Source organism: Gouania willdenowi, chromosome 1 (assembly GCF_900634775.1).
Source record: "Gouania willdenowi chromosome 1, fGouWil2.1, whole genome shotgun sequence".
NCBI classification, from domain to species: domain Eukaryota; kingdom Metazoa; phylum Chordata; class Actinopteri; order Blenniiformes; family Gobiesocidae; genus Gouania; species Gouania willdenowi.
The window spans coordinates 7,111,003-7,183,091 of NC_041044.1; the positions used below are offsets into that span (position 1 = coordinate 7,111,003).

General features: G+C 38.0%; 2 protein-coding genes across 3 annotated transcripts; one reads left to right on the forward strand and one right to left on the reverse strand.

The window, feature by feature from the left end:
* Window positions 1–2,471: 2,471 nt before the first annotated feature.
* On the reverse strand, window positions 2,472–33,478 carry mfng (MFNG O-fucosylpeptide 3-beta-N-acetylglucosaminyltransferase). Its single transcript, XM_028444307.1, has 8 exons — window positions 32,900–33,478; window positions 18,246–18,291; window positions 17,693–17,795; window positions 12,723–12,876; window positions 8,301–8,386; window positions 6,804–6,969; window positions 6,646–6,731; window positions 2,472–2,841 (listed from the first exon to the last, which is right to left on the reverse strand). Exons 1-8 carry the CDS (start codon window positions 33,269–33,271, stop codon window positions 2,790–2,792), a joined length of 1,065 nt encoding a protein of 354 aa, XP_028300108.1. The 5' UTR covers window positions 33,272–33,478; the 3' UTR covers window positions 2,472–2,789.
* An 11,267-nt stretch (window positions 33,479–44,745) lies between these two features.
* Window positions 44,746–60,101, forward strand: LOC114461740 (E3 ubiquitin/ISG15 ligase TRIM25-like). 2 transcript variants are annotated; one of them, XM_028444087.1, is made up of 8 exons: window positions 44,746–45,439; window positions 48,327–48,422; window positions 49,769–49,849; window positions 49,968–50,120; window positions 52,745–52,904; window positions 52,989–53,027; window positions 54,302–54,376; window positions 58,400–60,100. In XM_028444087.1, the coding sequence occupies exons 1-8, from the start codon at window positions 44,840–44,842 to the stop codon at window positions 58,951–58,953; spliced, it is 1,758 nt and encodes a 585-aa protein (XP_028299888.1). In that variant the 5' UTR covers window positions 44,746–44,839; the 3' UTR covers window positions 58,954–60,100. The 2 variants fall into 2 exon arrangements, with proteins under 2 accessions (XP_028299888.1, XP_028299974.1); XM_028444173.1 differs by lacking the exon at window positions 54,302–54,376 and having other exon boundaries at window positions 58,400–60,101.
* The last annotated feature ends 11,988 nt before the right edge of the window (window positions 60,102–72,089 follow it).

Below are 72,089 nucleotides of genomic sequence, written 5' to 3' on the forward strand. Positions count from 1 at the left end.
GGAATGAACAGACAGATAAAATGTCTGGTTTATTTTCAAAATAAAACACCTTGTGCTCTGATTGGTCAGACGTCGACTGCTATCAGTCATTGCAGAGATGCATCCGCAGTCACATTACAGCTCTCTTTTCTCTCCTTCCGTGAGAGTTGATTCTCCTCTACGTACACCTACCAGTAGCGTGTATGGGCGCTGCGCATCCATTGTGCATATCCCCCCCATGCAAAATGTGGCCCCCCATAGATGATGAGGTCCTATGCACAGCACATTCTGCTTTCAGAGAGGGGCAGCTCTGCTTACTATAGTCATAAATGGGGCACTCCCGTAGGCACATCCTCCTTCTCAGTAATGTGTTGAGGTCAGATCACCTGGATACAGAAGGGCTATTTTCTGATTGGCTGATAAGTAGCAATATGTTACTTTTTGATATAATGTGTAGTTAGCCGTTCCAAGCTCTCGTTGAGCTCTACAATGCTCAGTGCGTCTTGCTAAACGCACCACTGCACTCATCTGATTGGTTGACAAAGTGCTGATTCAAGCAGATCAGTCCGCCTTTGCCTCAACCAATCATAGATTACTAATTTTTTTCATAGTCTGTTACTAATGTGTGGTGTGTTTTATCAGTTCTAAGAGTGAGAAATGTCATGTGTGGCATGTGAATTCATTGAATTGCGTGTGTCTCAAGCTCAACACTTGAAAGCCCTGGCATATGAAAAATACACCCACAACAATAACAACACTGTTAGCCTGTGTGCTTCACTGGATGTTAGGTTAGCATAGGCCGCACAGCTTTTGAAGCTAATGTTAGTGTCATCGTTGATTGGGATCAATGTAATTGTATCAGGGCAAATGTGATTCAGCAATAGAGAAGATGGTCTTAAATCTACCGTGATCATATTTGTCAAAGGGTACCTGTAGTGAAAATGTGTATAACAAAAAAAGTGTTTAATGTGCCACTAATAAACAAAATATGTGCACCTTTTTGTTTAAAAAAAAAAAAAAAAAAAACACATTAGAAGAACTTTGTAGAACAATTTTACACCTTGCGGCATAAATAATGGAGAGTTGCCATTTTGATCAGGATATGACGCACTTTCGTTGATTCCTGTTAGCTGTTGCTAGGCAACAATGTTCTGTTGGTCTACAGTTACTGAACAATGGCGGAGTGTAAAGCCAATGGTTGCAACAAGAGAAAAACCCAGCAGCAACATTTATTTTGCGTCTCTAAGCCAATTAACGACACTAAGTCAGAGTTAGCTAGATGTTGGCTGAATTTCGGTGGTATAGGAGGACCACTTCAAACCATAATCATAATCTAATAGCATCTCTCTGCATCCTGATCCTAAATCTAAATCATGGAATTTATCAGCTGGACTCTCAATGGTATTGGTCCAATTTTCTCAACAAGGTCAGGCAAAGGAGAGCCCATATGTCCTGAGGATGTCCCAGGGTAGAAAATTGTTCTAAAAAGTCATTTCAATGTGTGTGTTTTTTTTTTTTTTTAAGGTGCACATATTTTGTTTATTAGTAATACAATAAATACTTTTCTGGTTATAAACATTTTCAGTATAGTTACTCTTTAATGGTTATGTGGCTTTTCTGTTTGTAGTCGAAGCTTTGTAATTAGAAATAGATGGTCTCGCTTTTTCCATCTCTACATGATTAGTGGTTGATGTTAAACATGAGCCCTGATAATCTTGTCTGAATTATTATTTGAATAATGTTTATTCTGTTGCTTTTTATATATTGAGCTTGTTCAATGTGATTATTGATCAAATTAATCATTAATATTACTACTGTTGGACTGTTTATTGTCCAAATGTTTGTTATTCAGTGCTTGAATCTATACAAAGGCTTTGAAACAACACATATTAATTGAAGTTTCTTTCCAGAGTGATTTTCTTCCTTTGATTCATCACTGATGAGATACTTTGATGTTTAGCAGTGTTTAACTATTGTGTACATTTAATAACTGATGTAATAAATGTTACATTAATATTTGATTAATTAATATTTTGCCATCATAGAGGTTGTGTCTAAATTGATTTGTTTTAGTCAACAAGAAATATTGTTAGTATAGTATGAACATGCCACAATTATAAAAAAAATTTAATTAAATTTAAAAAAGCCTGGCTGCAATCACGACAAGCCACATTTTTGGAGATTTGATTTGCACTGATATTATATATTGGCATGCGGTCTCTAAATATAAATAATCCTCACCACACTTATGCAATTGCTATGATAGAAATACAGAATGATTTCAGATGAGGCTTTTCAAACCATATTTCTTAACAATTTAACAATTAAAAAATAGTTTGGTATTTAAAGCAACAAAGCTCAATAAAAACAAGCTTATTTAACAATAGATATTGATTTTGGCACTTGACACGCTCCAAGAATTTATTCAGGGTAATATTCACAGTAAAATGAATGATTTTTCACTTTCTGAAATTGCATGGTGTGAAACATAATTCTTAATTGTTTTTTAATAGAATATAAAAACAATGCAAATGAATGTAAACTTTAAAAGAAAAATATCTTGATTGCTGCATTAGAAAAACTCCCTTGTAAACAAATTAAAACAATTTTAAGCTTTCAGAGAAAAGACTGTCACAGCCTCGTCATACAACACAGAAGACTCTGCTTTTTCATATACAGTTGTTTTTTTTTAACATGCATGTTCTTAACAAGTGTCCCTGTGTGTAAATAGGCTCAAGCTCCATTTTCTCCTGCATCCCAAATATTCAGTTCTTCATCCAGTTTTGCATGCCCTCAGTCGTCTGTTGTACTCATGGACACCAGCTGGTAAAGGGGAACAGCATGCAGTGAACCGACCGAAACCTGTGGATGGGAGAAGGACATGAAGATAAAATACTTCATAGGATTTGGATTTTTGTACATATAAAATAACTTAGTTCCGGACAACCAAACTTAGTTTGTGAAGGGCTGCAGTCCTACAGGTTTTTGATATATTCTTGCTTAAAGCTGCAGTTTGTTGAATCGTGAGGTGTATTTTTACATAGAGACTAGTACCAAATGTAGGGACTTTATCTTGTGTTATTGGAGAGTTTTCTGATGTTTTAGAGACATGAAAGCACATATCACTCGCTGCTGTGAGGACAGTAACCTGGGGTTTCCACTGGATACGTCTCCGCTGGGCCACGGCACCGATCTGGTATTTCACCGCTGTCCGCCGTCCGGTAATTCACACCGGTTGCGTTTTGAGTGCGCCGTGGTGCGCTCCGGTTGAACGACTGTGACGTCACGAGACAGAGCAGTTCTCACGATATTTACATAATCGGGCGAGAACGCGGTTAAATATATGTGTTCTAAACGCAACAATAAACAGATAAACAGGTCAGTGTTCCTAACGAAGGAGTACAAGAAGGTTGGACTCTCTGGATTTGTCATAGACACATTTTTTAGCAACAGCCAACAGAGAAGAGATAAAACTGCACCAGTAAAACATGAACTAAATCAAAGTTGCTGCAGTTTCCAGTGCAGTTACAGTATGAGAGGAATCAATATAGTGGATGTGAATTTGTTTTTACACATTATGACGTTTTGGTGATGTATTTACTTGAAATATAATCTGAAGTATTTTATTTTGAAAAGTAACCCGATATTTTATTGCGGAGTACGTGCTTATTTTCCTTTTAGCTTAATTTGCTCTGAGCTGATTGATGCGTCGTGCTCCGGTGTCCGTCAGAAATAGAAGTCCTGCGTATGTCTGGCGGAGGGCACCGGACTACGGCATCTGGGAAGTAGCAGACACGCACCGCAGCGAACCTGGTGGAAATTAACACATAGACTGAAGTGGAACCCTATCAGCTCCGGTGACGTGGCGGTGACGTAACGCAGCGGGGCCGCATCCAGTGGAAACTGGGGGTAAGAGGCTCAAAGTCACAGCCGTTCCACACACACAAGTAGCTGCTGCCGATCCCAGCTGATCAGAGCAGACACACAACTCCACATCCAGAGTGCAAATGAATTGTGTCAGTTCTCTTCACCTCTTACAAGCTATTTATCCTGTCTGTTAACACTATCTGTCTGACTCGGGGCAGACTGCGCACGGACTGAAAGCGGAGCGCTCGCAATCTGCCGCATACTCCGAGTCAGAGGGACCTCACCAGAGTCTGTTCCTCCTGAACACGTTTGTGCCTTTATTTTGTTGCTTCTCCAACTCAGTCTTCCTTTTGCTTTGCCGTGTGACCTCTGAGACAAAACCCACGCTAGAGACTTCTGCTGGAATAAAATGCCACGGGACTATCCCTAGTCTCATATCGTGAATGTGCCTAAACTTTCTACGAGCAGCCAATAGTAATGCTTAAAACAGGTCATGGGTTCGCCCTGTTGGTGAAAAGATCTCTGATTGGCTGAAGTTCAGCGTCATGCTCCTGCATTTCTAAAGCTCATCTACAGCCAGGAGAAGGAGAAGAGATTCACTGTCCACTCAGAACACTTTGGATTACAATATGCTCAATGATAATCATGGTTATTTGACCAAATAACACCAAAACAAACTTACATATTGCAGCTTTAACTCAGCCATAGATTGAAACATATGTGATAAAGCTCCACACAGGGATGAGCGTGAAATCAGGTTTTAAGAGTAGGGTGAGAGCTAAACATGCACAATGGGACTGAGTTTGTGACCCCTGATATAAAGAGTATGACCCTCACCAACTGAATGCACAGTTGATGTTAAACAGCATCTCCCCCACTCTCCAAAACATTGGAACATTGATGTATTTTATTTTTATGCATAGAAAGCTTTTCTACAAGCAAATAAGTGTGAGTATTTGTGGGAATGTGAAGTTCCAAATTATTTCTTATTCTTCTCGACCATATTTTGACTTGCGATTACCGATCTACACCATTCAAATGTCAAAATGCTGCCAACTAACTTGTAAATTGCTTTTAAAGTTATAATAGGATTTTATGCTTTTACTGTAAACTGCTATATATTTGGAAATATTTAACTCAGAGACACAAATTTTGCACCAAAATGTTGTCTATTTTCTAAACAACAAAGCTATGTACTTTTTTTTTTAAAAGTGACCCTGTTTATCAGATCTTATCTGATTTACACCATTCAAATGTTCTGCTGCTTAGTGACAATGATACTATCTAATTTTCAAAATGCACATTTAATGTAATTTAAGGTTTTATGCAAATTAGCCTCCTTTTGCAAGCCTTAGAGTGCTTGATTAAGTGTGCTAGAGTGAGACAGCTGATAAAGTTTGAGGAAAACTGCTGTTAAAGCTTTAATCCTGCAGCTACAGCCACAATTTGTAACTTAAAATGTTGCTACAATCTTCTTTAAATTACACTTTTAGTGGAAATGTTTATCTTTACCTCAGTGTGATCAGAGACTGCTTCTACCTCCCTTCGAGCAAGTGGAACCTAGTTCAAATCTTGTCTGGCACAATGTCTAACTTTGACCCAAAATGTTTGTTAAATCCACAAAAACAAAACGTAATGCTGTCAATTCCCTACAAGTATTGCCAACAAATATTGGTAATATGTACAAACTTGTGTTCATTGACAATAAACACATATAGTGGTAGGGGTTGGCAAATATATATATATATTTATTTTCTGGTTGATTATTAAGCCCCATCCACCCTTTTATTCACATGAACAGTAAAAATCCTGGATACGATTCTCATGGAAGAGTTGTCCCAAGTGTATTTGTTCATTGCAGGGGTTCTCAAAATGTTTGGATCTAGGGACAGCTTACAGAGGAAAAAGTTTATCAAGGACCATCTCATAATCCTCACGTCAATGAAATGCTATTTACTGCCATTTGTAGCCGTCATTGTCATAGGAATGATCTTTTCTTTAAAAGTCTAAATTGCACATTACGACAGTACCGGTATTCATGTACTCAACATCTAAAGTATGTTTGTTACCTTTGTTAAGAAGGAAATATTTTCACTACCGTTTGTTTGTTTGTTTGCAGGATTACGTCAAAAGTAAGATTTTGAAAAAGTTTTAAGCAAAGACAGACCATAGGGAAGTTTCCATTACATTTTGGAGGGATTGATGTACTGATTTTAGAAAAATCTCATCTTTAGGGAAATTTCTCAAAATTCAAATCATAATTGACTGATCCTGTGTGAGTTTCATCTGTAACAGGGCTGCCCATACATCTGGTCCTACTGTATTGTAATTAATGTGGATATAAAAGTGTCAATGATCATGTACTATGTACTATGATCAGGATCATTGATCCTGATAACTGACAGTATCTGGCAAAGGGGAGGGTTGTGATCTGAGTTCTCTTCTTTTATTGGTGCATTTTATTGTAATAATTGCTTCATGGACGCCAGTTCTTATATCTTGATAGGCAAAGCTTTTCATTTAAGTACACACTGCATAGCTTTATCCAATGCTTTAGTGCATATTATGAGTCCTTTGAGTATAAACACACAGTTCAATGTACATAAGGACTCAGCTTTTTCTTAAACACACACACACACACACACACAATGTGTGAAAAAGAACTCCACACAACATGCACATCACCTAGTGTTAAACTAAAGGGTCCCCAGACATAAAATGTGATAAGCATGTGGAAGTGAAAGATGGCATGTTGCTCATACATGACCCATTGAACAATCTAATGGGAGAAAGACCAACCTTGACGGGTCATCTTCCTTAGAGAAGCCTCCTTTCACCTCAATGCTGTTCATCTTGTTCTCAAACATCCCATAGCTCAGAGTCACCTGCAGTGAACACATTAATAAAGACTACATCTTCATGAACGTATGTGTGTGTGGAGAGGTGTGTGTTGCCACCTGTTGACTGATGCTCCTGTGGTTGATGAGCAGCAGGTTCTCCAAGTGGGAATGGAATAAAGAACAGTGGACCATGGAGATGCCCAGCCTCTTTTCCACGATGAAGCCCACTGTGCAGTCATCAGGGAGACGAATCACTGCCGATGTCTCTTCGAAGCGAGATCCACTGAAAAAACACCCACACACTGCATAACGCTGCAGGCATGTCTGCCACACGCACAGTCTATGTGGTCAGAAACTAGAAGTGACTCATCAGCTCATTTCAACCCTTCAAAACTTTTGTCCTAAAGATATTTTACTTATATTTTCGCATATTTTATCCAATTACTGAGTATTGTGCAAGCTTTAAAGCTGACCTTTTCCAAATAACACCATAACTTAGATTGATTCCTCACCAGCCTGCCCCCGGCAACTATTAGTCTCAGCTCTTTGTGGGCAACGTTGTCACAAACTTTCAGCAACCTCAAATTTATGAGGAGATTGGTGATTCATCACTTTGAGCCTTCTAATCAAATTAATGCTGGTGGGTAATTCTTTCACATGCAGTCTTACATTGGAGAGTCAAATAAAACGCTTAATCTAAGTAGTTCTGACATCCAATTTAATCATGGTGTTTCTAAAGGCATCCAAGCAACTGCAATAACCAACTAAACATATGAACACAATGACAGGTTCACCTCCTGCATTTTGTCATCATTATTAATAAATCTTTATTTAAATTGGTTTTCCCATTAACATTTAAATTATGTTCAAACAAAGAGAGCTGGCCAAGATATCAGCACCACATGAAGTCACTCAAAGCCTGTTTTCAACAGCCGCCATCCACTGCTCATCCAGAGCTATAACTGTTTAAAAGTGATAATCAATGAACACTTCATTTAGTGACATTTTTTGTAACTCAGGTTCAAGCATTTACTTGCTTTTATTTGAGAGATGGATATTTTTGTTCAAGTTGTCACAGTTTCTTCTTGGTTTTGACTCCAAAAACACAACGAAGGAGAACAAACTACACAAAAATGACTCCAAAAACACACAAAATGACAGAAAATATACAACAGGGAAAACAAAAATACACAATGACTCTAAAAACCCAAATTACAACAAAAAACTGAAAATGAAAACATAAATACACAAAAATGACTCAAAAAACACAAAAAAGTAAAACTAAATACAAAATGACTCAAAAAACCCAAAAGACAATGGAAGCCCAAAATGACAACATAAATACACAAAACTGACTTCAAAAAAGACAACAAAAAACACTCAAAAGGACATGAAAAAAACACACAAAATGACTTTTCTCTATTAATGTTCAAATTGGTCATTATTCCAGGTGATTATTATTATAAATGATTACATGAATGTTAATAATGTGGCCCTTGAATCAAACAATCACATTTCTGTGGCCCCTGACTGTGTTAACAGTTGCCCATCTCTGGCTTAGACTGAGAAGAATCTGGTTTCCTATGTAGTAAATTTGGCAGACGTTGCACATACCTGGCCCATGGAGCCATCTTTTCAGCTAATCCTCGGCTCAGACAGAAGCCTGCTCCTCCTGTAGCAAACCAGAACCGCACTTCCCTCTGAAACACACCATCAACACGCACATTTAGAAACATGAAACCACAATGCACTGAGTAACATGGGCGGAGTTTGAGATTCTTGCCAAGGTGGGGCAAAGTAAAAAATAGAATGAAATATATAGACCGTCATGAGATTCGCGCCAACCACAATGTGTGTAACATATACAATAATGCAAAAATGATTAGTAACATAATTGATAATAATGACTCCAAAAATGTGCGCCAACGCATTGTTTAATGTTGTAAATTAATGATAAAATTAGGCTTCTGCTTCATTTTTGCTGCAGTCCCATACATGAGCTGCTGGGTGTGGTGTAACTTCACCATTTACATTGTGAAGAAAAATTGTGCAACAGAAGAAGAACCAACCCAAAGTCTCAAAAGTTTGGAACTATTTCACTGAAAATGTCAATACAACTACAACTAGAAAAGCACTCGAACAGCGCAGTGATTTATTAAACCACAGTGCACTATTGTATTTAAATGGTGCCACATTTATTCTTTTTAAGATTTGTCACAAACAGGTAAAGAGTACAGCATGAGTACAGGGTGGGACATACACATAATGCACTACCCTACCACTACTACATTATCCATAATCTATCGCGCTTAAAGGAGCAGGCTCAGGCACAGCTCACATCTACCCATTTTGTGGTAGTGGTATTTTCTTATTTTTGGAAATCCAGAACATCACCAAAATGTAATCACCTGTTCCTTGTCCCATTATCAACATTTCCTAAAAATTTCATCCAAATCCGTTCATAACTTTTCAAGTTATCTTGCTAACAGACAGACAGACAAACGCAAGGTACAATGATTCAACTAAATGTATTAGATAGTACTTCAGCTGACTCAGCATAATATGCACGGGGCATTACCTGACATCATCGACAGTGATGATGTCAAAATTTTTCAAAAGTTCCACAGTGTGGATGGGAAATTAATGGGATATATATACTGTGTATATATATATATATATATATATATATATACATTTTTTTTTTCTTTTGGTAGCCAGAACATCACCAAATTATAATCACCTGTTCTTTGTCCCATTTATCAATTTTCCTGAAAATTTCATCCAAATATGTTTATGCTTTTCAAGTTATTTTGTTAACTGACAGATAAATGCAAACAGACAAAAGGTAAAACATAACCCACCGCTCTGCGCTTCGCGGAGGTAATAAATGCATTACACAATCTACACCTATATATATGTATATATATATATATATATATATATATATATATATATATATATATATATATATATATACGTTTTATGGCACTTAAAATTATTCTATATTATGTAGAGCATAGTAAGATTTTTTTTTTTTCGAATGCATTTGGGAAAACTGTAATAAACACTTTTGACCACTAGGGGAGGGCAATGCTCCCCCTGCCTGCCCGCCACAAACTCTGCTTATGCCGAGTACATACAGATCTGTCAATACAGATACAAAGAAGAAAAGAAAACTAACATTGATTCGTGGAATGTACTGGAAAAGCAAGTCTATCTATGTTTCACCGTCCAACATGTATAGCACAATCTTCAAGGTAAAAGATACAAAGAAAACATCAAGCGAGTGTAGTTTTTGCAATGTTTTTTCCCAGAACTAGCAGATGTGTCTATAATGAACTAAAAATGTGGGAAGGATCATCAAACATTATATAAAGATTGTCCCACTGCACCCGTTGTTTCCACAGGACGTGTGGAGCTTTGTTTAGTGCCATGCAACAAAGGGATGTATTGAGTGAGCTGCCCTTACTGAGCTAATTAGTTACACTCTCTTTGAACTCGTGCTCTCCTTGTGGTTTTCCTTCTTATTTATTTACTTCACTCATTTTATAATTTGTTTTTGCAGCCCTTTGGAGGAACTGAAAGCAGCAACACAGCTTCTTACCTTGAACGTTGTGTATTTTTATTCAGGTCAACCTCCAGTGTGTGTATGTCCTTTGATGGACTGAGGGCCTGTGAGAGTAAGCCCCGCCCTCCTCCCTCAGTAGCATTCAGAGTCCCATCACATCCAATAGGAAACACTGATATATTGTCCATCTTAAGGTTTCTTTTGTAATCATTTATATTCTACTTTATGTCTTGAATTATATTAACTTCTCACACTATTCTCCTTTTTTCTCCTTATTCTTATTTTCTTCCTCCACGTTTCCACCCCTCCTCTTACCATCCCATTGCTCCCTTCCTCCTCTCATTCTCCAGGCTGCCTCCTGACACTGACAGGAAATCGAAAAAGATAGGCAGCGAAATGCTGGAAAATTAGTCTAGTAGACAAAGAAGAGCCTGACGTTGTTTTTTTTTTTTGTTTTGTTCTCTGGAGTGAGAATGGAGGAAGAGGAGGAAAGGGAAAAGAGAGATGGCTAGAAATGAAGCCAGGAAGCAACGATTAATAAAGAACCATTTCTCAGTATAAATGGGTGCAATCAGAGCACAGAATGGGACACAGGGGAAATGGAGGGAGACGTTTGAAGGAATAAGAGAGAGAGATTAGTGAGGGCAAGGAGAAACGAGAACGAGGGAAACAGGATGGAGCGCTGTGCAAAGGAAGGAACAAAGTCAACATTACCTGTATGTCAGAAGGACACACACACATACACACCTCTGTGTGTGTGTAATCTAGAGATGGGCAACTTTTATCACAGTGTGAGTCAAGAAAAAAATATTCTCTGATCCAAGGTCACATTATTTACAATACATTCATGTTAGCATTTAGAATAATGACCAATCTGAACATTAACACAGCGTTTCCTGTGTTGATTTTGTCATTTTCTGCATTTGAAGTCATTTTGGACCACCAAATAAATCCGGGATGTTGTGAAAATCCAACATCATAGTACAGGCCCTTTGTCTGTTTTTGATTTCAATTCGTGTGTGTTTTTTGTATCTATACCTTTGTTCTTTTGTGCGTTTTTGTTGTCATTGTATGTATTTTTGAGTCAGTGCACTTTGAGTCATTTTGCATTTTTTGACTCATTTTTTGCATTTCTGACGAGCCACGATAAAATCAGGAACAAGTCGGCCAGGGGGCGTTTTGAGTTATTTACAGATCCTGAAACTGGGGATTTGAAGCTTTCCAATGGTGTCACACACATAGAAATCAAATCATATTTGAAGAAGTTATGGCCGTTGGAAAGTCGTCACTCTCGAAAGGGAGACAACGATCTTCAGGTCCAGATGTTTTCTTCCCCTCAGAGTGGTAGGCTGAGATGACAGAAACAAAGGCTGGACATTTGCATTATTTTAACAACGCAACCTCCTGCAATGGTTGTGAATAGTTGTTTTAAGCCGTTTTAATGCAATACATCCACAATTAATATATTTCTGTTCAGTATGTATAAGAACTGCAGCGCAGCACGAGCGTTGAGAATAAGTTTCACTTTTAGGAACCGCTTGTATCGGATGAGCAGACATTTGACTCAAAGTGAAGCAACAGTAGGAAAAAAAAATGGATTACCATTTTAAATGGATTATTTCTGTGGTCAAAGAAGTGAGGCAGCGAGCGACTCTAACAGCTGCTGTAGTTTAATGACTTACGCTACGGCTGCTGTACTGTATACACACTTCATAAAGCAGCGTTTGTTTGACTTATAGTCAGAATAGATGCTTAAGGAGCCATGTGTTTTACAGAACGCTAATATAATTCCAAGTTAAAGTTAATTCTGAATCAGTTGGCTGGCTTTTTCCGTTTTTAATTCCGAATTAGATAATTCCTCTTCCTTGTAAACACTTACTTTGGTTCAAGCTGCTTCAAGGTAATTCGGATCGTAATTCGCTTGCGCGACTTGCAGCGATAACGCGCTGGTGACGACATAATCCAAGATGGCGGCGGCCCGGACTCCAGCCTAGACTACTTAATAAAAACCTTAAAAGAGATGGATATAAGGAAAAGAGTGGCTAGACGGAGGCATGAACACGCGGACTTAGCTTATTGGCCCAAACCAATATTAAAAGCATTTTTTTGTATAGCCAAAAAAGCCAGTATGTTAATCAGCTGATGGAATTCCATGCCGCCAAACACAGACATTGCTTTATTTCAAGGTTATTTATAACTTCAACCAACATATTTTGCACAAAAGAAAAAAGAAAAAACCTGGATTTTCTCAGAAAATAATTTGTCCTTTTCTCAGATTCTCTCATGCGGACTTGTTCCTGGTTTTGCCATGGCACATCACATTTACTTTGCGGGATGTAAAACATTAGGCCAAGGGCCGCATGTGGCCCCCAGGCTGCCAGCTGCCCATGTCTGATGTAGTGTTTTTCTCCAAATGTTCTCTGTAAATGATTATCTCACTGTTGAGGTAAACCAATAAGATGTGATACCGTGGTATTGCCCTCCAGGAGTTCGTGTGCAGTGATGGGTTTGTCCAAACTGGGCTTCCCCACATAAATATCCCTCTCCTGTGGGAAGGCCGAGAGCAGAGAGAGAAGAGCCTCTGGGTTTACGTAGTTGTCATCGTCCACGTGACAAAACCACCTGAGCAGCAACAGAGGGAGAAAAGAAAAGTTGCAAATTAAAGTTTAAATATGGCTCCTAATCGTGTGGATATACTTCCAGCGACCCTGCTGTTGCTTATTGTTTGGATCAGTGAATAAAACACTAATTTTCCTCTTAGTTTATTCCATGTTTGCTGAAGCCCTGAAATACATCAGAAGTCAGTTCACTATGCAAATGCAGTATTTAGAGCTCAATTTTCAACCCCACTGGTTTATGACTGGGTCTGTTATTTTAAGAGAGTCCATCAAATGTGTTATCGTGCGTTGCCACGATGTACTTTCAGCGCGTGTGGGATGTCTTCTCAAAGAATGTTTCAGTTTAAAAATTACACATTCTATAACAAAAATAACTACAAATTCTATATTTGTATTTTCCTTCTTCCAAAGGTTCCTGTAAGGCAGGGATAAGCAACACTATCACAGCGGGGGCCACAAAAATGTGATCGTATCAGATCCGAGGGCCACATTATCAGCATTTATGTCAGCATTAGAATAATGATTGAGCATTAATATATGGGGGGGGGGTTGTCTTTTATTCTGTATTCTGTATTCTGTTGTTTATTCTTTTGGTGTTTTCGTAGAAATGTTGTTTGTTTAAGCGGTAACTGTGTCTGTCTTTGTTGTCATTTTGTGTTTTATGAGTCATTATGTGTATTTTTGTGTGTGTTTTTGTTGTACTTTGTGCATTTTGCTGTCGATTTGCGTGTTTTGGAAGCTATTTTGTGTATTATGTTGGACTTTATATTCCTTCCAACTTCTTGAAATACATTTTTTGGGGATCTGTTTTGGGGGCCGCACAAAATTAGATCGAGGGCCACATGTGGCCCCCGGGCCTTCAGTTGCCTATGCCTGCTGTAAGAGAACATTACAGCAGGTCCACTGTCTCTATCACGTGTTTTAACTGGTATTTTTCTCTTGAGAAGAAAACTAAAAGCCAGTGGTGTCAAAATGGGAAACTTATTTTCAAAAAAGGAGAGTGGGTGATAATAATAATCTCTATATCTATCAAAGATAGACAACCTCAAATGACCCAGAATAAAAGAAAATGGAGAAAATAAGATGTTGGGAAAAGATCTTTGATCAAATGTATTTGAAACCCACAACCCAAAAGAAAAACCACAGACCTCCTGACTTTATAGACTCTCCTTTTTTAATTAATCCAAATGGCTTTTTACTCAATGTTTGGAACTATCTGGAAAAAAGCTTTGATCGACTTCTACAATGAGTCATTAAACATTCATCAAACTAGCAATACTTTCTGAAAAATATGACATTTTATATAGCACACATTAAAAGTAAAAGTGAAAAACCTTTCCGTTATCATGATAAATCTGTGCTGTGAGGCATTATCTTAAAAGTACACCAGCTTTTTATCAGTTACTGTACTTATGAGCAGGTTTTTCTCCAAGAAATTGATCAATAATAAGGGAATTACAATGGGTATGTTTGTTGTATATGTGCAAAATACATTAGGTCTGACACCGAGGTGTGTAAAAATGCCCCAATACCACAGATGTAATGGATGGTGGAAATAACAGTACAGTTACAGCTCTGGGTCATCAGTTGATTCCTGCTCTTAAAAACATCACAATTAAATGTTTTCTTAAAAGTTTCTGTTTTAACTATAGCATTAGATGGTCAAAGAGGATATGAAATGTAGTCAGATTAACATGTAATCATGTTTACCTAAATATACACACTGTACAAGCAGTGGAAAAGATTATTAAATTAAATAAATAAAATAAAACTAGTTGTTTTCTAGACCAGTGTTTTCCAACCTTTTTAATCCCATGTTTCCTTTATCCATTTATGTGACATTGTGAGTGGCCCTTAGTTCTATTAGGGATTGAACTGTTGTGTTGCGGGAGTGGACTGTGAAGGGTCATTTAGGTTAGAGAGGGACCGGAGAGGGTCCCATTCCTCTCTCAAACACTCCCTCTATGTCTGCTTCTTCCCTTGTGTGTTTGCTCCTGTACTCCTTCTGGCTTTTGTCTTGCAGGTCCGTGGGATCCTCAGTGTGGAGTTACAGAGTCTCAACAACTCTGTCTCCACCCTTTCCTCTGCACACACCCAACACAGCATAACGTGGATGGCTGTTCATCATAGGAATGGGATCCACACAAGGTTCCTGCTGCTTAACAGAAGGTTTTCCTTGCCGCCATGATGAATTCATGTTGGGTGTGGGATACATATGTATGTGTATATACGTATATATGCATATGTGTGTATCCATAAAATGAAGAGTCCGTCCTTAAGACTGCTCTACTGTAAAGTGTCTTGAGATACCATTGGTTATGATTTGGTGCTATACAAATAAAAGATTGATTGATTGATTGATTGATGACAGCGATCACCACCGCACGTAGAGAACCAGCCATAATCACCCAGGCAGGCATGGCAGGTGAAGGGTGAAGAGGTGGGTGGGATCGGCTGTGTGTGTCTCTGCTTGTGTATTGGTTGAGGTTACAAGGGGCGGGGCAATTAGCATTTGTGCAAAACATCTAAGTTTGACATTTCGATTTCGATTTAACATTTAACATTTAGATTTAGATTTAACATTTAACATTTAACATTTCGATTTAGATTTAACATCTAGATTTAACATTTAACATTTCGATTTCAATTTAACATCTAGATTTAACATTTAACATTTCGATTTCGATTTAACATTTAACATTTAGATTTAGATTTAACATCTAGATTTAACATTTAACATTTAGATTAAACATTCAACATTTAGATTTAACATTTAACATTTAGATATAAGATTAAGCATTTAGATATGATATATAACATTTAGATTTAGATTTAACATTTAGATATAACATTCAACATTTAGATTTATATTTAAAATTTAGATATAGATTTACTGTGATGGACTGGCGCCCTGTCCACGGTGTACCCCCGCCCAGCGCCCAATGAGAGCCGGAGATTGGCACCAGCAGACCCCCTCGACCCTGGGAGACAGGAGCAAGTGGGTTTGAAAATGGATGGATGGATATAGATTTAACATTTAGATATAACATATACCATTTAGATTTAGATTTAAAAATTTAGATTTAATGCTTTTTTTTACCTCTATATATGTGGTTAAATGTTGTGTTAAATGTAGAAAAATGTGCTAAATATGAGAAAAGTGAAATAAATAATGAAAATGTGTTAGCTCCAACTTTCATACTACATTTTTACACTTGGCACCCCATATAGTTCATGTTATGCATCTGAACACTTTCCTGTGTCTGGTCCAATATTAACCTTGGATTTAAGCCTTTTTTTTTTCGTCTATTTCTGATGTTTTGTGAATTTTAGATTTTGAACTTCATTTTTTAATTGTTTTATATGGATTTGTGCCACAATTAATTGTCGATTAATGAGTTTGTGTGCATGTACTCATTTGTCTAATAATGTTAGAAATTAAATTGACAAATGTTTCCGAGTATCCCCTGAGATGTGTCCAAGGACCCCTAAAGGTACACGTACCCCTAATTTTTAATGTCTGTCGTGACAGTAATAATTTAAAGATATAATGCTAATAAATGTCCCGGTCTCCTCTTCTGTTTACATGTACTGCATATTTTCTCAGAGAGAAGTGGTCATGTGACCACGTACGTCATGTTCTGTGACGCATTTCAATATCGGAACGTCTGAAATTCCTCCATTTTTCTAAATTCAAGTGTTTCCATTACCAGTTTTTATTGCACTATTTAGATTTTGCGCATTTCCAAGGGTAATGGAAACGCAGCTACTGATATCAAGCTACATCCATAAGTAATTCAACATAATATCATAACTGTTTGTTAGTGTAATAGTTTTAAGTAAAGCATTTAAGCTATCTATAGCTGGGTTTCCATTACAGATTTTCACAAAATAGAAGCAATATTTCTAAATTGCGCTTTCAACTTGTTTCCATTGAACGTTGTTTTGGCACCTCATAAATCCCTTTAAATCTCATCCCGCGAGACTTTGCTGCAGAAAGATCAAAGCCCAGAATCTCCATATAACACTCTGTATTCCTTTGTTGTGTCACGTCTAATGTGGCAGTAATAATTTTAAAATATAATGCTAAGAAATGTCCCTGTCTGCTCTTCTGTCCACACATACCGCGCCAAGTTTTCTCGGAGAGAAGTGGTCATGTGACCAGGTACAGTACGTCATATTCTGTGATGTGTATTTGCGAAAAAAGTGTTTCCGTCGCACTTTTACGACACATTTCAATATCGAAACGCCTGAAATTCCTCTTCATGAAAGCGTAAAAAACTTTTTTGCGATATTTGAGTCTTTTTTCTAAATTCAGGTGTTTTCATTACCAGTTTTTATTGCACTATTTAGATTTTGTGCATTTCCAAGGGTAATGGAAATGCAGCTTATGTCTATCTAAAAGCTCAGTCCTGTTTATAGGATGAAGTTCCATTTGCAGAGCTTAAAAATTAGAATATTTACACTAATATTTAGTTAAGAGGGACTTTCTCAGGACTTGATTATTTGTATTTTTCCAACCCATTAAAGTTTAAGTTGGTGGTTGATTTACTGTTCTTTGTTTTTGTTTAGGATGGAACTTGAACCTCTCAGCAGCGATGCTGCTTGACCACATTAAAAGATTACTATTTATACCAGATATAAAGAGCACTAACAGATGCAGCTCAAGAAATCTATTGAAATGTTCATTTTTAAAGCAACAGCAAATATTTTCATGGGACCAATGCCTTGGTTTTTTTTTGCTTTTAAAACTCCCACTTTTTAAGTCCATCCCTCCCTTCCTGCATGACCTGAGGATGTTGATGAGTTCTCGATCTCACCTCTTGCTGGAGGCCATGAAACCATCGTATTCAGCGGACATCTTACAGGACAAAGCGGTCTGACTGTGGTCGGACTGGCAGTCTGTCACCACCAAGTGATAACCTGAGAAGATTGAACCATAGCACAATGTTCACATTTCAACAGTGTTTGAATTCACATATACAGTATGAGTAGCTAAAAACAAGTGGAGGATTTACATGTGTCCTAAAAACAGAGTAATGCACCTGATGCACATGTTGTAAGGGAAAATAAATTATTAAATTAAATTAAATTAAGTGGTTATCTTAGTTGTCACTGTCACAAATTATCTGGTTATAATAACATTTCTTTTGTGGCCAAACTGTTTTTTTTCTCAGTGGTTTGTTTAGTTTTAATGGTCAGATTTTAATAATCAGGGACACGTTGTACACAGTGTTTGTAGTTCTAATAGTAAATAATAGCAGTGTAGTTGACAACAGCTGTCTTTGGTTGAGATAAAGTCCCTAATGAGCTCTTCACACATTTTGTTCTCATGTAAATTTCAAACTGTGAGAAAATGAGGTTTTAGCTTACCTTCTGAACTCACGACTTTATCGTCTGTATCAGTGAAAATGAACGTCTACAAATGAAAAACAATGAGATATCAACACTCAAGCTTTGATTATTCTTTCTTTTAATTTACTGACACACACACGCACGCACACACACACTCACAGAAAAAATACAATTTATAAAGTGCAAGTTTGATGAGACAAAATCAAAGATGGATGGATGGATGGATCCATCCATCCATCCATCTTTGATTTTGTAGCTAGAGGGATGAAAATGAATAATGCAACACTGGCCTCTAGTGGTATGAGTGAGTATTGTATATGTATCTGAGTGCCAATGAAACAAAACAGATGTATATCATAAATAATCCTCCTAAATCATATTAGAAAAGAGTTACAGTAAAAGATTGAATACATTCTATTAATAGGTCTGACTTTTCCCATTTTTTCCTCACCAATCCATCTCACTCTATGATTTTCTTCTTTAAATGCCATCAATAGGTTGTAGTTTTTCCAGTTAGAGGTGGTCCAGTCCTCCTGTGTGGCAGCTACTTTTTTACCTGATGATGTAATTGTATTTGTGAGTGAGTCACTGAGTCTAGGGAGGTTTGCAGACCACAAGGGGATTGAACGAGCAACCGTTACATCACACTCCATCTCCACAGGTTCCCCTCAGGCTGGGCCCAGCCGCGTGTTTGAAGGGACAATAAATAACCTCAGAGAACCCAATCACCCACTGGGAAAGGTTAACCTTAGCAATGCAGCACCAGTGTTGGGGTGGGAAAAGTTGTACTGTTTAAAAGTACACAATGACTTGCTGTTAGTCAGAGATATGCCTCTTTTATTCCCTTACCAACTTTGAAGCAAGTGGTACAATCTCTTGTGCTGTCTCGCCCATGTTCGTAGTTTACGGGGGCCGGGGGGGGGCATCGTAGTCCCTCTGAGGGTAATACAATCAGGCAGCACACACACAAATATCCATCCATCCATTTATCCATTTTCAGAGCCGCTTTGTCAGCAGACAAACAAACAAACACATACATTCCCACACTCCCTTCCGTATTACTCCCACATCATTCATTTAATTTACTCGTCTCTCTTCCTCGTACTGTTCACATGGTCACATGGGACTATATGTGTGAAAGCACCCTTAATGTCACTGTTGTATTAGAATTTTTCAGTGATTGGTTGCTACTGTCTTGGGAGAGCAAAGGTGCGCATGTAGCTGTGGGGTGGGGTAGGGGTCGGGGGGTGCAGAGTGTTTACGATAGTGACATAACCAAAAGGGACCTTTAGGGGCAGCGCTAAGCAAAAGTTACTTAGTTCTGCTTTAAAGCACATGTATACAGTGTTGTATTGTATGGAAGCCCAAAAGAGTCATAATTAAATAAATAAAAACAACATTTTGAAATAAATACCATTTTGATAAATAACAGACAAATATATAATATGGCCATTAAATTGTTAAATAAGGTAATATTATTATGAAATCCGTTTTATTATTCTTAAATAATTTGATTTCCATAATGGTCTTTATTATTTAATAATGTCCTTTTCCACAATGGCCTTTTTATTTCATAATGTCGTTTTTCAGCAGAATGAATTCGGTCTGTCAATCAAAGCTAGTGGGTTGGACCATTGATTAGTTTTCCTAGACATCGGTCATGGCCGTTCTTTGACCAACACAGTGGTAGCAATGGGAGGGAATATAAATAAAGTATTATTAATAATAAAAAAATAAAGCAAGAAAAGTGCAGTGAGATGTGTCTGGCTTGAGTGTATTCATTTTGAGTGAGGGAGCGTGTGTGTGCGTGTCAGTGGAGCAGATGTGTGTATGTGTTAAGACCACCTGGGTTCAGTCCAACACGGTGACCGTGACAGGTAGCGAGGTTTATGTTTACATTGCAGGTGGTTAATAAAGTACAGTTCTCCAACACCAACACAGCCTGTTGTTTCTGCGCGGTTCCACTTTTATCTGAGGATTTAACACCAGAGGAGGAGCTACATTAACATTAGCTACAAATGTTAATCGTTCTACTTTAAACACAGGTTTAAATTGTTTGTATTTTGTCATGATAAAATGACAGATTTAAAAGATCTAGATCAACGACTGAGTACATGACATTACATTAATTTATATGACATAATAGTACATTATATTACATGCTTGTACATTAATGGCTCTGCATCCCTGGTTCACGCTGACTTTGTACTGTTTCAAAATCTTAATTCTAACATAAAAACATTCCACAACAATCCAATGCTCTTAGTCCAATCTGATTTTTCTTTCTCCCACCAAATCTCCATGTTTTTCAATCCTTATTGGCGTAATCCTAATAAGAGCCATTCTGGGATGTTTTATAAAGATATTATTAAACCACTGACACATTTGTAAAAACTTCAACCAAACCATTCAAGAATGAACCTGATTCCAGCTGTGGAAAAGGCATTAAATGGGTTCAGTGAGCTCTTCAACACTGATGTGAATCAATATGCTTGTGTTAGAAGGTTTAGGATAAAGGCTTCAGCTTATTATGCTCCTTTAACAACAAAAACACTGCCAGGCTCAAAGCACAGCTCACATCATGGCTTCAAATAAAAAACAAGTCCCCAAAGCTAAATCTGTGTGTTTGAAAGAGCAATTCCCTTTTGCAGCCATAACGTCAAAATATTGTGGAAAACAGTGAAAGAGCTGAATTATAATCCTGTAGCCTGCCTCCAACACTTTATGACATGGAGTGGCAGACAGGGAACACATGGTCGACCTTTTTAAAAAAGCATTTTACAAATTCAAGCTTTATTTCTCATGTGTCGTCTGCTGTCGCCACAATCTGCTGCAGACTGTGTGGAGTTATTTAAAGGATGTGGTGATGATGGTGAACATTCATTCAATGTGTGCTTCTACTTTCACACTGGCATCAATTGTCAGCATGAATTTATTTATTTGATTATTTATCTTATTTTTGATATTCAGTTTGAAACTTAATAAATCTCATACAGAGTTCCAAGTTATTTACATTTTAATTGAACAAATATGATGATAATGATATTTAAAATGTTCCTAATAACATGATTTTTTGGTCTTTATCCTTTTCAAAATATTGCATCGATTTCGCAAATCCAATATTGCAGGGCTGTCAAACTCATTTTAGTTCAAGGGCCAAATATGGACCAGTTCGATTACAACTGGGCCGCAAAAATGTGGGCATGAAAACCATCATTTCAACATTATTGTGCCCAAGTTTGCACTTCCAGTTATGAATTAGACATAAAGTATGGAAGGCATCAATGTTTGGTTTATTTTTACTCATTTTTATATTTTTTTCGTTTGGTATGTCTGTCTGTAATGTATGTTTTTGGAGTCATTATGTGTATGTATGTGTATCTTTCTGTTGTGTTTTTGTGCATTTTTTGTATAAATATTGTTTTTTGTTGCCATTTTAATGTGATTCTGGAGTCATTTTGTGTATTTTTTCTCTAAATATTTAGTTTTTTGACTAATGTTAATATTTTTGTTATTGTTTGGTGTATTTTTCTGTAATGTATGTTTTTTGGAGTCATTTTATGTGTTTTTGGAACCTTATGCAAATATTTACAGTTATTTTGCCGGTTTTTGTTGTCATTGTGTGTTTCTGGAGTCAATTTGTATATTTTTGTGCATTTCTGTTGTCGTTTTGTGTTCTTTCTGTATAAGTATTGTTTAGTATAAATAGATTATGTGTGGTGAGGGCATGTTTTGAGATGTGTGCGTGTCTTTCTGTAGCGTCACGCGTGCATTTTCCCTCTTGTTACTTGTATGTGTGCGTTTTGTTTTAGATGGTGGGCCAGTTTTATTATTTTTTAAATAACATGCACTTTTACCCTAAAGTCCCTGGTGTTGAAGGGGGTGTTTTGTGTGTATGTGGTGCTTGGCGCCTTGTGACCGTGGCTGCACGTGTTCGTGTAAATGGCAACACGCTTATAGGTGCTATAGAAGCAGTCTGAGGAGCCAGTTTAATAAAGTTAGTGACAAAAACACAAAATGGACTTGGATTAATTTTTCATGTGTGGAATAACATGTTTTCCTCATATTTTACTTGCTGCAGAGACGATATTTATTACTGTAATTCTACGCATCATGAAATGTAATGGCTCTTCCTGGGGACTGCAAAGAGATGCATGTTAATGTTTTTATCACTTTAACCCTTATCCTGAGTCAAACCCTGAAACCTGAATCATAGCGCGCAAAACAACTTCCAGCCCCCACACATTAAGTTTGAAGGTCATGTTGCACAGCACGAAAAAAGTCCGAAAGTGAAACTATTATTTTTGTCTCCCCATGTGATCATGTTGTCTCGGTGTAGCACTTCTGGTAAATCCACGGCCTAGTTCTGCAAATATTCTCTGAAACTAAACCGTTTTTACCCCAGCACCTCCTTAGGGTTAGGGAAGGGTCCAGGGTTTGGGCCAAATATATTTTTCAATTACAGTTACATTTTCAATTATCCATATTCAATTACGATTACGGTGGCTGGCATTTTTTCCAATTACAAATGAATTACAGTTATATTTTTTTAGCTGAAAGTCAATAACAATTACGTTCACAATCACTACATTTTTATTACAATTTTACTAACTTTAATTCACGTAGCATTGTGATGATTGTATTAGAGGTGGGAACCTCTGGGGCAATGTAAAAGAATAAGTATCTCCAATAGTGCTTTCTGTAAACAAAAACAGGGTCTGTCTTACCAATGACACCATTATAGTACAATATTCCAGTAAATAAAATATTAGTTCCTTCAACAAACAGTGACAAAATTTCTGTGAAGACGTACCTGCACATTTTAGTGAAAAAGCAGAAAAGGTTTTGAAAGGAAAAAAAAAAAAAAGCGAGCATATCGATAATCTATCGTGCGGAAAAATACTGCGATATATCGCTGTATTGAGATGTCTTCACACTCCTAGATTGTAGCATCATCTTTATAAACTTAGCTTATTAAAACATCAGCTTGATACACAGTATTGTTACTGTGTGAAATTGCATCATCCCTAATAAAAGTAAATACATTATTGTGACTTTTAACCTCTTTTCTTCATATTTAATGCTTATTTTTTGCCAATTTAACTGTATTCACAATTTGTCATTACCATTATTTGCCAGTTTTAATTAATTGTTCCAACTTTTTAAATGACATTATCCCATTGCCCTCCCCCATTTTCAGTCCGTTTTTGGCACCTCTAATTTGCAACTTTTAACCAATTTCTGTTTTTTTTTTGTTTTTTTTTTAATTCCATTTCACCACCATTTCATTATTTTTTTGTTTTGTTTTTTGTTTTTTCGTTTTTTTTGGGGAGGGGGGAGGGGGATCTAGTTTGAACCGTTTCATCTCTGATAAAAATAAGGATTTACATCTTTAAGATGACTAATATACCATGGCACAAATAGTAAGAAACTTTGTTACTGCAAAATGTTAAAAAAAATAATACTTATTTGAAATTATAATTATAAATATAAATTATAGTAATAAACTACCTTGATAACAGTAGATATTATTCAGATAAATAAATAAATGTGGTTATCACAGATTCATGGAATCACCATTTTGCTGACTTTGGGATGGACCCCAAAAATCTCTCCCCTTTATCCCCCTTATAGATGGTCCTGTCTCCACATGACTGTTCTTCAATGTTCATGTCTGTGTTCAACCACCTTCAGTTACAGTGGGGATCCCCGCCCTCTGGGACATTTATTTTGTGGGTCGCCGGCTGAAAAGATTGAGAACCACTGTTTAAGGACATGTTTGTGAAACGTGTCTCAATCTACATGTGTTTCTACACTTTAAATGTACTACATTTAGCAGATGACATCGGTATAAAGATGAATACTTTCTGATCAATATTTTTGTGATTTATACGTGGTGGCATTCAGATTAATTCAGCTTTTCGCCTCCCCTGAAGTGTCTGAAGAGAAATGTGCAGAGAGCAGAGAGAATTTTCTTTACTTATTTTATCAGTCTACCTATTCATCCGTTTTCTATTTCCTCGTACAGAGATTAGTAATGCGGAGCGTTCAGCTGAGCGAGGAAAGCTCACACATTTTGTTCTGAGGTCAGTTTAGATACTTCAGTTAATCTAATGCACTTTTTTAAAACCATATTTAGTTTATCCATTTATCTCTTTATCCCACTGAGTGTCCTAATGTCCTGGCTCTCACTCAGCTACTATGCAGGCTACATGCTCGGTAAGTAGGTGACTTTATGAATACCTGTAGGTAGATTTGTTTTGCAGTGAAAACAGATGAGTGCATCTGCATTGACATTATACAAACCAACAACACCACAAAGTCTTGCTGCTAAGTATGTTGAATGTTTACGTTGTGACACAGTTTAAATAATACAAATGTCAGCCATGTTTAATAAAATCATTTTTTAAAAATGACATTTCTGGATTTCTTTTTAGGCTTAAGAACCTGGATGCTGCTTTCTTAAATATGGGAAAACCATGAGCATCCTTGTTACATCCAGCCAATAAGCTGTCTGTAAATAATAATGTTCCTCTTCTGCCTTACTTTATACAATATTACTCAGTATTCATTGTAAAACCCCACTTACGTGTATATATTTTCTGCACTGTTACCTTGACCAATATCTTCTAATTATTTTCGTATTTATTATCATTATTTCCCTTTTCTATTTTTATTTTCTGTATTTGTATTTAGCTTTCTTGCTTTTTGTGTCTTTGGCTGGTGTGACATGTGAATTTCCCCACTGTGGGATAAAATAGTCCGTATCTGGTGTGACCACCATTTGCCTCACGCAGTGCCACACATCTCCTTGGCATAGAGTCGATCAAGTTGTGACTCCTCTTCAATGGCTGTGCCCAGTTGCTGGATATTGGCAGGAATTAGAACACGCTGTCATATACGCCAATCCAGAGCGTTTGTGAGAAATAGTTCTTTCGTGTATATAGAAATTGTTTTAGATCTTTGGGTTCAGCTCAGGAAAATAAGAAGCAAAAATGAAAGTGTTGCATTTATATTTTGTTCAGTGTATCTACTTATTGATACTTTAATGTATAAGATATTTCAGATCTAGTGTCAGGTTGTCAATCAGCAAGATGTAGCGCTTTGGCAGTAGATACAGACCTGGGGCCTCTTTTATAAATGTCGCGCACACACAAAACAGGACCTGAGAATGTGCGTACCTGTGCGTCAACTTTAATCCGTGCGTATGAATGTTTTGGAGATGTGAAGAAATGACGGCACCGGTGGTTAATTAAAGCTAAATTCATCTCCAATATTTAATGTCCTTGCATATCAAAGTAACAAGGATGTAACGATTCATCCATTACATCAATAAATCAATTTATATTCCTACATTCCAACTACATCAATCTGTGCTCGGCAAGTTTGCCTTTTGGATGACATTGATTGATCTAAAATCTGTTTAAATGGTAATCAATTGATTTTATTGATACAAGGAAAGAACGCATTGAATTTTAGCAAGGCAAACTTTATATGATGTCTTTTAAAAGACGTTACGATAAAATCTGTGACGTAATTGTCAAGTGCCAGCAGACAAAACATGGCAGAGAAGCCGGCAAAAGAGATATTGATCAATAATCCACATTTGGGTCCAGTGTGTGTAAACACTTTGGCTTTAACACAGACGGAGATATTCTAAAAAAGTCGCTCACTGTGTCCACCGTCGACCACCAGGACCTTCTGACAGCGTTAGCATTAGCTCTGCAGTAGCCTCATGATATCTATCACGTTAGAAGGAAAAGTATCAGGTATTGTATTATTTTGATGTATGAAAACAAGCAGATGAGTCAAATAAACCTATTTTTATTAAAATCGTATTGAGCATTGAAAATGAGAGCAGAAAAATTTACATCCTGTTAATTTAAACTAAAGTGTTGGATGCACTACTCAAATAAAATGTAAATACATTTGTGATAAAAAGTTTTTTACTTGTTTGTTTAATCGATTTCAAGTCACTGAATCGTTTTGGATCTAATCGTTCTAAATTAACCAATATTATCCATGAACTGAATCGGCAACAATGAATCATGATTTGATTCGAATATTAAAATGAATCATTACATCCCTGCAGAGTTATATACCTACGTAATCATAAGAGCCCTAAAGTGTTATAGATGTGCTCCTTTAGTGCATGAGCCATTAGATCAGTGGATGAAAATATGTTCATGTTAAGGCTCTGAGAGAAAAAAGAAAGCCGTCGTAAAACGTGCAGACAATAAATCTACAATCTGACAAGTTTGGTGCATGATGATATCAACATCCTATTTATCAGATACTTATCAGTTCAACTTCTACTGTTTGGTGAACCGGTTTGGTTGTTTGGACCTTTTTTATGTTTTTTTTTTTTAAACTTCCACTTATCCATCACTCCATCCAAAGAAGATTAAAGACGAATCCACAGAATGAGAACATGTAGCCTCTGAACACTTTAAGAGTCAGTCTGACAAGCTCTGACAGAAGTCATTTAACTTGTGATGAGATGTCACACGGGTGTATCTCCTCTGAGGACAATCCCTCTGCTTTTTAAAAGATGGCGCAGCCATGAGAGCCATAACTCAGCTACACAAAGAGACACAGCCAAATACTGTAGATAACCAGCTCAATATATCTGTCAGCAAGATCCTTCAACATAGCAAATAACTGATGAAGAAAGATTATTTAAAGCCTCGAAAATTAGACCAAACACATTCTTACAAAGATTGATTTTTTACAAAATGTTTAAATCTTAGTAGCAATGTTTTTGGAGAGGTTTTTTTGTTTGTTTTTTGGGGGTATTAATGTGAGCATGCTAGCATGCTAATATAATAAATAATGATGTTGCCAACCGTCCTTTAACACAGTGGTTCTCAACCTTTTCAGCCCGCGACCCCCAAAATAAAAGATCCAGAGACCGGGGACCCCCACTGTACCTGAAGATAGTTGAACACAGACATGAACACTGAAGAACAGTCATGTGGAGACAGGGCCATCTATAAGGGGGAATAAAGGGGAGAGATTTTTGGGGTCCATCCATAAAGTCAGCAAAATGATGGTTCGTTTATGGTTGTTGGTTGTTTTATGAATCTGTGATAACGACATTTATTTATCTAAATAATATCCACTGTTATCCAGGAAGAGTATTATTATTTAGGACATAGTGCATAGTCATCTTAAATATGTAAATCCTTGTTTTAATCAGAAATAAAATGGGTTAAAAGTGAATAAAAAGGGTGTAAATGGTGGTGAAATGGCATTTTAAAAACCACTGAAATTGGTTAAAAGTTGCACATTAGAGTGGCCAAAAATGGACATAAAAAGTGGCAGAAAAAAGTTGGAACAATTAGTTTAAACTGGCAAATAATGGGCACGACAAATCATGAATGTGGTTAAATAAATTTTAAAAAATGAGCACAAAATGTGGTGAAAAGATGTTAAAACTGACAATAATAGGTCAACAAGAGTGGTGGAAAGGGTTTATAAGTGCCCAAAATGTCTTGAAAGTGGAGAAATTGTGCAGAAAATTCATTAAAATGTGATGGAGAAGTGGCAGAAATAGGAGTAATGTAGCAAAAATGCATTAAAAGGAGCAAAAATATGGCAAGAAAAATTGATGAAAATAGGTTGATATATGGCATGTTTGGTGTAATTACAGAAAGTAAAAATAAGCAAAAGTTGGCTCAAATTCTTCAGAATATATTCCTAGTTCCTTGAAGGCATCTGTCGACCCCCTCCCAGTGTCTTCCAGCCGTAAATGGGGTCCTAAATGGAGTAAAACAAGTGTAGACTATTCCTTACTTTTTGTGTCCCTGGTGTTTTTAAATTGATTGTATCCTCACTTTGGCAAAGTGGTGTAAATCACAACGATACTGTATGATATTGATTCATTGGACATTGCTCTGCTGTGATTCAGGGGCCTTTGACCGATTTAAGGGTGCTTTCACATACTGTATATCTCAGATTGTCTGGTCTTTTTAGTGTAAAAGCTTACTTGAAGTCTGGTGTGGAGCAAACACACAAAGTGGTCCTGTGTAAAATGTGGGTCTGGGATCACCTCAAGCAAAGTCTGGTTTGGTTTTTATGATCTGACAAAGCAAACCTGGACCAAATATAGGACATGATGTCTGAAGGAGTTGCTCTGAGTGCCGATGGCATGAGCTCTATCAGAGAAGATGGGGGAGAGCCATCTCTGTGTTTATGTAGCGCATAAGCCCAGATTGTTGGTCATGTGATTATGGGTTATTTTGAATTATTATTATTAATTACATTTTAGGGGCGTTTATTTTAGGATTTCCTTTGGAAAATGCATTTTTCTGACCAAACTGTTGTTTTCATCTTCGTCTTCGCCTGAGTGTTGACAATATTTCACTGTCAACTGTTGCAGTGTTAAAATGCCACAATGTTGCACCTATCCTCCAGACTATGTGTGAAAGACTATAGAAATCATTGACACAATCACATACATTTGAACTAAAACTATAGGAAAAAAAACAAGCATTTTTGATGTTTTGACATTACCGATATATCGATGAATACAGTAATTATCCTTCTTAACAAAATTAAAAAAAAGCTAAGAGGAGAATTCCAAAAATGAAAATGCCAAAAGCTAATTTACAAGGTTGGAAAGGACCAGAAAAGGAAAGGCATCAATGCACCAAAAATCAACCTCAAAGGACCAAACAGGTAATACAGTAAAAAAGACCTGAGCTATGTTTCACTGACGATGTTGATTGATGGTTTGAGTGTCTATCGATTTGATTGATCCATACATTACGAATTGATATATCGATCCAAATCTATTTTACAGTATTTGTTGTTTTTGTCCATTCTAGGATGACATTGAGATTGATTTTAGACATGGCTGAAAGTCCAGGTTATCCTAGTGAACGTGTTGCATCTTCACCTCTAGTTGTTTCCTTATTGCATAACTAAAGAAATTAGAAATGATATTTAGTTTTGGGCTTTAAATGACTTTTTACCCAAATAAGTTTTTGTGTGAGTGAGTGAGTGAGTGAGTGAGTGGGTGGGTGAGTGGGTGAGTGAGTGAGTGAGTGAGTGAGTGAGTGAGTGTGTGAGTGAGTGAGTGAGTGGGTGAGTGAGTGGGTGAGTGAGTGAGTGAGTGAGTGAGTGAGTGAGTGAGTGAGTGAGTGAGTGGGTGAGTGAGTGGGTGAGTGGGTGAGTGGGTGAGTGAGTGAGTGAGTGAGTGAGTGAGTGAGTGTGTGGGTGAGTGAGTGGGTGAGTGGGTGAGTGAGTGGGTGAGTGGGTGAGTGAGTGAGTGAGTGAGTGAGTGAGTGAGTGGGTGAGTGGGTGAGTGAGTGGGTGAGTGGGTGAGTGGGTGAGTGAGTGAGTGAGTGAGTGAGTGAGTGAGTGGGTGAGTGGGTGAGTGAGTGGGTGAGTGGGTGAGTGAGTGAGTGAGTGAGTGAGTGAGTGAGTGGGTGAGTGGGTGAGTGAGTGGGTGAGTGGGTGAGTGAGTGAGTGAGTGAGTGAGTGAGTGAGTGTGTGGGTGAGTGAGTGGGTGAGTGGGTGAGTGGGTGAGTGAGTGAGTGAGTGAGTGAGTGAGTGAGTGAGTGAGTGAGTGAGTGAGTGGGTGAGTGAGTGGGTGAGTGGGTGAGTGGAGTGGAGTGAGTGAGTGAGTGAGTAGTGAGTGTGTGGGTGAGTGGGTGAGTGAGTGAGTGAGTGGGTGAGTGGGTGAGTGAGTGAGTGAGTGAGTGAGTGGGTGAGTGGGTGAGTGGGTGAGTGAGTGGGTGAGTGGGTGAGTGGGTGAGTGAGTGAGTGAGTGAGTGAGTGAGTGAGTGAGTGAGTGAGTGAGTGAGTGAGTGAGTGAGTGTGTGGGTGAGTGAGTGGGTGAGTGGGTGAGTGGGTGAGTGAGTGAGTGAGTGGGTGAGTGGGTGAGTGAGTGAGTGGGTGAGTGAGTGGGTGAGTGGGTGAGTGAGTGAGTGAGTGAGTGAGTGAGTGAGTGAGTGAGTGAGTGGGTGAGTGAGTGAGTGAGTGAGTGAGTGAGTGAGTGAGTGAGTGAGTGAGTGAGTGAGTGAGTGGGTGGGTGAGTGAGTGAGTGAGTGAGTGTGTGGGTGAGTGAGTGAGTGAGTGAGTGCGTGAGTGAGTGAGTGAGTGAGTGAGTGAGTGAGTGAGTGAGTGAGTGAGTGAGTGGGTGAGTGAGTGAGTGAGTGAGTGAGTGAGTGAGTGAGTGAGTGAGTGAGTGAGTGAGTGAGTGAGTGAGTGAGTGAGTGGGTGAGTGAGTGAGTGAGTGAGTGAGTGAGTGAGTGAGTGAGTGAGTGAGTGAGGGGTGAGTGGTGGGGTGATGTGTGTGGGTTGAGTGGGTGAGTGAGTGAGTGAGTGAGGATTGAGTGAGTGAGTGAGTGAGGATTGAGTGGGTGAGTGAGTGAGTGAGTGAGTGAGTGAGTGAGTGAGTGAGTGAGTGAGTGAGTGAGTGAGTGAGTGAGTGAGTGAGTGAGTGAGTGAGAGAGAGAGAGAGTGAGTGAGTGAGTGGGTGAGTGAGTGAGTGAGTGAGTGAGTGAGTGAGTGAGTGAGTGAGTGAGAGAGAGAGAGAGAGTGAGTGAGTGGGTGAGTGAGTGAGTGAGTGAGTGAGTGAGTGAGCTGTTATGGGTGTAAACTGTTCTGAAATTCACCTCTGTCTCCACTTCCTGTTCTCTGACCAGATTCCGTTTCAGTATTGTTAACAGTCGCTTTGCTTCCGCTAGTGCAGACAACCTGCCTGCAGAGCTTCCTGTGTGTGTGTGTGTGTGTGTGTGTGTGTGGTGTGTGTGTGTGTGTGTGTGTGTGTGTGTGTGTGTGCGTGTGTGCGTGCGTGCGTGTGCGTGTGTGTGTGTGTGGTTTTGCTGTAGCTCAGACTTAATGTTTTCATGAGTTTATAACTTTATCTTCTATAAGTTCTATAGTTTGTGTTTGTAAAAAGATGCCAGTAATTTTACTCTTTCTCTCTTTTTAACTCTGACATCACAACTTTAAAATCTTTAGCACCAAAAAAAATAGTTTTTTTTTCTTAACAAAAACAATTATTAAAAAAATAATGGGGAAAAAAAACTATTCACAAAACTATTAAAACTAAAACTATTAAAATGATTTGATTTACATCATTCTAAACAATGGAAATGTCCACTGACTTTTTGTTTTATTAGCTCTTTCTCCAAGTCCTTCAATTGTCATTTGCATATTGTTGTGTTTTTTGGTTGTTGTTGTTTTTTTTTTTTTTTTTGTATTTTATGTCTGACATACAGTTGTGAATTTTGCACTGTTATCTTTTGTTAATATTTACTTTGTTTTTCTACTGTCTGATCTTTCATTATGTTGCTACAAAAGTGAATTTCCCCTCTGGGATCAATAAAGGCAAATTCTGTTATATTCTATTTCTGTTATTATTAATAATGCTATATAATATATATCATCATTTTGAATGTATTTATAATTTTGCTCATCAAAATTCTGATAAAAAATGTTTTACAACAATATGATTTTTTATAATTATTATTGTTTTGTTTGATAGAAAAGTTTAACTCCAAATACTAAAAAAACAAGATCTAAAGGGGGTGTGGCTGCAAAATGCTGCTGTATTATGTTTGGTGGCTTTTATTTCCTTTTAAAGTTATAAATATATAATGTGTTGTTGTTGCTGATGTTAATGAGGAGGACCTTGCTGTTGCTGTATGTCATAATTGCTATAATTCATGTCAGATAAACAGGAAACTATGAATCAACGATGGGCAACTCTATCACAGCGGGGGCCACAAAAATGTGATTATCTGAACTAAGGGCCAGATTAGAAACATTATATTTATAACTATATATATAATTTTTGTGTTCTTGTAATTTTGTGTATTTTTCTGTAATTTTTTGCACTTATGTTGTCGATTTGTGCATTTTTAGGTGTCTTTGGAGCTATTCTGTAATGTGTTGGGTTTTTTTTCCTTAATTTTCATAGTCATTTTGTTTGTTTAAATCATTGTTGTGTACTGTCTTTGTTGTCATTTTGTGTATTTTTTCCTTCATTTTTTTGTGTTTTTGTGTACTTTGTGCATTTTGCTGTCGATTTGTGTGTTATATTCCTTCCAACTTTTTCAAAAACAATTTTTGGGGGTTTGTATTAGGAGCCACACAAAATTGCCACATGTTGCCCCCGGGCCACCAGTTGCCTATGTCTGCTATAAAAGAATAAGGGATCAAGAAAAAAACAAAACAAAAGCAAAGCACTGCAAATATAAAATACTAAAAGGCACATAAAAAGAAAAAATAACTGTAGATCTACATATGTTATATATTGAAAGAATAAGAATATGGTGTAAAACTTGAAATTAAAAGGAAATTAAAGAAGTGCTGACACTGATCAATGACAAAACTTTTCAAATTAATTGATTTTTTTTTTTTTTTCTTTACTCCAAATGACTGGAAATTCAATGGGGGGTAGGGTGGAAAATAAATGAACATTTTATGCTTCTTCTTTTTTTAAGCATCATCTGTCAGTCAGAAACAGAACTAAAGTTTACATTTCGTGCAGTCATCAGATCTGCAGAGGAACTAAGTTTATTCCGAGGCACATGTGACTAAAATTGAGTGAATTAATGTGTGGCATTCTGACTGAAAATTGTGTTGGAATATTTGCATGGTAACTATATAAGTAATAAGTTATAAGAATAATACGTTTCAGGTTAGCCGACACTTACGTGCGCTTTGGTAATGGAGATCCAAGTCTCCAAAAGGAGAGCCAGGCGCGTCCGGTGGAACCTGCCGGTGGTTTTGACAGCGATGTAGATGTCCTCCACCTTCAGCTTCGGCTGGGTCACCTGCGCCCCACTACTGCTGTTCACCGGGAACCGAGCATCAGTGGAAGCGGACGGAGCCTGAACCTGAGCCTGAGCCTGGATGGAGCGGGAGAGCGCAGCGGGGGACGCACCGGAGGACGCACGGCCTGCCCGGGCCAGCAGAGCAAGGCTGCTGATGCTGGTGCTGGTGCGTAAATGGAAATCCACGTAGAGAAAAATGAACAAGGTGAAAATCAGGACAGGCAGCTTCCGACGTATCCATCTCCTCTGCATGGTTTTCTTTGATCCGTCATTTAGAGGTTTTTTTTTTTTTTTTTTTTTAAGTTTTGTTCAAACGCTTCTTTTCGTTCCCGCTAATTTTTTTATATTTAACTAGGCTACATATTTTGTCAATATTTCTGAGAAACTGTGGTGTCACAAGTTGTTCTCGTGTCAACATGACACTACTAATGAGGATTCTTTGACATTGTTTCAGCCCTTTGCTTCCCCTTTTCACATTGACGTAAAGTTTTGTCCATAAGAGCAATACAGGTTCCTGTTGCTCTTTCAAAATAAAGCTGAGATCTATGGGACTGTGATACACATCCGGTTTAAGCTACAAGTTCACTTCTTGCAAAGTATAGATGGGCATCCCACAAAGTAAAACTGGAGTTTGTTGTGAAAAATATGTATTACACAAAATTGGGAAGATATTAACAGAACCAGTGCCACCAATTGGATAAATGAGAAACTCGTCATTGATTTTATGTTAACAACCAAGCCAAAATTGCAGTCCCAAAATCCATGTAGAAACACAGACCTTTTTCCATTTTGTTTTTTAATATATACCAACTAACTTTGAATTTCTTTTTTTAGTTGAATAGTGTTGTTTAATTAACAGAAACTTAGTTCATTTTATTAATTAGTTGAATTTTTTTAGGTTAATTTTTTTGTTGCTTTTCCATTTTTAAACCATGAGATTCAGTCACACAATATTAAAAAAAAGGGATTTGAGAAGCTGTATTTTTGTGCTTAGAAATGTCAATTAAAATATTAAAGCATGTTATGCTAAAGCAGGGGGAAGATATATAAATTGAGCATTTGTCATTCTTGATTTATTTTTTAAGTAAAACTAAAAGAAAAACATTTATTATGATTATGTGATCTTCACTGGTCCCACTTTCTAACTTATTTAATTTAATGTAATCTGTTAGGTTTTATTTTTAAAACACTTTTTGCAGTTCTTGTGTTTTCAGTATTGACAATGTTTGTCATTTATCAGCATGTTTACAGCTGACATTGGTCACTGGCAGCCCGGTGGCCAAATGTAGCCCTCAGTCTATTTTTGTGTGGCCCCTAAAGTAAATGCACAAAATGACTCAGAATACACACAAAATGACCAAAAACTCCATAAAAACGTTGAAAAAAAAAAAAAAAAAAACACACACAAATTGACTGAAAAAAATTATTCCAGAAAGGAGCTTCAACAAACTCTGAGTCTATCCATGAACTCTGAGTTAACATACCACGCGATGGGACATTATCGAAATATTTAAATCTTGAGTTACTTACATGCATGAGCGCAATATGAAGCCATTATCAATGGAGCAAAGATAACACAAACTACCATGGCAACCAGTTGGATGAGAGCGATTTATTTCACGCCGATTGGTGATATAAGCAAGTGTTTGGGGAATATGAGCCTATTCTAAGGGTGTGTTCACACAGAATGCGACTTCAGCGACGACAGCCATTAAGACTCGCTTGAACATTGTCGTGGGGGATAGTATGAATAGTGTGTGTCTGAGGAGCAGAAGGCTGCACTGAGAGGGCTGATCACTTCTTCTACAGCTGTATGTTTAGAGCACTTATTATTTGTACTTGCGGTTTAAATGATCAACTTATGGCGTTACTAAAGGAAAAGGTCACTCAAAATACATGGAGAATTTAAAAAGCGTATTCAAGGAATATTCCACTTTTCTTTGGCCTCTCATCCCCAATGTTTTTTTTTTAAAAAAAGTACAGTTTGCAAAAAAAACATTAAGCAGCACAACATTAGTAACAATGTGAGTGCATGTCTGCGGTGTGTGATATTACACGTGTGGTCAAAGAAGAGTGTCAAGGTACATTAAAATGTTCCTTGAGAAGCGGTGTTAAGGTGGGCGGAGCCAGGTAGAAACCTAGGGTTTCTTAGACAAAATCTGCCAGTTGTCGGAGAATGTTACTGTGGCAACATACTCAGAGTAGAACTTACCTCGCTTTCAGGAATTGGATACTCAGAGTTTCCCTCATTTGAGCCTGAACATATTCAGAGTTTGAACATAACCCGCTTTCTGGAATACCCCTCATGTGTGAGATGAAGCCTAATGATTGTGTCATCAACCAACTCTACAGAAAGCCTGACATCAAGTGTGGTGGCTAGACCGGCAACCGCAGTAACATCCTGGTCACCGCTGGTCAAGAGTAATGTCATTCACAAAACTTATTGTTTTACGCCTTTCTTCTGTGCTTGTTGGAAAGTTGCACTATTTATATCTAAACAAAAGAAATGCAGTGATGCTGCAGCAGGTTCATGGGCGAACAAACCTTTATAATAGTACAGAAGCCTCCTTTAAAGCAGTTATTACTGGTAGTCTTCTTTAGGAATTTTCCACAAGGACTGGAGATGTTAGTCTAAACTCTAAACAATGTATCCACTTCTTCTTCCTGGCAGATCCTCTCAAAGTTTGGTTGATGGAAAGTATCTCTTTGTTGTTGTTTGGCTCATGAAACACTCGGGGACACTTACACATGCCCTAAAGACACTTTAACAATGGGATTACATGTTCCAAACAGGTAATTCTCTCTTACTGACATATTTACTTATTTAAGAGCCTTTTACTTACTAATGGCATGGTTTGTACTTTTTAGATATAATGTGATGGATGTTTGGATGTTGTAGAAAGGCTTATTTTAAAGGTTCTCAAGTTAATTATAAATCACAAATCATCCATCCAATGGTGAACACGTTTGCATACCAGCTTGTCTGCAAAAACTTGTTTGCTGAAATTCCAGTGGAGTACTTGTGATGTCATAAGAGTGAAACACTTTCTGCAGAGTACACAAAGACATGGCTAAAGCACAGGTAAGTGATTTCTGGGGAGGTATACTTTAAAAATCCTGCCTTGACGCAAGTGAATTGAATGTAAAAATGTAATGTCTCGTGAAGTGACATCATATCACGAGTAACACCATAAACAAACAGAACAAATATGATTTCAAGTGAATCAGTGTCTTCCTTGTCTAGCTTGGAAGAGCAAAGCTGTGCCCGTCCTTGTGTCCATGTTGTTGTGGACCTACACCTTTCCCAAATGATAGTTTGAACTGTGGAGGTGTGACATGCCTGGGCTCAGATGTGTCCAGCAGCAGACACGCTCTGACGGTGCCACTGCTGTAAATACTTTTCATTTATTATTGATGTTACTATACTCTGACACAAAATAAATGTTTTCTATTTCTACTGAATCATAACGTAACCTAACCACTAGAGCGGACATGGTCTCGTCTGTGAACGGTCTCATTTACTGACCTTGGAGTCGCTGTTAGCTTACCAATAAACGGAAAGAGATTTGTCACTTTTCTAATAAGTATTGACTAGGCCACTGGGAGTGAGGCCAAAGGCCAAGGCAGGCTGACTATATATATATATATATTAATAAAGTTGAATTTAATTGAAATATCATTGAGGAGGCGGAGTTCATGACCTATACTGCAGCCAGTTAGCAGGGAGAGCTCCAAAAATAAAAGCTTCACTCCTGCAGGGAGCTTGTCCCGTCCATTCTTTTTACAGTATATGGTAGGAACGCTCATCATTGGCCATGATCCTAATCATAGTATATAGTAGACAGTATATATAATTGAGTTTGTATTGTATAGTATGAAGTGTGTCATTTCAAACACAGCCCATTTCTTTCTTGCCATGACTAAGTGTAAAATTGTTGGTCAGCAGCTCATTCCGATGAGCTCCTTTGCATTGATCATTAATTTAAGGTAGAATATGGGTGTGTCGAGGGCAGGATATGAAGTGAATTCACCTGCATAAACTTCTAGGTGGGCTGTGATTTTTTGGGACCTTGCATTTCCACATTTTTGGTGCACATAGACTTTAAGTACAGCTTAAAGTTATAAAACATTGCGCTTATGCAATGTTTTATAAATGAGGCCACTGCTGGGTTCATACCTGACTAACATCTCACTGATGGACTCTGGACCAAACAATCATTCACACATTTATACACAAGCAGCAGAACTTTAAAGTCTGAGGCTGTCTGTGAGCGAGTGTAAACATTTGTTTCGTTGTTTAGATTGTGCTCTTCTTTGTCTTTAGCTTGGGGAAGGCATCACAGTCATTGCACCATTTGACCACAAACCTAGATTCACTTCCTCCTTGTCTCATGTCGCACCATCTCCCTGAACAGACACAGAACAGTTGTCTCATCTACAAACTTCACCCACACTTTAATCAGACATGTTGATTCACTTTTGCAATTTACTGAAACACAGAAGGTCACTGAGGTCATACTATTTCACAGCGGTTTTGTATTTGATAAATGATCCAAGAGATTTGGATCATTTATCAAATATCATATTTTGGCTAGATACCGTGAAACATATTTTGACCAGTTTTAGCTAAGTTATTGCAGGGTAAGCATCGGCTAATCTGGATATGAGCCAAAACTCTTTCTATTTGGTCTGTCCTTGGCTTACATCTGGCATTGTGATGGCTTGGTTGTGACCAAGTTTTGACAAACAGGAGCGGAGTGCCCTACTGCCATCATTCCATGCTGTATGTGGGCCACATGAACACACCAGGACACACCAGGTGTGGGCCCATTGGGCCAGATATGGACCAGAAGAACTTTTCTATCTGTGTTTAATCTAATTTAATTATTTGTTCACATCTCATCGTTCTCACATCATATGTTTGTCATCCTTTTTTAATCAGTAATATCACAGAGATGGGCAATTTTTTTCACAGCAGAGCCACAACAATGTAGTTGTCTGATCCGAGGGCCACATTAGCAACATTCATGTCAGCGTTAAGAATAACTAGTGCAGTGCCTGTAGGAAGTATGTATTGATATAGAAAAATGGGAGCTTTTTCATGGATGGCCAATTGAGGTTGTGTTTGAAGGTGGGACGTCAGTGATAATTATTGTGTTTTCATATATTTCGGCTTTTAGCAAGGACACTGTAGGAAGTTGAATCCCATATATTCCAATTGCAGTTTGTTGTCCTCCCGGATCCAGATCTCCTCAGACCGGAATAGACTCGGTCCGGACTCATTTAGTGTCATTCATTTACAACAGTCAGTTTAGATGCACAGAACGGGAGCTATATACTGCTCCAGCTCCAGCTCACCCCGCTGCAGGTACAAATCTGCCGTCACATGAAACACCAGTGCATCCGTCGACTCAGGAGGTGGGGCGTGTGGATGGGCTCTCCAGTGATTGGCTGTGGTGTGCACTTGGCAACGGTGTGCAGTGATTGGCTCTGGTGCACACGTGACTGTGGTGGCTCCGGTAAACAATGATTGCGGAATTTGTAAAACATTTATTAAATAATTCATTAACAGAATCATTGCACTCCAAACAAATCCAACGTTGCACACCCTTGAACCAAGCAGCAGCCGTGTTGAAACTCTCAGGTCAGTCTGATCCTGATCCACGGAGATATTTGAGGAACACACAGACAGACAGACACAAAAAGAGCTAGTCTTGGACAATGTGACTGTTTTTTATTCTGACGGCTTGTTTTCTTGTTTTGAGCTGGTGTCTCTTGAACTGCTGGTTTTTTATGTACTGATGTATGAATGTATTTGTTGTAACTTTGTCTGCTGCTGCCATGCCAGGTCCCTCTTGAAAAAGAGATTTCTAATCTCAATGAGGCTTTTATCTGGTTAAAGGATATATAACTCAGATCAGTCTGATCCTGAGAGACAGAGATTCCTTGCTTTTATAGAGAGATGACCAGTCTGAGCATTATTACAGTAAACAAGCACTTTAAATTGCAGGTAACTCCCCGCAGCGAGAGTTGTGTTGTGTTTTATTTATTTATTTATTTATTTATTTATTTATTTATTTTATTTTATTTTATTTTATTTTATTTTATTTTATTTTATTTTATTTTATATTATATTTATTTTATTTCTTTATTTATTTTTAATCCTGTAGCACTTTGAGATTTGATATCAAATGTAAAGTGCATTACAAATAAAATTTATTATTATATTATTATTATTACATGTGCTCTCCATGGCTTCCTCCCATAATCCAAAAACGCTACTGTTAGGTTGATTGGAGTCTCTTAATTGTCCGTAGGAGTGAATGTGAGTGGTTGTCTGTCTGTGTGTGTGTGTTGTCCATGGACTGGCGCCCTGTCCAGGGTGCACCCCCGCCCAGTGCCCAGTGTGAGCCGGAGATAGGCACCGGCAGACCCCCGCGACCCTGAAATAGGAAAAAGTGGGTCAGAAAATGGATGGATGGAACAAAGGATTTGCACACTGTGTTTTTAGTTATTTTTGTGTAATTTATATTTTCAATTTTGTGTGTTTGTGTTGTCATTTATTTGTATTTTTGGAGTCAATTTTGTGTATTTATGTTGTCATTTGACAGCTCGTGTGCAGCAATACTTTGGCAGCTAACTGTGACTTTCTGCCTCAGAGACCGATACCACGTTTACATAAAAAATCTTTCAAAGAATCAGCGTGTAACCTAACGGGTAAAATAGTCGAAATCGTTGTCAGAGTCAATGTCAGCCAAGGGGAGTTTATCCCTCTCAACCTTTGAACGCATGTGCGAGAACTGAACGTTCCGAGAGCGTGAAAAGGCTTATAACATACAGTATAAGGAATGTTGTGTGTAGCACTGACACACAGTGTGTTGATTCCTGTGCAGTAGTGAGTCTCTATCAGTCCTATCCACTGTCTACTGTTCCCTGAGCTACTGTCTCTGGGGACTGATGTCAAATACAGAAAAGCTTTGATACAATTAATTCACCTCAGACCCTCATTGCACCTTTGTTTATTTGTCCTTTCTCAGCGTTCTCACCTTACAGCCATTCCTCCACTCCCCACCTATGTCTACATTTCCCTCCTTCTCCCACTGACCAGCTGCTTTCCTCTCCTCTCCACCCCAAACCTACAGGAATCAGCTCAACCCCATTGCTCCTGGTCCCGCAGGTAAACCAGAGACGCCCGAGGCACACCCTGGTCAGGAGGAGCCCAGGATCACCTTACGGCCAACCTGAAAAGTGCTTTTTCTAAAACACTAAGAACATCACAGCCCACGTTGAACAAAAGGCGAGGGGAGTCTAGGGACCAGACCCCCTTTCAGAGCTTTGTCTGTCTGTGCCCAGCTCAGAGTCACAAACTTGGACTGAACTCAAGAATGGGATTGGAGACACAACACACACACACACACACACACACACACATACACAGAGGAAGTTAAGATCAGAAGGGGAAGATCTGTAACATGTACGGTAACATGAAAATATGTAATTGTAATTACAACACAAGTAGCTGCAGTGTCTTAAAAAAAAAGCAGGTCCTGTTAACACACACACACCTCTGTGCTTTGGTGTGTGTGTGTGTGTGTGTGTGTGTGTGTGTGTGTGTGTGTGTGTGTGTGTGTGTGTGTGTGTGTGTGTGTGTGTGTGTGTGTGTGTGTGTGTGTGTGTGTGTGTCACACACTTTCAAAAACTACAATGTTGATTGTGAGCTGTTGTGGTTAGGAAGATGTTTTCTGCGGAAATCATTGACACGTTTTTTTAATAACATTTTTTAAAACATGTCTATGTACAATAGTCATAGTCACTGGTGTTGCATACAATGTATGCATTTATTTAGAAAATAAAAGATGTGCATTAACACCTTTATTTACATCATAGAAACAATGCTTAATGTACACGTAACATTAAAATGTTCTTGCTAAAAGTTGTTGCTCTACTTCCAGTAGTTTTTTTTTCTATTAGAGCTTTTCATTCATCTGTGTCTCAGCCATAACTGTCAAGTTTTGGATTTGAAAATGAGGGAAATTTTCAGGCGTCCTCATTTGTTCACATTTGTTTCGTAGAATTTTTATTTCATTATTAATTTTTATTATTTTTTCTGTTTTACTCAAACAAACGTGGTGAGTGGTGGGGCACTACTGATACACACACACCGCCAGGAAGGCAGTGCATTGGTATCACATGTTCATATGATGAACTGCCATGAATTGTCGCAATTTGTGCGCATGCACTGTATATCTGCTGCACGGTGTATATTTCACTTGTTTTTAAAATGTAATCCCACTAAGTAATCCCCATTTTAATCAAAAATACTGGTAATCCGATTACATGTCTTTAAAGATAAAGATACTGTAAAGGATTACAGTTACATTATTTTTGTATTCAGATTACGTAACGCCGTTACTTGTAATCCGTTTCTCCCAAAACTTGGTGTGTGTGTGTGTGTGTGTGTGTGTGTGTGTGTGTGTGTGTGTGTGTGTGTGTGTGTGTGTGTGTGTGATTTGAGCTGAAATCTAACTCTGGCAGCTAAAAAAAGAAAGTAAAACAGACGACACGGATGCTGACAGAACAGAGTTTGTGTTTTTGCAGTGATTTTCTTTTTTTGGAGTCACTTTGTTCTGATAAATCTAGGAATCTAATCATTTGTTGCTGATCCCATTTCTAGTTTTCCCTCAGGATTTCAACAATATCCATTGATTGAGATAGACTGTTCACACAGATAAATAAATAAATGAATATATAATACAATCAACCTAATAAATCATGTTTTCTCTCTAATTTTCACTTTGATGCTCTGGTGTGTGAAATGTGTCACCTAGTTTAACAAATACTGGAATAATTTATAAAGTTTAGCAGGAAATAGTGAAATAGTTGGCATATTTCTTGCAATGAAATTAAACAGGTTTGAAATGTTTGGTAAGAGTATTTGTATTTGTTAATGTGTGAAGTGTTATTCTAATGTAAGGCGATAACCAGGGTTGGGTTCAATTACATTTTTTTTAAATTTTAGGAACGTTTTCAATTATCCATGTTCATTTACAATTCAAATGTGATTACAGTGGCCAGCATTTTTATCAATTACATATAAATTACAATTATTGTTTTTTACGTGAAAATCAATTACGTTAATGTTCTCAATTTCTCAAGTTCAATTAAAATGTTACTAATTTGTTCATATAGCCTTGTGTTGATTGTGTGTGTGTGTGTGTGTGTGTGTGTGTGTGTGTGTGTGTGTGTGTGTGTGTGTGTGTGTGTGTGTGTGTGTGTGTGTGTGTGTGTGTGTGCGTGTGCGTGTGTGTGTGTGGTGTCATTTTTGCATCTTTGCATTTACATTTTAGTGCATTGATTTTAATATTGTATGTAAAAGCTCAACTCGGGACAAGAGTTGAAATTTTGCCATAGTTATAAATTCTTAATACAAAACATCAGTTACATTCACAGCATTGTTACAATGTCAAATTGTATCGCCCCTATTTAAATAAAATTATATTTTTATCCTGACTAACCTCCAACTCTTCTAACCCTTACCACCTGAATGGGTGCAACATTCAGTGGGAAAACTTGATATGAAACATATTTTAATAATTAACTACATATGTGTAAGCCATAGAACTGTATTGCATTTAATTAAATTGTAATTGACAATTTTTATAGAATTTCCATGGTAATAACAATTACAAAGTCAATTCAGGAAGTCAGGCTTACGCCACAAACTGGATTTCCATTACAGATTTTTGCAAAATAAAAGCCATATTTCTAAATGTCATCAAAGTATAATTGCGCTTTGAACATGATTATTTCACTGAAATATCATCCTGCGAGACTTTGCTACAGAACCTCCTTATAACACTCTGTATTCCTTTGTTGTTTTATGTCTAATGTGGTAGTAATAATTTCTAAGTATAGTGCTAAGAAATGTCTGGGTCTCCTCTTCTGTTTACATATACCGCGTCATGTTTTCTCAAAAAGCATTGGTCATGTGACCAGGTACGTCACGTTCTGCGATGTGTATTTGCGGAAAAAGTGTTTCCATTGCGCTTTTGCAACACATTTCAATATCAAAACGTCTGAAATTCCTCCTCACGAAAGCGTAAAAACATTTGTGCGATATTTGAGTGCTTTTTCAAAATTCAGGTGTTTCAACTACAAGTTTTTATTACGCTATTTAGATTTTGCGCATTTCCAAGGGTAATGGAAACGCAGCTACAGATAACGTTAGTGGTAGTGAATAAACAGCTGCCATCTTGAGATGACGGTAAATTACTTGTCCGCGTCCTGTTTGTCCAATGACAAAACTGGCTTCATTTAAATACTGGTGTGATTTCTAAAAAGGCCTACAACTGTGAAAACAACAATGATATAAGGACAAGTTAACAGTATTAAGAATATCTGAGTGGCCCAAACAAAGTCCCAGCCAACATTTGGATGAACAATCCAACACACTGGCCCAATTTCACCGTCAGATCTTTATAATTACCTAAAACATGAACCCTGTGAGTATTAAACAGTGTTCAAAAGTTATTCAGATCACCAGTACCTCATGAATTCTTGAAACATAGTCAAAACGGATATAATTACAACTTATTGCCATCTAGAATGAAAACTAAAGCCACTGAGATGCCGCTAAAATCCTCAATCTTCATTTCAGATCTGAACTGTTCACTTACTGCTTATGAAATGGAGAGGCAGCGTTTTCTGCAATTTTTCGCTTTTGGAATTATAAAAAACTTTGTATCTGAATTAATTTTGCCATAGGACGAACAGCCAAACACACAGCGGCTCTTTGGTATGGTGAAACCTCTTCTGTTACAACAGGAGTCAACACGTTATAACCCAAACAAATATGGCAACCAGCATTGCTAGGCAGAAGCATTACTACTTATTGTATTATCTGAACTCAATTGCAATTCAGATTTCAAAAAAATATAATTACAATTATAGTTATGCCATAATTGTAATTAATTATCAATTACATGGTGTCAATTATAATTGACCCCAACCCTGGTAATAACCAGATGTGTAAAGAGTACTGATCTATCTTACTCAAGTAGAAGTACTGTTACATGACTGAAATTGTACTAAAGTACAAGTAAAGAGTAGCTAAAGTATATAGTACACAAAGTAAAGATTATTAGTTATTTTCACCCCTCACTTTTTTTTTTTTTTTTTTTGCATGCAGTAAACATCTCATGTATACAGTAAAGACCAAATCTTGCACAACTAGGACTTAATTTATTTTCCACAAAGGCGTCTGTATGAAATAAAAGGTTTGTCAACAGCACAATTATTAAAAAAAAATAAAATAAAAAATAACACAAATTAATTAAATTCAAAATAAAAATTAAACATTCTCAGGCTGAAATAAACGAGATTCAATGCTGTTCAATGCATTTGATTGTTGTCTGGTTAATTCAATTTTTGTAGTTTCACAATGTCTGTTGATCATTTTAAAACAGAAAATAATAATTTACTCAGTAACACATTGGGTGTAGAAATGTAAAAAATCACTTTATTATTTTAAAACGAACTTAAGTACACATACAATTACCCATAAATACCCATTTGTAATCCGTTACTTTCACCTCTGGTGATAACGCTGTAAATGTACTGCTTCTTTAAAAGACGATTGCAGCCTGTAAGACCACACTGAGGGAGTACAACCTGCAGTGTGACATAGTGGAAGAGTTATTATTCCTGTATGCAGAGCCCTCCCCTCCCCTACCCAACCCCTCCCCTCCCGTCCACAACAAACACACACTGGGAATCAGATCAGCCCTTACTGGGAACTCTGGAGAGGATACGCTGGAGGCCATGGCCCAGGCCAACATCTCTGTGACGGAGAGCCAGTTCAGGTGTCCCATCTGCCTGGACATCCTGAAGGACCCGGTGTCCATCCCATGCGGACACACGTACTGCATGTTGTGCATCAGGGACTACTGGGACCAGGCGGACTCGTCCAGCTTCAGATGCCCTCAGTGCCGGGAGGCGTTTAGCCCGCGGCCGGTGCTGCGGAGGAACACGGTGCTGGCGGAGGTTGTGGACAAACTGCAACTGAGTGAGATGGTCACCGCCCCGGAGCTGTACCTGGGGGCAGCCGGGGAGGTGCCCTGCGACTTCTGCCCGGCGGGGGGACGACTGAGGGCCCTCAAGTCGTGCCTGGTTTGCCTGGCGTCCTTCTGCGAGCTCCACGTCCTGCCGCATCGGGAGGTGGGCACCCTGCGGCGGCACAAGCTCGTAGCGGCGGTGGAGAGTCTGGCGGAACGGCTGTGTGCGCAGCACCGCCTGGGGCTGGAGCCCCCCGGGGGCGGCTCCGAAGCGGAGGCCGCGGCGGGGTGGACCGGGGACTGCCTGCTGTGCGAGGCCGACCAGGAGGAGGTGCATATGGTGGACTTTCAGAGGGGCCGCCGGCAGGTATGGAGCAGGAGATGTGTTTTCTCCACAGGTCCCTTGATCTGGTGTTTTATCAAACTTTGTGTATGTGCCATTTAGTTTTATCATTATTACTTTAAAAAGTACAACAGTATATTATAGGACATCTTTTTTTTTTTCTCTCTCTCTTCAAATTCCGTGTTTTTCATATACATTTTTTAATGACTATAATAATTGAAAATGATTGATACGTGTTTTTTTTTTTCTTTCTTTCTTTAGTTGATCAATGCTTGCATGGACCCAATGCAGCGTACTCATGTACCCTTAAAGGGGACACATACCCCTGGTTGGGAAAGGCTGCTTTAGACTTCAATAGTGACACACAAGCTAAAAAGATCAGCTGTTTTCTGCCCTTTCATATTCTAAGATGAATCCATCTCATCCGGTGGTGTCCAAACTACGGCCCACGGACCCAACGCGGCCGCCCATCCATTGTTAATTGGCTTGTGAAGGAGATTTATTCATAAAACCTAATTATGACCCCAAAAAGAAACACAAACACTGTTGCTGCTGCTTTCGCCATGTTGTCAGGAGAAGCAGCTGGGTCATTCCATGTCATTTTAACAAATGTTCAGGACAGCCCATGCACTTCAGTCTAAAGAAATTCCGAAATTTTTACCAATTGTTCCTTTAAATTCTTTAGTTTGATCGAATGAATACTTTTTGAGATATGGCTGATTTAGTGAGGGGGGTATGTGTCGATTTTCGTGCATTCTTATTTTTCTTCCATTTTCAGCTTCCAATATCTCAGGAACTATACCTCATAGGAAACTGGAATTTTGTGTCGTATTACAATAGTGGTGTAACAATACATGATGAACTATATACCAGGAAATGAAATAATAATGAAAGCGCAGCGCTAGAGTAGTGATGCTGATTTTAGGACGGTAAGAATTGGGTTGAAGTAGTATGTTTTGCTATCAATTATTAATGAATTCATTTACGGTATATTAACTTCCCACAACTAACAGCGTTTGTTCATGTAAATAAACAGGACTACTGAATAACAAGTGTCTGGAAGTCCACTTGAGATATTATTCAATATTAAAGATGAAAAAATTGTATCAACACCATATACAGTATGTAGCATTATTATTCGTGTACCCTTCGTTCTTTGGTTATTTTGTTTCAAAACCAAATCAAACCAAATAAACATTGTATCGTCATCCAAACATATCGACATCGTATCGTGATGAAGCTGGTGATTTACACCCCTATAATACACCTACTCTCTCAGGAAATATATATATATATATATATATATATATATATATATATATATATATATATATATATACACAGTGCATTCGGAAAGTATTCAACCCTCTTCAGTTTTTCTACATTTTGTAATGTTAAAGCCTCATTCCAAAATGGATCAAGTTTTTAATTGTTCTCATCAATGACAAAGTGAAAAAAGTTTTCTAGGATTTTTTGCCATTTCAATAAAAATAAAACACAAAAATATCACTTGCTATAACGCGGTTCACCATTCTGTTTCGTGGATTTTTTTTACAGTGCAATTTTTCATGCATTTTTTTTACAGTGTATGAACATGCATTGTGTTCTGTATCCTGATTGGCTAAGGGAGAACCTGCGCATTGTGTTCTGCGTCCTGATTGGCTGCTGCGTTCACACAGGATGTGTCACGAAATGTCCATACGTCCAGATTACATACAAAGTCAAGACACGGCCCAGATGCGAAATCTTTCCTGTACGGCCAGATCTGTGTGGCCGTCAACACTGACACCGGTCTGTTCACCCATTCAACCATGGAGTAGAAGCTGTGTGTGACCACCTGGAGCTGTATGACACGCCCTTTATAACCAGGACCGGACTAGGAAGGATTAGGCGTGGAGGAGATCAGTGAGGAAGTGGTAGTAGCAGGTAAAAGTTCTCTCTGTAACACTGAGCTCGGATAGCATTAGCCGCTAATCACACAGCTTTTTTCACTGGTGGTTTATGTTTATGAGAGGAGAAAAAGGAGAGCAGCTCCTCACTTCAGCAGGCAGTGAAACTCACCCAGTTGGATGTTTCGCTGGAGGGCGGTGCTTTGCTTCAAATGTGCATATGAAGCGAATGGGGACATTTTTTGATCCTGCGGACTCTAGAGTGCTGCATGTTTGCAAGTTTTCTCTTCGACAAAACCCACAATGTCGACGTCTGTCTGAGAAAAGTGCATAAAGTGTGTGGTGAGGGGTTTTACAGCCTTAAAACATCTATAATTATTGTAAAAAATAAAGCTGACTACTTCGCGGATTTCGCCTATTGCGGGTTATTTTTAGAACGTAACCCCCGCGATAAATGAGGGACTACTATATATCCTATCTGCCAGCCTAGCGGACATGCCAGCTCCTCAAATTTAGAACAAAGTTTGTCTGGATTTTGGGCTCAAACATGTTTCTTACTTCAGTAAACAACTTAGCATATGTCTCAGCTTTGAGCTATGTACATAGACTGTTTAAATCACAAATGATTAGTCACATATATGCATTGGTTCTTGGGTGACAGTTTCTTGAAATCCAAAAAAATACTTTTTTTGACTGTTTTCATTGACATTCTGAGCTGGATTTAAATTTATAGTTTTCTAAATGCAACTTCTTAATTTTAATTTTAGACCCCAACTTTGGGTTATTTCACCACTCACTGATATTGAAAATCCTTTACATGAGGCCATTGTAGCTTGTAGTCATTTATTGTTTAATAGTTTTTCCACTAATAAACATAGTTGGAGTTTTTAACGGATGGTAGGCTGTTTTTTTATTACAAGTCATCTTGCTGACAAATAATTTGAAAGTAGACCGTGAAGTGTTTTACCTGTTTGTTTGTTTGTTTGTTTGTTTGTTTGTTTGTTTGTTTGTTTGTTTGTTAGCTTGCGCTCCAGGAAACCCAGAGGATCATCCAGGGGAGGATTGAACGGGAGGAAAGAGACTTGGAGGAGTTTCAGCAAAATCTGGAGTCCCTGAAGGTGAAAACTATGAATTCAAATACTGTTTTCCTTCCTTCCTGTTCCTTTACTTGTAGCACAATCTCTGTTTTATAAAGATATTACACCATGTGTGGTTATAAAGACATCTGACTTCATTCTTCAGCTTCCTGAGCTTTCACACTTGCTATCCTCTGAGGAGCTATTCTATCAGTTTTTAGTGCCGGGCCTCTTATTGATTTGATACTGCAGTTCTCCATCGCTCCTCATCTCTTCCTGGAAGGCTTGTTCTTCCTCCTTTTCTCCTTCAGCTTCTTGGAAAGTCACCTAATGTGTGAGGCTGAAGTCTCTTAGCTAGAGGAACACTTAGCGGTAGTCAGTGATCTCTGGTGTGTTCCTACATTGCAAGAACATTAACAGAATGTTTCAGTTTGTGGCTTTCATCAGGGTTTAAAAAAAAAAAAAATCACATATACTTTGTTTTTGTTGTATACTGAAGACATTTGGGTTTCAGATCAAGACATGAATATGAGACAAAAGTTCAGAATTCCAGCTTTTATTTCTTGGGACTTACATCTCGATGTGTTAAACAACTCAGGACAGAGCACCTTTTGTTTGAACCCACCCACCAAGCATACTTAATATCTCTACAATTCCTTACTCACATGCACATGGCACACTGCATGCCTAACCCTCACCATAGTTTTCAAATCAGGGATCAGGCAGATAAGTAATATTTTACCCAACATTGAGGTTTTTGTTGTGAAAGAATTGATTGTTCAATCAAATATATTTTTGGTGATAAAGGTATTGAGTTGAAATTCCATTTTTGATGTTTAAGACTGTATTACTTTTCCGCAAACCCTAAAAAACAAGAGAAAAATTTAGTAAATGTACAGTTCTGCTTACAAATAAATCTGTTGGATTGTCGTGTTTTTTTAATATTTATGTTTGGATATGATACAGTTATTTAAATGTGCTCCTCATTTCTGGTTAATTCCAACAAATAATTCCCACAAAAAGTTTATATTTTTGAATATTCCCAAAATTTTAAGTTCCCGTGGAAATTTACCAAACATTTTCCATCCCTTTGCAACCCCTAGTCATGCATGGGCCCTTACCAAGGTGATAAATAGATACAGATGGACTGACAATCCCATTAAAGTTCAAATGTTTTGAGTATTTTGGGTTAGATTTTGTGTCCCTATTATTCTTTTTATTTATCTAGTTTCAGCTGTGGAGTCATGATTTTACCATTCCCTTTTTTCAGGAGATTAAGATATAAAACAGCATGATGATGTAAATAATGAGCCGTAGTTTTTATGATTTTCATGTGTTTTTCAGATTTTTTTCATCCCTTTTGAACTCAGCCCAGTTCTTCTGTTTAGGTGTCGGCGTCAGCTGTTCTAGAAGACAGTGAAGCTCTATTTGCTGATATGACGCTTTGCCTGGAAAAAACCAAGGCAGAGGTGAGGAGGATTGTTTCAGTCGTGTTTGCTTCATTGTTTTCTATGTTTGGAGTAGCACTGGTTACTTTGAGGACTCTGTGTTTACATGGAACCTCAAATGTTTTTGTTTCCCCAATAGGTTCGGGCAAGGTTAGAGGCGAAGGAACGAGCAGTGGTTGGACGAGGAGAACGAGACATTGAGCTGCTGGAAAAGGACTTGGAAGAACTGAGGATGAGGCACGAGGAGATCAACCAGCTGCTGCAGTCTGACGACAACGCTCACTTCCTGCAGGTTTGGAGACGCAAGTAGGGAAGGAAACGCAGAATTCCCGTTCTGAAACGGAAAAAAGCAATCTGAACCATTTTCATTTTTCTCTATTTAAAATCAGGACCTAATATGTCACAAGAATACCTTACTTGCATGTTTTGGGACAAAATCATGGTTTCAAATGCTATTTGTTAATGGAAAACAGGAGACTGGGAATCTAGCAAGTGTAAAAAAAAAAAAAACTAACAGATATGGCAATTTGAGCACAAAATCTTGTTCAAATTTCACACTATGAAATCAGAAATCATGTGGCTATACAGGATTAAATGCAAACTGAAATGGAAGTAGCTATATGACATGGACTAAACCCTCACATGTTTTAGGAACCTTTTTCCCCTATAAAACGGGTGGCTGAATGTCTAGCAAGTGTTGTAGCAAACGTAATGATTTCTGCAAAACCCTCCCAGCTTCTATAAGTTATCAGAAGCATATAAATATTAAATCAATAACATAAGTTGCCAGCAAAGTAATCTAAACAGGGAAAGATGATGAAACTGAAACGCAAAAGAGTGAACTGACGTGGAAACGTGGAAAGTTTGAAGACATTTTGAAATCATACACTGACTCAAAAGTCAAAGCATGACTTTCCTTAATTATTGTGAGAATGCTCACAGCATTCTCATCATTAAGATTAGTGTTTTTTTTTGTTTTTTTTCACTTTAAAATTAAGGGAGTCAAAGCGCTCTGAAGAGTTTTTGGATTTATTTCGATTTTTCCGCAAAAAAATCCATTCATTTCTATTCAGGATTCATGTAGATTCTACTTTGATCATTTCAAAGCAAGCATTCTGTAGGGGCAGTCCTAGGTCCAGTCAACGTCTGTGAACACGAAAAGAGACATGTTCACAGACTCTTTTAACATCGTTGCTGAGGAGAAAATGTTACGCCATCTTCAAAGCAAACTCATTCGTATCAAAGGACACCTACTGATGTCCTGGCAACTTAACAAACTATCCTGATTGGCTGCTACGAAGAGCGTGTCGTATTATCTTGAAAGGCAGCCAGGAGAGTTTGTTCATACAACTGTTTAGTTTTTTTTTCTTTCTCTCTGCTACATTATCTCCTTGAATGGCAAGTGGAAAGTGAAATATTTTATATTAACTAAAGGCTCATTCCATGTCACTTCAACACATTTTTTAGGACATCCCACGCACTTTGGAGATTTTTACCAATTGTTCTATGATTATTCCATAGGCACACTTTGCATTATTTTAGTTTGATGGGATGAACATTTTTGGAGATATGGCCAAATTAGTGAGGGGGGGTATGTGTCGATTTTTGTCGAAGTTTTGCGCTCCAACATGTTTGGGCCTTCATTAACCAACTTTGCATATGTCTCAGCTCCCTTTAATATGATCAGATTTGAGCTATGTACATAGACTGTTGACATCACAAAAGTGACATTTAATCAGAGAATTTGTGTTGTTCTTTGAAATTTGTATTACCATCAAGGACACGGGAGGAAGTCCTTATTTCTGGTCTTTTAACCTTTTTTTGTGTGTCAAACATTTACGCTTGAAAAAGTACACTATGGAATTTTAAATTAAGTCACAGCAGAACACTACAATATTGATTATCATACAGTCCACAAAAGGATGCATGTTGCAAAGTCATGACTTGTAATTGTTAGTGGAGAAGTGGAGATTAACAGGCAGTGGATGCATCAGGAGCAGGGTTGCCATTAATGCTCAATTACAACTCTAATACGTTTATTGGCATTTTTACCAATTACAATTATTATTTTCCCCCTGAAAGTCAATTACAATTAAATTCTCAATTACTTAAGTTCATTTACAATTAGTCACAATTACTGAGCCTTTAATAAATGCCATAACACTTAACCTTCCTCTTGTGTTAGCTTTCTGTTAGCATCTCTTGTAATAACGGGTCAGTTTTGACTCATGTCTTAAATGAGCTGTAAAATACACTAAAATATATAATCTATCATCCAATTTGTTTTTTTTTTTTTTGTTTACATTGTTAGGCTTCCTAATCAATGCAAATATTGATTTTAATTTTCTTGTTGTGGCCATTTGAGCCTTTTTTGTTTGACTATACATCCTTGATTTCATTTTTTTTTAAATGGTAAAATGATCCTCAAGAGAACTGATGGGTAAACTTGATATGAAACATATTTTATTAATTGTTTACTATGTATGTGTAAGCCATAGAACTGCAGCATGGTTCCACAGGTTTGCCTTTAATTATATTGTAAATTACAGTTTTTATAGAATTTCCATTCAAGGCAGTTTATCTGAACTCACTCACACTTCAATTACAATTACAACAGCAACAAATTTTGTCAATTATGATTACAATGATAATGACATTATCATTGTAATTCATTACCAATTACATGATTACAATTATAATTGAACCCAAGCCAGATCAGAAGTGATCAGTGCCACAGACGGATGTGGAGGTAAAGAAAGACGAAAGGAAAGAATGAGTCATCAGTGACCGATGGAAAATACACAAGTGCTTCAGTGCTATTTTCAAATTCAATTGTTTACGTATTTACGGCAAGGGGAGCGAGGGAGAGGCGCTTAGTGAAGCAGCGTTTTCCACTCACTGTCTTCATCCACTCAGGCGGCTCCGCTGCTCTGCGTCCCCCCTGTCGCTGCTCGGCACTCCAGGGCCCTCAGCCTGCCCTCAGAGGCCTTCAGCAGCACCAGGAGGACCCTGTGTCACCTCCGCAGCCACATAGAGGAGGTCTGCCGGGAGGAGGTGGATAAGATCAGCCGCGCAGGTACAACATGTCTCCACCCAAACACAGAGTGCCAGGGGTTTTAGGGTCAGTCAAGGATCAGATGCTGTGACATTTTTCTTTCAGTGAATGAGAACCACGTGGCTGCTGTGGAACATGTGAAAGGTAAGTGATACATGGTTACATCCTTACATCCACAGCAGGACACCAAACACCCAATACTACGAGGGTGAAACACCAGTCTCTGGCTCCTGTCCAGTTCTGCTCCATCCTCAGCAGTGTCAGGGTCTATTGTCAACACTTATTATCTTAGTTAAAAATACATTGGGTTGTCATTAACTGTACTGATACGGATCATTTTACTTCATAGGTGTGACAAAGGTTGAATTCTAACTTATTTACAGACAGAGGTGTAGAGTACTGATATATCTTACTCAAGCAGAAGTACTGTTACTTAATTGAAATTGTACTCAAATACAAGTAAGTAATTGTAGGGAGACATGGGGTTTTAAGAATGACAATCTTAATTATTATTAATATTATATTACCATTTGCTGAGGTGCCATCCTGAATTGAGTTATACTGTCTTGGATCACTTAAAGAGTTATTAATACCTTGTCATTCAGGGGGTGAATTCTTGTCAAACTATATACTCTTCAATTGTAAGCAATATTATGCACGAACCAAAGACATAGTTAAGTTAAAATATGTATTAATCAAAAAGAAAGAGAAAGGTGTCTGTATAAAATTAAAGGTTTGTCAAATTATACAATTCTTATTAAAATAAAATAACACAAATAACAGATGCTTTGTCATCATGGGTTACACATAGTGCATGTTGAATCTTCTGGCACTGCTCTGAGAAAATAACCAGCATTCAATGCTGTTTTGACGCCATGCATTACGTTTAACCTGGTTGGTCGGCTATGATGTGATTCATTTGATTGTTGTCTGGTCATTTCATTTTTTTTGTAGTTTCACTATGTCTGTTGATCATTTTGAAACAAAAAATAATAATTTAGTCAGTAACAAGTTACTTTACTTCTTTTAAAATGTACGTAAGTCCAAGTAAATCTAGAATATTTGCATTTCCTATTGAAAATGCAAGTTAAGATGCAGGTGCTGGCCAGCATCACATTGCATTAGCTTAGCATTAGCATCATCTAGCATTAACTTAGCATAGTATTAACTAGCTTTAGCATTAGCCGAGTGTTTGCACTAACCTAGGATTAGCCTGGCAATAGCATTAGCCTAGCATTAACACTAACCTAACATTAGCATTAGCTTAGCCTTAGCAATAGCATGGTGGTTCATGATTTAAAAAAGTGTAAACGTGACTGTTTTGTCTCTGTTGTGTTGTATTTTCCATGTATGTGAGCGTTCGTGACATTAGCATCACATAACCATTGTGTGTTCTGTTGTGTGTGTCTTCATGACAGTGCCGGTGTCCTTCCACCTGTCCTCTCTGTCTCTGCAGCCAGCTGATCAGAGGATGAGGGCAGCCTTCCTCAGGTGTAAGTTCATCACCTTCATCTGTTCACCGTTTTTAGTTGTTACTTCCTCATTCCTCTCTGACACTTCATGTTAATTCTCCTTTGCTCTCTGGTACACCATCTCTCATTATTCCCTCTCTGCCTCTGGCTCACTCAATGGAAGTCTAAGAAGCCATCACAGACCTTCATTAATGATGTATAGCTGTCACACTGTATTTATGACTGGGACATTCTGGCCTCAAGATCACTGGCTTGTCCTGACACACACACACACACACACACACACACACACACACACACACACTCAGCGGATAGAATGACAGCACAGCAGTGCCTTGTTTTCCATTAATCATTAATTCTGCTCAGTGGAGGACTAAGGTGTGACATGTTATTTATCCTGTCTGAGCTGAAGATTTAAATTTGTAACATTCCTTTGTCAGGAAACAATTATGGGTGAAGAAAAATATAACAATTCACAATATTTTACAATGTTTTCTTTATTTGAAAAAAAAAAACTGCAAAAAAACATTTTTGGCGATAACAAAAAAATGTATGTTTTTGCCCTGAATTAATTTTTTTGATTTTTGTTAATAACCATGACTGCATATGTGGTCATACAGTAGGTTCACTTTGGTGCAGTTGAAATAATGTCAGAGCGATTGACAGACTTGTGATGTGCTTTGGTTTTTTGGAAATCTGACTCATATGTTGTTTGTATTGTTTGATATTTGAATGAAGAAAATAATGATATTAAAATCACAATAATCGATTCTATCACATTGCAATAGTAAATCAGAACGGGAAAACAGCACTGTTGCTGCAGCATAAGCAGGAAGGACGGAATGCAGGAATTGATGACTGCTGATGCTTAAATTAGTGAAATACAATATTCATCTAAGAGAACAGACAATCTTATCAGTTTCACTTTATTAAAGCTGCAGTATGTACGTTTTTTTGGAATTCCATAATCATCTTTGAGCATATTGTAATCCAAAGTGTTCTGAGTGGACAGTGAATCTCTGCTTCTTCTCCTGACTCTGTAACAGTGAAAACCATCACTCTGCATCCAGACTGTAAAATGAATCCACTTTGGATAAGCTTCTCTAAGGTTTACACACAATGTACCCCATCTGTTCTCACTCTCTCTCAGACACCGGCTCTGCGAGGACGCAATGTGGTCTGTTCCTCTCCAGTATGTTTGTGCCTTTATTCTGTAGCTTTTCCAACTCGGTCTGCCTTTTTCCGCTTGATTTTCCGTGTAACTGTTGTGCCTAACGCCGCAAGATTAATGATAGAGATTTCTGCTGGAACGTCCGTCATTGCGCTTGGTCGAGCAGCCAATAGTATCCCCCAAAACAGCCCATGGTGCACACGTGTTTTAAGAAAGATCTCTGATTGGCTGACATCCAGCATCACGCTGCTGGATTTATAAACTTCATTTACAGAGCCTGGGGAAGAGATTCACTGTCCACTCAGAACACTTTGGATTACAATAAACTCAAACATGATTATGGAATTTTGACCAAATGATGCAACAAAAAAAAACTTAGATGCTGCAGCTTTACGGCACAGACCTTGTCTGTGGCTCTGATGCTGCGTTCATACAGCTCAGCCTACATAATAATGTGGACAATATTTGTATTTTATACAGCCTGTATTATTTTACAGGACTGAGGCTTTCTGCGTCACCACAGAATTAATTTATCAGTCTGAAAGCGCCCGACACATGCAAACTTCCATCCATTAGATAATAGGATATACAGTACATATATATATATATATATATATATATATATATATATATATATATATATATATATATATATATATATATATATACTAGGGATGTAACGATTCACTCAACTCCCGATACGATTCGATTCACGATACTGGGTTCACGATACGATTCTCTCACGATTTATTTTACAAAATGGGACTGTAGACAAATTTTTTTTGGGGGGAAAAACTAGAAAATACTGTATTATTTTCCTTTTATATTTCATTGTCAAAAGAATCCCTTGATAAACTATTCAAAACAATGCAATTTAACTAAAAATAAATCTTGAATGAAATAAATAAAGGAATAATAGCAATGAAAATGAAGCCTATTAATTTAAATTCTGGTTCTATAATAAACAATGCAAAACTGCATAATAGTTCTTTTTCTTTTTAAAAGTGCAACTGAAAATGTATTTTGTGCCTTAACAATTGGACTTTAAAAAAAAAAAAAAACGTGATTACACTGATTTACGTCATATTTGTTTGGACCAGCAGAGGGCGCTGGTAACACAGTGGTCGGTTGGCATGCAGAAATTCTTGCAGTGAAGAAGAGAAGCTATGCTAGCAGACAGAGCTAATAGAAAAACGTGACTTTTACAGATATTCAAGTAATATTACAGATATTCTTTTGGTGCTAAAGGGGCAATGAATCATTTATTAACATATTCAAGAGTAGAAGGCGGCCAGAAAGAAAGTATTAGCAGACTCCGCCCGCTGCCTACACTTGCCCTCTGCTGGTTAAAAAAAGTACTGCGATTCAATTTTCAGAAAATCGATATCAATCGTGATCCCTATGAATCGATTTTTAACTGCCTTACGATTAATCGTTACATCCCTAATATATACATATATAGGATGTCATTGGTAAATGAAAGGATGCATCAATGCATAAATATTCTCGCTTCTGTAAGCATCACATCAGACCTACACAGCGACGTGTTCACAGAATGATCCTCCTTTTATTGGACAGGTCGTTTTCCTAAAGAAATTATTGGTCAGGAGGCGGGGCTTTCATACTCACTCAGATCCTAGCCAGAACAAAGCCTACTCCCGACCAGGTTTGGTATTCAGCCTAAATTACCGCGTGATTTAGCCCCGTAAGAAGTACATAGTACAGGACACACACAATAAATTCGAGAAGTTTGTGTGATAAGAGGAAATCCAGCTTCGTAGTTCAGGTCCTTAATGTAGCGTATTAGTGTTTTTATTGGCTACAGATTTCATGATTTAAAGCTACTGGAGACAAAAGTATTGCATTGTGGGATGTGAAGTCCCGTAGACGGATTGCATAGAAGTGTTTTTTATTCATTCTTACCGTGATTGGTTCATGAAATCGCCAGAAATGTGTTTGGAAGTTACTTTGGCAGAGTTTTGGAGCTAACACACTTAATCAGGGAAAGAATTAAGTAAATCCATATATAATGGTTCAGTTCTGAGCCTGCTGCTGTAAACATTCAAGGTTGAAGCTGGGGTCAAGCTAAGGTTATTACACTCAAAAATAACATCATCGAGCAAAAACGATTATTTTGAAAAAAAAAAAAAAACTTTTCTTATATTTACATAATGTATGTTTCATTTGTGAAATAAAACAAACTTAGACAATTTAAGATATCTACAAAGCTTGGCACACGCAAAAAAAAAAAAACAATTATTAATACTAACTTTAAGTTGTTTAATGCACGTGCATGCAAGCTTCTCCGCCCCGCCCCTCTCAAGGCTAAAGCTAGCCTGGCCTACAGGCCAACATGGGGAAAGTTGTTGCTAGTGGTCTTGAAACATGGCAGGAGAAACGCAGCAAAAACACTTGGTAAACAAGCAAGATGAGCCAAATCCTCTCATATGGAAACGCTTTGGGTTTGATGATGAAAACCTAGAGCAAAGACACGTCACGTGTAGGAAGTGTTTTGTTTAGTGCAAAAGTGAACATACTTTATTCTAGTGTTTGAATAATTTTATGTTTAAACAATATATTTTACATTGTTTTGTACAAGAATTAAATAACTTTTTGGTTGATGAATAATCGTTTGAATAATGTGATAGTGATTTCATTTATGACTAAAATAATCGTGATTGTTTTGTTTTTTTTATAATCGAGCAGCTGTAGGTCAAGCTACAAGCACAAGATGTGATCAAGAGGAAATTTTAAGCAGCTAACTAGAAGGGCTATCAAATAAATATTTACTTTGATTGCTGAGAGGAACCTCTATGGAGAACAGCAGCTGCTCCTTAAACTAAATTATATTCTCTCTCTGCTATTTTTCTCAGTTTCCTGCCGTCTGTCTTTGGACCCGGACACTGCCCATCCAACCCTGGTTCTCCTGGATAACTATCAGAGCACTCACTGTGGTGAGGAGCCTCAGTCCTACCCTCCTCATCCTCACCGCTTCGATTCAGTGGCACAGGTCCTGTGTAAGGAGGGCCAGTTTGGTGGAGCCAGCTACTGGGAGGTAGAGTGGAAAGGAGGAGGGTGGGTGGACATCGGGGTCACCTACAGAGCCATCGGGCGTAAAGGCGGTGGGAAGCCGTGTCTCCTTGGGCGCAATGAGAACTCGTGGCGGCTGAGATGTACCCACGCTGGATACGCTGCGTGGCACGATAACCGTAAGACCACGGTGGCTGCCCCGCCTTGCCCGAGGATCGGCGTGTTCCTGGAGCGTCAGAAGGGGGCGTTGTCCTTCTACAGCGTGGCCGACTCCATGCTGCTGCTGCACACCTTCCGCTGCCCCTTCTCACAGCCGCTGTACCCCGCCTTCCGTCTGGATCTGGATTCAACCCTCGTCATCTGCCCCCAAGATGGAACCTCTGGAAACCCGACCTAAAGTGGTCACACCCTCCTGATTATCAGCTACAGGAAAGAAGGCTGCTCACTCTGCAACGGAACATAAAGACTAAAGATACAAGGGAATTTGGAACAGTCACGACTTCTGCAGTCAGATGGATTATTTTTTCTTCCCATTTTGACATCATTTCAATCAGTGGCCTTCCCAAATATATTGATAAGTCTGTATAATGAAATATATAATGGTGCAATTTCATAAAATACACTCACATGTTTGTTAGACATCACTGAACCTTTATGTTTTCAAAAACCAACACTGCACTATCAATAAGAAGGTGTCTTCAACAATTCTTGATCCATCAGATCAAAACATTTTTTTTTAAAAAAACATGTTATGATTTCTTTTATTCAGACAACTGTTTTTCAGGAAATTTACTTTGATTTCCTGACCTGTTTGGACTGTCAACTGCCAGTCCTCTTCAGAGGTGTCTGCTGGTCGCTTGGTGTGTCCTTGGCTTCTGTGTAATAATGAAACCTTAACATTCTAAATAAATAACACCTTAACAAATTAACCTTGGTTTAAGGCAGAAAACCGCAGGTATCATTTGGCTTCCTGGTAACCCGTCAACTTTGATATTTTCATTTTACATTTTTTTGGGGAAAATTTTCTTTTTCTTTACATTCGACCTTCTTACTTTAAAAAAATAAAAAATATTTTTTGTGTTAATTTTTGTTACCCAGAAAAATTTAAACAAATTTAACAAACTAAATAAACACTTATGTAAATCATCATCTGCCATGGTTCTAATCATAGACCACTCTCTGATACAGGACCAAAAAATCCCCTTCAAATTAAAAACAATATATTTTTCTTGATTTTATTTATTTTTCTTTGTTTATTTATTTTACAAATCCCCCGACCCCCCTTCTGAGTCCCAACTCACAAGGTGAGAACCTATTTTTAGATGTTTTCTTACTCCCACTCACCTGATTCTATTGTGTGGCTTATTATTAGGCTTTCTGGAGAGCTGCCTTATATATTGTAGTAAGTGGACATAACTTTAATCTGTTTGTTTTAGGTCAAAATAATAATGCAAATATGCTGCTCAGTATTTATTTTTGTGGTAAAGGAACAATGATGAACCACTTTGCCTTACCAATGAATGGGAAGCCTTACTGCCATACTGTAGCTTTGTAGGAAGAGTTAAAATTGCTTATCGATTTTTTTTTTTTTTTTTAATACAATTTTTTTTAATTTTATTTTCAGTTTTTTTGTGTGTGTGATTTTGTCTGTAAATAAATTTAATTGAAAATAATTACTTTGTAAATGTGGAGTTTTATAAATTTAAGAATCTATCTTCGTCAGAATCTTAACCAAAATCTCAGAAAATCTACTGGTTCCTTCCACAGGTGAATCCATTAAACTTGCAGGTGCTTGTGCACATGTTATCATGTTAAAAACCTTATGAGTCTGAAGAAAAATGAGTTTTTCACTTCTAATTGACATGAAAATAAATTACACCTGGTAAAGATTTAGTTTAAAATGTTAAGTTGCTTGAATTTACATGAAAATTTTGATTTGTTGCAATTTAAAAGAGGAACATGTTTCTAACCATTAGACTCGACAGGGTAAATATTCTGAAAATAAAATTAGCTACACCAAACAAGCTAGTTTAAAAGAATTAAATAAAATACCATTCCACTGCAAACATTAAAGATTAAACTGCAAGATTAGCTGGGTTGCTAACCAGTGACGTGCCGTGACCACTAGGGTTTGTGTAGGCACGTTTCAAATTGAGACCACCAATGACAATTTCATTTGTTTCTGCTGGCAAGTGTTAATTATTTGTATAAAGCAATTTACAACAAAGTCATCTCAATGTGCTTATTAAAATATAAAATTCATAATAAGAAAGAAAAAAACCCAACAAGATCCACATGAACAAGTATTTAGCCATCTAACAAAACCAACATCATAAACACCATTAAAGAAACATAAACAATTATTTAAATTAGCCTCCATACTCTCCCAACAAGATATATCTCATGACACGACAGCACATCTGTTGTTTGTGTTGAAAACACAGAAACACGGAGAAAAAGACAACAACAACTCAGAACAGCCTCAATGAGGAGCATCCACAAAGCCAATCCTTCCTTTTGTACCATTCACTGTGGAAAGTATGAAACATTTTCTGACCTTACCTTTGCTGAAGGTCTCGTAGCTCAGGTGTTGGTCTCCCATCTTTTAAAAACAAATTTTTCCTCAAAAACAAGTTTCTCTATCGTCTCTGGTGCTGTCATCCTGCCTGTAGTGTTATCCCGCCCACTAGCTAGAGAACGCAGCAGCAGCGGTCACGTGATATCAATTCACTAATGCAATGTGAACTTAGGTATAGCATTTAGCATAGCACGGTTATGTCCAAAGGCAGCGGAGAGAGCTGCCTTTGGACATAAATGGTTGTCATCTTGGGGACCTGACTGCGCATGCGCAAACACCTAAAAACACGCTACAGGAACAGAGGCAGAGCAGCAACGTGCTTTTGGGAGGGGGTGTGGCCTCCTCCTGCCTTACAGCGGAGTGAGACGGCAGCGTTCCGGGAAATAGCGCTGTTTAGTCATTTGGGCTATAAAACGCACAAAATGCGGACACTTTCAAACTTATAGGTACTGTAGGCTATTGGAAATGGAAAAATAAATAATTTATACTTATATTATCATTAAAACAAATAATCAAAATATCAATTCACCCTTGCCTACCCTGACAGCACGTCACTGTTGCTCATTGATATTTAGCGTTGGGCTAAAACACAGTATGTCCAGGAGCGGTGTGGGGAGCCAACCAACCAGCCGGCAAGACGAATTTCATGTTCCTTGATGAATACGAAAAAAAAAAAAAAACTGCATTTGATGTTGCTTTGGACCATAATCATATAGTAATCAATAGGGATGTCCCTATACAACTTTTTCCATTTCCAATATGATACCGATATTGCAGCCTTGCGTATCGGCCAATACCGATATTGATCTGATCAGCATGAATCATACATACTTTTTATTATTTATTTTGTAGTGTGGAATGTCAGAAAAGGCTTGATCAAGTGATGTTACTCAAAGAACAATAGTCAACAACAGTAGGTATGAGAAAAACTGACCCATTTATTATTAACCAATTGGTTACATACAATTTAACCTTGAACATAATATATACAGTATTCTACAATTCAATAAAATAAATAAAAAATGAACTGGGGAAAATAAAAATAAAAAAATTGAAGAATCCGGAAATTTGAGTCCGATATTTGTTTTCGGGCTAATGTCGGACCGATATCGGATTGGACACCCCTAGTAATTATTAACTTGAACGTTTAAGTAGCCTAAAGTAAAATAATTACAGCAATAAAGTGATTTTACAGCATGTAGTCATTCTAAGGCAAACCGGTCACTGATACAATAAAATTTGGCTGACCCACCACCCCAACCAAGCTCGAAAGTACCTTATATTTTAAGACAGATATACAGGAAATCTAAAATAGCCACATGTCAACCACTTAAACTACCTTTGTAGACATTGAAATGCTGTGAACATTCCTACTAGGACTGGATGATATGGACCAAAACTCATCTCAATATTTTTTCTCAAAATGGAGATATAAATACGAAATAAATCTTGATGTTTGTTTTTCAAATGAAGTCTGACCAGAAAGACAATTCTGGGTTACATTTGCTGATACAAAATGCCACACAGACTCATTTATTAACAAACAGCTGCACAATGTGTGCCACCTTTGACTTTTTCACCTGTAAGGGACAGCACATGTGAGTGAGTTCTCTAGTGTAGCTTGTTATGGGGAATGTTACGGCCACAAAAAGGTAGGCCGTAACTGACCAAACAAACAACACAACTGAAGGACCACACTGAGATAGTGTAAACAAGCTGTACATTTAGCAGCAGTGCACTTTTAAATGAAAATGTGGGGGAGGTAGGGACCCATAGGTTGTGCCAAATCAGTGTAATTAACAAAACAAAACCCCATCCTATCAACCTCTCCAATGTCAGCAGAAACAAAAAGAACTTAAAAAGGTTGACTAACTAATCTACAAAAAGAGTTTTAATAAAAGTACAGCGGGTGGCACCAACCTCTTACCTAATGTGTATAGACACCAAGTTAACCTACGTGCTGCATATGTAGGGTACCCAACTTGCCTGAATCCCATACCTCCTTACAATGAACAACAGAAGTTTCCTATACCAGCTCATGCAGTGTCAGGAGGGAGGGAGGGAGACAATCTGACAGTTTTTATTAAAGACTCCAGAGATGATTGGTGCAGTCACAGAACAGAAGCCAATCAGCTTCCCAGCAGCTCCTGATCAGGTAGCTCCAATCCCTCATTAGTCACTGCAAGACAGGAAGAGAAAACAGAAGAAACTTACAGGCCTGTCAGGCCCAGCTTGCACGTAACACTCCTTTCCATAAGATTCTAACTATTGTTGGAATCAAACACTATATACGTGACAATGCATCAGCTATTACATTCTAGGAGCCCTTTTTGTGTACAATTTCTAAGTTTAACCCCTGGACCATCAAAGACCAACGCATCAAGCGCTGGTTGTAGTTGTACATCCTTGAGAGGAAGACAATCAGAATAATGTCAGTGTCGACCTTGATGGGGGCAACACTGGATGCTAAGTACAATTCAAAGTATTGTAGTGCCAACAACAAAGCAAGGATCTCCTTCTCAATGGTTGAATAAGCAAGCTAATGCTTGCTAAACCTAAGTGAGAAGTAACTTACAGGATGGTCAATCCCCAGCTCATCCTCCTGTAGAAGTACAGCCCCAGCTCTCACAGCACTGGAGTCAACCTCCAACTTGAAGGGCATAGAAAAGTTTGGGGCAGACAACACAGGGCCACAACACAGTAGAGCTCTCCAATTCTCAAATGATTTCTGTGACTCATCTGTCCAAGTGAAAGGCCATGAGGGGCTGGTCAAAGCAGTCAGCAGAGTCGCCACCGAGAAAAAGTTCCTGCACAACCTGCGGAAGAAGCCAGCCATTTGCGCAGCTCCCTTCTGGTAGTGGGCACAGGGAATGCAGTGATGGCAGCTACATTTGCTTTTGCAGGACACCCGCCCTTGACCAACCTGTTGACCAAGATACTGAATAGTTCCACGACCAAACTCACACTTGGCGAAGATGAGGGTCAAAGAGGCTGCTGCAAGGTGGCTGAAGACCTCCCTCAATGTATCATTGTGCTTCTCACAGTCATCTGTATAGATCCATCCAAATAAGCTCTACAGCACAGGACATCTCCAAGAACCCTGTTGATCAGTCTGTGGAACATAGCTGGAGCGTTACACATGCCAAAGGGCATCACTGTATATTGAAGAAAATTATCTGAAGTGACAAAAGCAGGAATGTCTGAAGCATGTGGAGTTAAAGGGACTTTTAAGTACCCTTTTAACATATCTAGCTTTAACACAAACATTGCAGGACTAATTTAATCAATACAGTCATCAATACAAGGCAAGAGATGTGCACCTGGCACAGTTACTGCATTCGCCTTGCGATAATCAGTGCAAAGTCTAGGACTGTAAACAGACTTTGTGTCCAAGAGACATGGTGAGCTCCAAGAACTTGAACTTGGCACAGCAAATTCATTCTCAACAAGATATTTCACCTCGTTTCTCATAACCTCCCTTTTTACAGAGCTTGCCCGATAAGCATTTTGCTTGATTATCCAAGGGCAGGTCAAGACTTTGTCATGGCTGACAACAGATGTCTTGGAGGGAACATCACCAAAGAGACATGGATACTCACAAATTAGCTGCTCAATGTCCTTACTTTGGTCACAAGAGAGATGGGATAGAAAGTGGAGAAAATCAGACAGTACTTCAAAGTTACTCAATCTCGCCCCCTGTGATGCTGCACTTGGTATCACCAGCCCATCCTCATCACCATCACTACAAACTCCTGAAAAGGAAATCACTGGTGAGACAACAGTTTTGATCTCAGGATTCAGAGATGACTCACTACGCTCATCCCGGGGGTGGTCGAGCTTCATCATGCTGACATGACACACTCAATTGTGTCTCCTTCATTCAGGTGTGTGTATGATGTAATTTGTCTCAACTAGTTTCTTCTCCACATTATAGGGACCAGAGAATTTCGAAGAGAGGGATGACCCACACACGGGCAGAAGTAGTAAAACCTTGTCACCCCATTGGAATGATTTGTTAATGGCCTTCTGGTTAAAGTGCCTCTTCATTTTAACCTGGAACAATGTCAAGGCCTCTCTTGCCAATGAGCAGGCCTGCTGCAGGCGGTCCTTAAGCTTAACAACATACTCAAATACTCTAGACACCTTTTTTGTTGTAGACACAAGCTGCTCTTTCAAAACTGAAAGACATGAACATTGTCAGTGTGTGTGTGCATGACCCTTTAACTGCAAATGAATGCCCATGTCACTTGACCATGTGGGGAGTGAGGGAGCGTCTGTGACCGGAGCAGATTGAGTAGGACTGAAACCTAGTGATTCCTGAACAACTTCTCTAGCAGCAAATATTACAAATGCAACCCCTTCATCCCAATCTCTTTGAGATTCACTGCAGAGTTTCCGCAGCATGGATTTCAAAGTCACTCTCAGTGAATTTGATGCAAATCCATTAAAAAATAGCCAAGATACAGCATTTAGAATGTGATGACGAAGGATTTTCTGGTGACATTATAGGCCCATCCCACTGAGCCTGTTTTTTATTCATCAGCGACCTGCTCCCATCTTATATGATTCATCCAACACTATTTTAAAGTCAAAACGACAAATCACCTTTCCGCTGTAATTGTTAGCATTAGCGCCCTCTGAGAACGCAAGGCATGATGGGTAATTTTGACATTGAGTCTTGTTTAGGGATGGACAGTCATCATGTGTATCAAATATGAGGCGGTTTGAGTTATATGCATTTTTATATTATGACGTGCCATAGTTGCTAACAGTGAACATGACTGTAAACGGAGCCAGTGGAAAACGCAAGGCATGATGGGAAATGTTTCACAGCAGTCATGAATAGGTTTGGTCAAATGAAATTTGAGGCTGATTGAACTTTGTGTGTCAGAGTGTGACAGGGTTTTCTTTAATAATGTGGCATGCTTCAGAAATTAGCAATGCATCTTTGCGGCGGTGCCATGACCAAACTGTTAGAGATACGCAAATTCTTTCAACGGTTTTTAATCAGTGGGTCCTAAGTGCTCTAGCCGAGTTTGAAGCAAATCGGATAAAGCCCCTCAGAAAAGTTTGCGCAAATGCGACCTTTAACTTAAGATGGCTGACTTCCTGTTTGGTTCTGGGTGTAGGTCATTGGGAAACTTTTTGTTCATCTTGGGGTCAAATATACATGTGGCAAATTTCGTATGAATCGGGTGTCACGCCCAGGGTGCTGTCTGACCAACCAATATTCTGTGTGGACAAAATTCTCAAGCCAGGTTGAAGTTTAAAAGGTTACATTTTATTACAAAGTTTAAAAGATTAAAAAAGTAGTCTAAAATTGGGGATGTATCCAAAAGTGCTGGTGTGCAAATTGTCAGGCAGAGGGAAGTCAGTGGAGGAGGTTGGTCGATATCTTCCCAGTCTGAGTGACAGGGCCGCGCAGCAATGGCACAGTGCGGAGCTTAAGCTGCGTTCTTTATCAGACTTGGGATTTGACAAAGACCCACTTGCTTCCTCCTCCATGGGCCACACCTGTAGATTCCCCTCCAGCACACCTGGACAGCAAGAACCAGAGATACAAAGAGACAGAGCAGTGCAAGTCTGCTGCTTAAGTAGACAGTGCTCCCCAGATGATCACCTGCACCTGTGTCACCACACCCACAGCACACACACAAAAAAGAGGTGAGGATACAGCTCTACCAGGTTACACGGGCATACCTGCCGGTCGTGCAATTTCATTGTGTTTTTGGCGTCTATAATGCTCACAGTGCGAGCATTTTTTTTTTAGCAATTTTTTTAATTGCACCAAAATATCTAACTGTTCAGCAGGCCTGAGGTGCGTGCAAATTTTGGTGAAACTCTGGGCATCCTAAGGGGCAAAACCAAGAACAATAGGTTCCTACAGCCAGTATGGCCTTCGGACCCTAATTACGTCATAATTGTAATTCAATATCCATTACACAATTACAATTATAATTGACCCCAACGCTGCATAAAGTTGAAGATGATCAGACGTTAACAAAAACAATAGAAGCTATGACTACATGTAGAAAATATATTTTAACTATGTAACTGAAACAACCAAATAAGTGTCCCAAGACCTGAATCAGAAGCAAAACATGTACATTAAAATAAAATGCTTTAAATTGTATTATCCAAATAAAAATTAAATAAATAAAAAGCCTGTCTGCATTAATGTATTTCCCATTAAACAGCTAATAGTTGAGTGATGAGGCAATTTTATATGAATCTTAAATGATATTTAAACACAGTGTTGTATTAAGAAAGTAGAAAAGATAGTAATGTCAATTTAATATTTGGTGGACTCCATTTATAAAGTGAACACCACATTCAAATATGCAGCATACATAACTGAATTAAAGAACAACATTTCCAAAATATTATTAATGCCAAGAAGGGTTGGGGTCAATTACAATTATGTTTTCAATTATCCATTTTCAATTACAAATACTTGCATTTTTCTTCCAGTTACAAACAAATTACAATTACCGGTATTATTTTTCCGCTGAAAGTCAATTACAATTACGTTCTCAATTACAAAATTACTAAACCTCATTAAACATTTTTATGCCTTATGATTATGGAAGCCCAAAAGAGTCAAAATTACATAAATAAAAACAACATTTTGAGACAAATATATCATATGGCCATTAAATTGTTAATCAAGGTAATATTAATATGAAATATGTTTTATTATTTTTAAATATCTAATACTTATTATTTTTATCATAATTATTTATTTCATAATAATTATTTTAACAATGTTATCACCAGATATCAGAACAGCCTGGATATTCTGACCCAAAGTCTGACTCGCTGTGATTTCTCCGTGGTAGTTCAAGGTAAGAAGAGCTGATGAAGCGGTGTATAGTCTGGTTCCAGTAAAAAGTGACCATAAAAAGCTGTAAATGGAAACAAAACATCTACTGTATATTGAACAGAAAAGCTTATTCTGAATGAAGCTACCGCTCAGAGCAGCTGGGATCACAGCCCCCTCTGTGAGCTCTCTGTTGGGGACAGGCTGACGACACGGCAAAAACTCCACTAACGCAAAATAACGTCCATACATGCATCACTATGCCTCTATTGAGAAAAAAGTCGCTAAAAGCATTCACAACATATACCGATAAGAGGTTGAGTTTCGGTTTCAAAACGAAGCGGAGAGAGAATTCTACAAACTGCAGCTTTAACTGAAGCGTTATCTTGCAAATATATATATATATGTTTGTAGTTTATAGTTTAGGACAGAGTTTCTCAAATGGGGGTACTTGTACCCCTAGGGGTACACGATAGAGCTACAGGGTGTACTGTGAGATAAAGTGGAAAATTAACAAACAGAAACACACAAAATATGTGGATTTATAATGTTTATTTTTTAGTTAAAAATGATAATCATAATATTGTTGATGAAAAATATCTTGATTAGAACATGAACTGAAAATACAAGGGTCAGTGTCACACCAGGTGGGAGATTACCAAAAATGATAAAACCTATAAAAATACATTATTTCAGGAGGAACAAAATATTTTTTCATTCCACTTATTTACAATGTAATTATTTCAAATGTGTGTTATCACTCATTTATTCCATCATTATGCTCTGTTGTTTTTTCATATTATTCTGAGCAAAATGTTGTAGTCGAACTTGAAGTAACTTCTCTGTTATTTTATTTTACTCGAGTATGTTTTAATTTGTCAGCATTTGTTTAGTGAGCATAGTGCTCTGGTAGTTTGTTGATGTGTTGTGAATGATTTTAAGTTTTATTCAAAAGTCAGGCTGACTATTTTCGAAATAATGAATAAATCTCAATCTTTTTCCGCTGTGTATTTTCTGATTTTGTGCCATTGTTTTGGTACGTAACATACCCAACCTGTATGTCAGTGGATTCAGCTCGGCCTTTAGTTTCACGTAGTTATAGAGCTCTATGTTTACTTTGGGACTCACAGCAGTGGAAGAAGGCCAAGTTTGCAGAGTTGTCGACTTTTCCCTCTTTGAACATTTGGTAACCTTTGGTTACATTTTTGCCCCCACCCTATGGAATTCCCTACCAAGCCACATCTGCAACTGCACCGACCCCCCATCCTTCAAATCATTTCTCAAAACTCACCTGTTTCACTCAGCTTTGTTTAAACCACCCACCCACTCACTCACTTCTTTTCTCTGTCATATTTTCTTGTTGTTTTTAAGCTGTAAAGTGTCTTTGAGTGTCTTGAAAAGCGCTTCCAATAAAATGTATTATTATTATTATTATTATTATTATTATTATTATTATTATTATTATTATTATTATTATCTGAGTTTTTTTAGGATTACAGAAAGGTATAGAATGTGTGATGTGATTTATTCTTTACAAGATTATGAACCGTGAGAGTCACAGAACCTGGAGCTTCCCCCGCCGGCGGGAGAGGAATCCAGCTTCAGAATCTTCATGCCCCTCTCCTCCATGCCCTGCTCCGGAAGCTAACCCTCCATATATGGGCTCCTGCACAGCAGCTTTTCTCCTGAAGGTGGCAGTAATGCAACATTTTGGGTGCCAACTGCCGTCAACTTCCAAAGAAGAAGAAGCTACTCTTCTGCAGACTATTACTATTAGTCAGTGACGTGCCGTGACCACTAGGGTTGGGTAGGCACATTGCAAATCGAGACCACCAATGACAATTTCATGTTTCTGCTGGCAAGTGTTAATTCAATTCAAATCAATTTTATTTGTATGAAGCAATTTCCAACAAAGTCATCTCAATGTGCTTATTAAAATATAAAATTCATAATAAGAAAGAAAAAACCCAACAAGATCCACATGAACAAGTATTTATCATCTAACAAAATCAACATCATAAACACCATTAAAGAAACATAAACAATTATTTAATATAGCCTCCATACTCTCCCAACAAGATATATCTCATGACACGGCAGCACATCTGTTGTTTGTGTTGGAAACACAGAAACACGGAGAAAATGACAACAACTCAGAACAGCCTCAATGAGGGGCATCCACAAAGCCAATCCTTCCTCTTGTACCATTCACTGTGAAAAGTATGAAACATTTTCTGACCTTACCTTTGCTGAAGGTTTGGTAACTCAGGTGTTGGTCTCCCATCTTTTAAAAGCTGTCGTTTTTCCTCAAAAACAGTTTCTCTATTATCTCTGGTGCTGTCATCCTGCCTGTAGTGTTATCCCGCCCACTAGCTAGAGAATGTAGCAGCAGCGGTCACGTGGCATCTATTCACTAATGCAATGTGAACATAGGTATAGCATTTAGCATAGCATGGTTACGTCCAAAGGCAGCTCTCTACGCAGCCTTTGGAAGTAAATGGTTGTCATCTTGGGGACCTGACTGCGCATGCGCAAACACGTAAATCCACGCAATGGGAACGGAGGCAGAGGAGCAACGTGCCTTCGGGAGGGGGCGTGGCTTCCCTCTGCCTTACAGCGGAGTGAGACTGTGCAGCTGCTTCAGGAAATAGCGCTGTTTTGTAATTTGGGCTATGAAACGCACAAAATGCGGACACTTTCAAACTTATAGGTACTGTAGGCTATTGGAAATGGAAAAATAAATAATTTATAATTATATAATAATTAAAACAAATAATCAAAATATCAATTCACCCTTGGGTAGGCACTGCCTACCTTGCCTACCCTGAAAGCAAGTCGCTGGTATTAGTTTCTTCAGATGATCTATCGATGTAAAATACAATAGCGACATTAGCACAAAGCATTTTTTTTTTTAAATGAGGCCAAGCTAACGTGGGCTATGTTTCTTTATAATAGGTACAATTTTAAAGCTTTCTATTATGTCATTACATTGAAATTAGTCGCAAGGGTAAATTTTGACACCAGTAGATTGTAATAACAGTCATATTCGAGTGCGTTTTTATCATAACAGTTTCACAGTTTACCCTGGGAAATAATACAATATTGTTTGAGTTATTATTGTATTTGTGTGTCCATTAAAAAAGGATGGCATGGTTTGTCTTATTTAGCAGAGGTTTTTCATAATGTAGATTTGAAGGTTTTGTGTCAATTGTTACATAGAAATCATTCTCTAACCAAATTTTATGTGTTATTAATCCATGTAAATCCGTGTATCATATTTCACATTTGCCAAAGTACGTGACCCGGAAGTATAATCTCATCCGACGCTAACGGCTATGCTAACGGCTGTTCAACATGACAAGATCGCTGCTTCCAACTGTGCATTAGAAACGTGTCCTTTTCGCTTCAGCTGGTGTTGGGCACAGAACCTCCTCACGGACATTTCAGAGGATTTAGAGACTCCTAAGTGTTGCAGAGCTAAAGGTATCTCGGAATGCGTAACGCTTCACTTCCGGGTCACATAGATTTGCAAATCGGTGATGGAAAAAATGAATACAGGTGTTCGTTTTCCGTTTTTCCTTTTCTGTACCAAAGCAAAAGAGCTTGAATTTGAAAAACAAGGCGTTTTCCATTTTTTCATTTTGGTTTTGGAAACAAATATCAAATAATGAGTTTTTTTTTTGTTTTTCATGTTTTTGTTCGATAATGAAAAATGAATGAATGAATGATACACACATTATTCGTGTACCCTTTGTTGTTTGGTTATTTAGTTTCAAAACCAAATAAGAAAAATGGTTTGTTTTTCTGTTTCATTAATTTAAAACCAGAAACAGGAAAACGAAAAAACCAAATTCCACCCCCCCCAAAAACTACGATGTATTTCTGATTTGTTTTAAGTTTAAGATAATCAAAATACCAATGGCAACAGTACAGTTGATTTTCTTACCGGAAAATATCTGGTTTTGAAACGAAATAACTGAAGAATTATTGTTGCAGAATTAAAGCAACTTTATCTAAATGAACCCTGTTTCACTCACTGATGCTTAATGTTTTAAACATTTTTTTTTCTTCAGATGCATGTTTCAATTTTCAAAAAAAACATCAAACCTGAGGTGAGCTGCTGCACAACGTGCTG

Bases quoted from the DNA above. Each gene is read 5' to 3' on its own strand.
- LOC114461740 (XM_028444087.1), top strand. From the start codon at position 44,840: ATGGCCCAGGCCAACATCTCTGTGACGGAGAGCCAGTTCAGGTGTCCC. The intron at 49,850-49,967 runs GTGAGGAGGATT...TTTCCCCAATAG, and splicing joins TGGAAAAAACCAAGGCAGAG to GTTCGGGCAAGGTTAGAGGC. The intron at 53,028-54,301 runs GTAAGTGATACA...TCTTCATGACAG, and splicing joins TGCTGTGGAACATGTGAAAG to TGCCGGTGTCCTTCCACCTG.
- mfng (XM_028444307.1), bottom strand. From the start codon at position 33,271: ATGCAGAGGAGATGGATACGTCGGAAGCTGCCTGTCCTGATTTTCACC. The intron at 18,292-32,899 runs GTAAGTGTCGGC...TTTCATTTGTAG, and splicing joins TCTCCATTACCAAAGCGCAC to ACGTTCATTTTCACTGATAC. The intron at 8,387-12,722 runs GTATCACATCTT...GGTGTGTTTCAG, and splicing joins TCCTGGAGGGCAATACCACG to AGGGAAGTGCGGTTCTGGTT.